The sequence below is a fragment of the Mycetomoellerius zeteki genome, unplaced genomic scaffold (genome assembly GCF_001594055.1).
Source record: "Mycetomoellerius zeteki isolate Tzet28-1 unplaced genomic scaffold, Tzet1.0 scaffold128, whole genome shotgun sequence".
Taxonomy (NCBI): Eukaryota; Metazoa; Arthropoda; class Insecta; order Hymenoptera; family Formicidae; genus Mycetomoellerius; species Mycetomoellerius zeteki.
Genome location: NW_017256212.1, coordinates 143,559 through 200,674, shown reverse-complemented (window position 1 = coordinate 200,674; position 57,116 = coordinate 143,559). Strand labels below are relative to the sequence as shown.

At 35.0% G+C, this 57,116-nt stretch overlaps 4 protein-coding genes across 5 annotated transcripts in view; 3 read left to right on the top strand and 1 right to left on the bottom strand.

The window, feature by feature from the left end:
• The first annotated feature begins 34,410 nt into the window (after nucleotides 1-34,410).
• On the top strand, nucleotides 34,411-41,944 carry pug (pug C-1-tetrahydrofolate synthase, cytoplasmic). 2 transcript variants are annotated; one of them, XM_018461800.1, is made up of 13 exons: nucleotides 34,411-34,488; nucleotides 34,590-34,655; nucleotides 35,397-35,732; nucleotides 36,647-36,739; nucleotides 36,838-36,979; nucleotides 37,090-37,201; nucleotides 38,753-39,318; nucleotides 39,422-39,725; nucleotides 39,807-40,024; nucleotides 40,262-40,725; nucleotides 41,025-41,277; nucleotides 41,539-41,724; nucleotides 41,806-41,944. In XM_018461800.1, exons 2-13 carry the CDS (start codon nucleotides 34,606-34,608, stop codon nucleotides 41,893-41,895), a joined length of 2,814 nt encoding a protein of 937 aa, XP_018317302.1. In that variant the 5' UTR covers nucleotides 34,411-34,488; nucleotides 34,590-34,605; the 3' UTR covers nucleotides 41,896-41,944. The 2 variants fall into 2 exon arrangements, with proteins under 2 accessions (XP_018317302.1, XP_018317301.1); XM_018461799.1 differs by having other exon boundaries at nucleotides 34,413-34,655.
• Nucleotides 41,945-42,101: 157 nt separating this feature from the next.
• Nucleotides 42,102-43,957, bottom strand: LOC108731456 (probable methyltransferase-like protein 15 homolog). The gene is made up of 2 exons (XM_018461801.1): nucleotides 43,874-43,957; nucleotides 42,102-43,616 (listed from the first exon to the last, which is right to left on the bottom strand). Exon 2 carries the CDS (start codon nucleotides 43,330-43,332, stop codon nucleotides 42,187-42,189), a length of 1,146 nt encoding a protein of 381 aa, XP_018317303.1. The 5' UTR covers nucleotides 43,333-43,616; nucleotides 43,874-43,957; the 3' UTR covers nucleotides 42,102-42,186.
• A 6,257-nt stretch (nucleotides 43,958-50,214) lies between these two features.
• On the top strand, nucleotides 50,215-52,928 carry LOC108731430 (zinc finger protein 175). The gene is made up of 2 exons (XM_018461763.1): nucleotides 50,215-50,331; nucleotides 50,410-52,928. The coding sequence occupies exons 1-2, from the start codon at nucleotides 50,215-50,217 to the stop codon at nucleotides 52,912-52,914; spliced, it is 2,622 nt and encodes an 873-aa protein (XP_018317265.1). The 3' UTR covers nucleotides 52,915-52,928.
• Nucleotides 52,929-56,298: 3,370 nt separating this feature from the next.
• Enoph (Enolase-phosphatase) overlaps nucleotides 56,299-57,116 on the top strand; it is a 6,610-nt gene continuing 5,792 nt past the window's right edge. Inside the window, exon 1 of the mRNA XM_018461762.1 lies at nucleotides 56,299-56,400. Within this exon, the coding sequence (XP_018317264.1) occupies nucleotides 56,299-56,400 (102 nt within the window). The remainder of the gene's footprint in view (nucleotides 56,401-57,116) is intronic.

Genomic DNA, 57,116 nt, shown 5'->3' with positions numbered 1-57,116 from the left:
CCGCCCCATGCGCGACCCATACCCCATGCTCATTCACCATAGAACATAGACCGTGTTATATTATATACGCGTATCTATGGAACTACCATGGAACATCGTACGTAATCGTTGCGATCTTATAGCGATCTAGTCCGAAATGTCGACAGTCCGAAGAGAAAGAGCTCACCGAGGAGCTGTAGAAAATGATAAGGTTTTATGCAGAATACAATTCATCGGTTTTAGAATTACAATTACTCATCGTGAATAAATTCTTCACAAATTAGAATTCTAAATTTGTCTTTCGTTTAAAAATAGGATGTATAAATCCTGCTCTCTAAACGTCTTATTTTTGCAAGATTGAGAAAAAAAGAAAAGTCAATTTATTAAACACATTAAGAATGTACGAGTTGTGCCCGTTTCTATAAAAGATTTACTTTAATCTCGGTTCAACTTACTCTTCATCTTTCTCTAATTCTTAGAACTAAAAAAAGATGAAGAATTAATTAAACCAAGATTAAAATTAATCTGGATTGGTGGAAACGAGCATTAATCATGTAAGTACATGCGCATTTAATCGCAAAATGTTTTCACCAATGTTTTATCAAAAAGCTGGTTTCAAAACAGAGAGGTAGAAGCATTTGTTCCTTTATATATATAAAAGCCATCTATATACGCGTACTACATTACACGTGGAAAGCTCGAAAGCGCCCGACAAAAGGCGGGAGACGTGCAAAAAAGCGTTGGCGGAGAACATTCAAGGTTACGGAGTGCGAAGTAGAGAATGAAGAAAAAAGAAGATGTGACGAAGCTTTCGGGTGGCGCGGCGTTGCGAGATCCGTGTAGCGGTCTCTGGGGGCGCAAGAAACCGCCTTAGTGCCGGATCAATAGAAGAAGGGGGAGTCAGTATTCTCCTACCATGGAGGGAGCGGGCGGAGTGGTCGAGCTACAGAGAGAAAGAGAGGGAGAGGGGGAAGAAGCAAAGAGGGTAACAACGGCAAGGGTGGAAAAGCGGGACGAGGGGGGCAAAGTGGAAAAATCTTAGGTTCCCCGCACGAGGAGAGTCTGTGCGGGGAGCGAGAGAGTTCACGTCGGTGGGGGTAACCTTAGACAAGAGGCGTGGTCTGTACGTCGTTCTCACCCCACGGCTTTCCACCGAGAAGCAACCCTTATCGTCGACGTACTGGAAGCCACCATGGACGTCGGTCACGACGATTGTAGCGAAACGTAGGTGGCGGGTGGAAAGACGCCACTTGGAGCATCCGCCGGATTTTCATCTTCTTAACACTCTCTCTCACCATCCGACCCCCACCTCTTCATCCCATTATCATCCGTCCACTCCCGTATGGACGCACTTCTTTTTTCGCATCGCGACATCCTTGTCGGAACGAAGCCGCTGCACTCTTCTTCCTTCTCGACTATTATTCGTCTCGTTTCTTCTTTTTCAAACAACACGGGACGAAAATCGCACGACGATGACGAAGCCTTTGCGCAACGGAGATAACAACTCAACGATGACGATGGTAATGATGATGAAGACGCGAACCGCGGACGAATAGTATGTCCGCGACGAACGAGAGTCGCGCAAGCGGAGCTTTTTTATCGGGCAATGGGTAGACGAACCCCGAAGAGTGAAACGAAACTCGTAGCGGCCGTGCTTTTTTACAGCGCATGCGGCTGTTCCGCGGGAAAACCGGTGGTGGGGCGGAAAGAGAATCGAACTCACCATCCGGTTCACTCTTCTTCCCTCTCATTCCCGTACATTCGGAGTTTATTTTTCGGAGAAAGTGAGCGAAATACGATCGATCCTTCAGCTATATATATTAACTATACAACATCGAGAAATGAATTTAAACACAAAAAAGATGCAGAAGTGATATTTTCAACAAAAAATTTATCAATCCGCTTGGAAATAGCATATCGTGAATTATCAAAACATTAGTAAAAAATCCAATTACTTATCTAAATAGTATCAGTAATAGAATAACATTTTTATAATATCTCTCTATTTGATGTACTGTATTTTTTTTATGTTGTTTATAATGTCTCTCTATTCGATATACTGTATTTTTTCTGATGTTGTTTTAATAATATTTATAGATTCTTTACATCTATTACAGCTTAACGCATCTTTAACTTTCTCCATAAAATCATTTTTAAAAATATTTTAAAAATTATTTAGACTTGATTCTTATATTATTTTATACTTTACATTTTTTTTTGTACATTTTCATCAATATAGATTAACTTTAATCTCGGTTTAACTTACTCATCGTTTAACTTACTTTTTTCTGATTCTAAAGATTAGAAAAAGGTGAAGAGTAAATTGAACCAAAGATTAAAATTAATCTGCATCGGTGGAAGCGTTAATCAATATCAATCCTGATTATTACGTACTATCACAATTACTACTACTATAAAACGTAGCGTTCTTTCATTATCTTTACGACCGACAGTCAACTTTCACGTGGACCTTCCCGATCTCCTTGCGTGGCTTCACACAACACATACTCGCCAGCTGATCGTAACGGTAGAGGTTTACCGTGCAAATGTGGCAGCACGAAACGTTCATACATTTCGGTTACATTACCGTAGACATCATCGGATGTGTTGACGGGAAATACGAGCATAACTCAGCCGACGCTACCTGCCAGGATTTCGCGAAAATCCCCCTTCGCTCTCCTCTCTCTCTACATCTATAGCTTTCTCCCGTCTCGTACAGCTTCCACCATCGTCTCGTCCTCTTGCTACACACTTCTCTCTCCTCTCTCCTTTCTCTCTCTCTCTCTCTCTCTCTCTAACATTACACTGAGTGATGACGTCATTTCCTACCGAGTATTATACATCTCGCAGCGTATTTCCGGCGGCCGATTAAGATTCGCCTGACATTCGGCAGGAGAATGAGATTTTCCAAGGATTCGACGATCGCATTGAGAATAGATAGTTAAAACTATTAAATAAGGTTAATACAATGTGAGCAATGGCAAGTGAAATATTATCAATTTGAGGGATAAAAAGAAATCACAAAAAATATCATCCCTATTAGGTCATCTAACTCAGACAACACGCATGTCCAAAAATGAAATATAAGACATCTTAAAAGCCTTTTAACATCTTTAGGATATTTCATGTCTCGAGTTTGGACTTTCTGTTACCTGGGTAATTCTTATAGAAATATCACTTTTATTTTAACTAACATTGCGACTATAACACAATTTTTGGAAAAAATATACAAATTATGAAATACGTACAATACAATCCGAGCAAATTTTTCATGGAGATAGATATATACATATACATATATCTTCCCGTGACAATTCTTTCCAATGCATGTAGAGTGCATACAACTCACGAATATAAAGAATAATTTTCGTAAACTATTACAGAAATGCAGTACAGATAAATTTCGATAGTGGCAATAAAATAGTATATCCGAATGAAATAAACGAGCTTGTGTCTTAATTTATGCGATTAAACATTTTTCACATATTGGAAGCACAATGCAACAAAAAGTTCAGACTATAGGTCATTCAGCCTCATCATTGATTTCCCTCTATCTCTCCCTCTCACTCTTTGCCTCTCTCTTTCGCCATAGGTCAGGAACTTATCAGCGTGTAATTAACGACGAAGCAAAGTCGTGTCGTTGCCGGGCAAAAAGATACTCGCGCGGATACAATCCCGTAAATTTCCGGGCTGGCACGGCCCTGCCCCCTGTCCAATGGCAAGCAAGAAAACCCGTTGTTCGGTGTTTTGCACACAGTGTGCGACGCGACGTGTTCCCCGGAATCAATTGTTGTTTCGGGGTTTGTTTGCGGCCGAACTACGCCGCGGCCACGCAATGAGACAAGCCGGAAATATTACCGTTGCACCGCGAGAAATTATGCGATCAACGTGGCTGTAACGCAGGGTCGAGCACAGTCCAGTCCGGATGGCATGGCAGTCAGTTTTACTGGATAACCTCTCCTCCCCCTCCCTCTCTCTGTCGATTGATATCGATCACTCCCGATGTAGCGGCCGCAATCATTACGCGCGATTACTAACTTAATTTGCGTTGTGAAAATGTTGAAAGTCCGTTTGCAGGATTTCACGACCACAGTTTAACGAAATTAACGATGTGCAACTCATGTTATACTATACGAAGAATGCATTATATGCCATCTGTACAAGAAATCAAATTCATTAATCTCTCCGACATCGTTTCATGAAAATTATTATGTTCAAATATGCATCAATAAAAAGCTATTTTGCTATTAATTTTTTTTATATATCCTTATTTTTTAATAATTTATCCATTCTCGTGCTTAATATGTATATTAAGGTAAATAGATAATATAATTTTACATTCGTCTATATGATATTCAAAGTACATTGATCTAATAAAAGTGACAACTATTGCTCTCTTATTCAGTCAGAATTGAAATCCCACGGGGTATCTTCTGAACAGCAAAGCCTCTGGACCGCAAGATCCGGATTTCAAAGCAGGATAACTTCTCCCGTTAGAAGGGAAATATTTTAGAGAAGTCAAAGGTCGTGGGACAGATTCTTCTTCAGAAACCGGTTCAAGACGGATTTTTTAAAAATGTCATTTTATACAACCACTTGCCTAAATTATTGTTATTTATCAATTTTAATATAAAGTTATTAAAAATCTCGTATGTATTATATTAATAATTTTTAAATCTTATTTCATCAATCTTAAAAATACAGAATTATTTTTTTATATACTATTGGGTCAATTCTAAGCAGAATTGTAAGACTCGTAACGTGTTCTCATAAAACTTGTATATAAGAACTTATGACTAGTATTCTAATTTTATACAGTTATTCGTAAATATCTACGATTTCTTATAAATTTTATGGCTAGTAAAAAACTGTCTGTAAAAATATTGTATAAAGGTATAAGCACTTAAAAATTCTCACAAGTCTTACAGGAATATGTTATGAGCCTTACGATTCCATTTAGAATTTAGGCATATATATTACCTATACATTTTTATATATATTTACACAAGCATTATTTATTTCATATATATTTGAATAAATAATTTTTATAAATTAATAGTATTTTATAATAAAATCTGCATCAAAACTATTGGAAAAAAAAGTTTAAATATAGTTATATTAAAAATAAAATTTATTTGGAAAATAATGAATCGTAACATCATCGTAAGAAAATATCATTAAAAAACAATTAATTGTCACAAATATTAAAAATTTTTGCGCGAAATGGTATCAAATTAGAACACAACGGCCGGTACTCCTTAATCGTGTTTTCACCCCTTCACATCATCCTTCCTATCCAGTCAGCGCGACGTAACGCACGAGTCTCGGTAGAATCCAATTAATGTCGACATCTCTCCGCGTGTCTTTCACCATTTTGAATTTTAAGCGACATAATATGTCGACTGACATGGCTTGTCAGCCTCTCAAACTACCTATCATGCCTTTCTTCGAGTGAAATCGGATATCAAAACGCGAAACGAGTATAAAAAGGAGCAAAAAATTTTTGTTAAAGAGAGCAGGGAAAAGATATCGAATAGGAAAGCGAGTTATTTCACATAAGGATGATAATAAGGAATTTTTATAACATTTGCGATATATTAAATGCATCACGTCCGATAAATGCTCGGGACGATGCGGCTATGAATTTTCATGTCAGCATTACACATATTATTCACGGTACACAAGACTTAATGCGATATTACGCATTTTGTGTAGTTAAAAAAACTATTAATGAAAATTTTCTCTGAACACGAAACTTCTAACGTTAATGGCTGCTCAATGTCGGATTTTGATAATATTTACAAAGTATATATCTTCGATGTAAAAGATGTGAAGGATTAGAGATAAAAGGATTGGAATTAAATAGTCATGTTTACGTTGTTAAACGTGCGGTGAGAACGCAGGACGAGGAGTATATTGTACGAAAAGTGTTCGGTCAGGAATTCAGAAGATAAACTGGAATTTCTGGCTTGCAGATGTAAGCTCGTATTTAGCACTCCTCCGAGGAACAACGTGCGATAGTTTAATTCGAACTTCGTACGAGACCCTCGTATATGTCACAGCAATAACGCGGAAAACAACGGACCAATCTAAAACGATTGTCTAAAAGTTCAGTTAAATTCCCTATTAAACTTGCCTAGGAACTGTTAATTAATTCGAGATTGCCGTCGTTGGAGCTGCAATCGTTTCAAGGCCATGTCTATCGTTAGACGCGCTTATAAAAGGAAGCGTAGGACGCGTTAAAAAAAAAACTGTCTGTGGCCGAGGGTGAGACTGGAGACTGACGTTGAAAAAAAACCGTATAAAAAATTATATAAAAAGCAGTTGCCATTATAGAACGCGGGATAATAATAAAGCAACTAATATTAACTTATATATCACATAAAAATACGGCAGACGTGCTGCGAATAAAATGTTAGGGTCGAAAATAGAAATATTCCGTTTCATTTTTCACCATTAAAACATAAACTTTTCTAGTCAGACAAGATAGTGAGATTTATATAAATAAATATAACAGCATTTCTTCTTAAACTTACTTACGGCTATTTCAACTTTAATAATAGAGCGCGGTAAAATCGACTAGTTCATAAAATTAAAAGGATTTAGACGTTATTCCTTATGAATCATATAAATCTATCCCTATTTACGAGCAATTTAAGATGCGATTCGTCGTTCCGCGTAATAACTCTATACGACAGAACGACGAACAATACCGCGATTCCTTACCTAATCCTAAAACAATCCCTCGGCCGAATGGCGTCGGCGATTCCGTAAGGGAGCGAGGGGATGCACGATTCTCGAGGGCGAGAAGAGAAGCCCCTTTAGCCGGTCGGATGTGGCGACGGCCGAATGGAGGGAGGAGGTGAAAGCGGGTGGAAGGTGGAGAAACAGGAAGAGGCGAAGGTGGCGGAGATGGAGGAGAAGAGGAGAAGAGGGAGAGAGAGAGAGAGAGAGAGAGAGAGAGAGAGAGAGAGAGGGCGGTCACTTGGCGATTAAGAACACGTACTAACCCTGCCTGGTTTTCCACCCCTGCAGCCTAGGATCAATACAACTTAGTTTCCCGTCTCAACCCTCGCCACCCCCTCCCTCTCTTTTCACCCCCCTGGCTACCCCTTTACGCCACTACCACCGCCGCCGCCACCGTCACCGCCGCCACCACCACCGGTGATGTTCTTATGTCGCGAACCAGCACGGCGAAGCTGCGCTTCTTACGAAGCCGCGGTTCTGCAAAACCGACCTTTGAATCTGGCGGATGCAACGGGTGGTCCAAGATAAAGGGATTTAAATGTGGCGGAGAACACCAACCAGCGCACCGGGAGTACGAGTCGCCGCGACACGACGTGCTCGCACAAAGTGATTTAAGAACGTTTCAACCTCGGTTTTTATGTACCTACGTGCAACGCGTCGCAGACGTGCAGCGTCGTAATTAATAGCCGACCACTTTACAGAAACGGAACACGTTACACTTATAAAAGAATAATCGACCACTTGTTATCGCAATAAACTACTTAAATAATTATAAAACGCTAAATGCTTTATTTTATAAAATTAATTAGCAATGTTTTAAATAAGTATATGATAGTTAGTTCTGATTTGACACTTTCTTTTATCATTTTTATGTTTAAATATTGTTTTAAAGAAGAGAATGATATAAAAATAAGATATAGAAAATATAAATTAAAAAATAAAATATAATTAAAAGATAAGATCTACACAATTTGGCAAGTAAAAATAAATCATATAGCGAATAAACATAAGTATTCTATACTATTTTTTAAATTTCCAAAGCTGCATATAATAGTTATTTTAATAAGTTCGTGCATCTTTTACTTACAGCTCATTAGCTTTCTACTATATTTTAATATAATTTAACAGTATTAATATTGATCTAAATATACGTTGAATTTCCATTATAAGCGTGCAAGTTGAGTAACCTATCAGACGCGAGAAGAACTTGCGAGGTGCGAAATCAACCGGGAAGCTATGAAGTAGCATGAGTAATGGAACGCTGCGTGCAATCACGCGGATGGGCAGCCGCTCAGGTGCCTCGGCCGGTTTATTTATTTATACGCGATCCACCCAGTATAGGACGCAGCGCGAGGAAGTGTGAGGTTCGTAGGTGTGGAAGTCTTCTTACGATCGATAGAGGTTAGTCGCGCCCAGTTCCGCGGATGAAAGCACCCACCCCCTTTTCTAGGCGCTGTGCTAGATGGTGGTAGACAACTCCGAGGCGGAAAGTCGCACGTCCGATTCTCATCGCCGCTTTCTTCATCTTCTTATTCTCGCGGCTCTCCAAGCTTGGCTGAAAACTCAACACGTTCTCTTACTTCTTTGCTTTCTAACACAACATAGAGATATATCCATGTGATCCTTCCATTTCTGCACATTTCTCGTACTTGTTTTCCGTCTTATCATCTTGTCATTTGTCTATCTTTTAATTCATTTATCTATTTTTTTTACACATCTTTGTTATCATAAAGCCAACTCTTGATTTTTTTGTACTATTTAAGCTCTTTTTATCTTCAAGTTTTTCATTAACGTACCACCTTCCGTATCTCTCATCTACATTCTCTCTATTCCGTTAATTTCATTATTTACTTCCTTCTTCCTGTTTTTGCTGTCTCAAAGGATTTTACGTTTGTATCATGTAAGATATTCATTCCCTACCCGATTACGTCCCTCGTTGCTTCGTTTACTTTGGGTTCTCATTACGCTGAGTCTTCGTCTTCGTCCTTCGTTTGCGTCTCCCTTCCCCCCTCCTCTTAACCGATTGTCCTCGCCACGTTCTCGCTCGTTCCGCCGCATCTATTTCGCGCCGTTGTTGAGACCAGGCTCTTCGTTCTCCACTCGCGCTCTCCTCACAGTCTGTCTTAGTCACCCCCGCTCTCCCGTCCTTCGCTCTTTCGTGCCTTTCGTCCAGCCACCCCCCGTGACCGGGGGAAGCCGCGATCAACGCGCATGCGTCCATCCTGATGCAGTTTCCGCGAAACCACCACGATGTACAACGCGATGCCTGCGGTAGGATCTCACGAGACGCGACGTCTCCAGGCGAAGATGCGCCTCGACCTAACATCACCAGGGACGAGAGCTAATTTTCCAAATTGCTCCGTTTTCATCCTCTGCAAAATTCAAACCTCACGCTCGAATGAGGTTTCACCTACTTTCAAGATTTTACACTTGTCTGTTTTTAACAGAATAATAGTTGGTCAATTTATTCTAATTATCTCTGTTTGTAATAAATGATGAAATTTATGCTCATTTTTGTATACATATATATCGCTCTAATGATTTTACTTAACGTGATTGAAAATATGTGAAATTAAAAATATGTGAGATTAAAGCGAGCAATACAAAGCTCTTTCAATACATTGTAACATTAATATTACAACATATCACTTAAGCTGGTATTCATAATCCGTTCTTATTCTAAAATCGTCTTGAATAATGTCTCAAGCTGCTAATACCACTCTGTGATTGACTTATGATATCTTAAGACAGTTTTAAATATAAGAACTGATTATATTATAAATATCGGCCTAATATAATTACAATAATAGGAATGATCAAACTAAGCAAGTAATTAATTCTTTATATTTTTATCTTTCCACATTTTACTCACTGCACGAGATGAATCGTGCATCTCATTATTACGCAGTTCTCATTCTACAAACATGCAGGAAGAACAAGATATTTGGCGAACAGTAAATTAGCTATTGTGCTTAGAAATCGTTAATTCCGCCTACATGAATACGTTAGAAATTATACAGAAATAATGTTTAGAATATATGTGTACATACAAATATAGCAAAATTTATTGTTATAAATAAACATATATATTGTAAATTAACACAAGCTCGTAAGTCAATTGTACATTCATAGGAAGTAATTTTTGTGAAATAATTTATAAATTACATTTTTCACTTTTACATGGTATTATGTAAATTATTATAATTTATCATCGTATTTTACTAGCGATAAACACGTATTTATGCTTTAAAGATACGTAAGAGTACTACTCCAACGTAGTAAAGTTATCCGGAATGAGTTTGTACTACACGAATGGAATAAAACGATATGTAGATTCAAACCCACCAACGATGTTTCGAAAAGTTGCATAGCGAACGTACGAAAGAGGATAACGAGTACTTCAAACTTTACATGTCCGATCCTAAAACCGATGTACCAAATTTCTAACACACTCATTCGCAATATTATTATGTTTTACCACGCATGTATAATGCTCTCTAGCATCAAAACAGCCAACTGACATTATAAATGTGTGAATAAATTAGATCACAATGTTATAAAAATAATATCATAAATAGATTTAGCTTTAAATAAATTCCTTTTTCTCTTCTGATCGTATTATTAAAGAAGAATAGTAAAGCGATTGTTCTTATCATGAAATAAACTTAAATAAATAAAAATAGATTTATGAATAAACAATCGAGAATGTATCGTGCCCTTGGTTGATTACAGATACATGTAAGAACTTTACTAGTTTCAAAAATAAAGTTGCCAAGACGACTTCCTTAGAAGCTGATTCTGGTGTGCACACAAAGTTTGCTATTGTCACCCGGGCATTTCGCCAAAGCTAGACGCTAAGTCGGCCATTTTAAGCGAGTCCCTCGATAGCTTTTCCTGGGGTACCTGGTGCCACCCCTCGGATGAGCTTCAGCCGGCAGCGTGGCAAGCCAACCCGGCAAAAGCGATTAATTACTTTGAGCAATTTGCTCACCAACTCCACTCAGCTCGTAGACCGACACTATTCTCATTTCTCTGTCCGGGCAGCTACCACCACCCTCCGTGTCCCGTCTGCCCCGCGCCAATACGTATGTGGTCCATGCACCAACACACGCGTGTGAGCGCGTGCACGCATGCACACAAAAACGCACGCTTTGGCTGTGTTGGTGCGCGGAACGATGCAGGCACACACATCGGACACAAGGAGAAAATACACGCGCGAGCATACACAGACAGGCCACAGCGACCATGTGTGTTACTGGTCATTCAACGAAGGTACAGAGTGACTTCCTGTAAAGCTATGTACATCCAACCGGGCATTCTCGTTCGAGTTGTCGAAGGGTAGAGCCGCCGTAGTCAACATCCACCGAACGCTATTTTCCGCCCGAGTACCGGCTGACGCGTTACCGTCGGATCGATCATACCGCTCGCTCCCGTATCTCCTCGCGATCGCAGACCGGCAAGAAAAAGAAGGTCGCGTGCTTTCTCACCGCAGCGTCACGCTGTTTATCCGAGCACGTAGGCAGATACATTCGCGTGTAAAAGTAGGGGATCTGCTCCTTTCCGCAAGTCGTGAGAGCGTTGAGAAACGTTAAAGATGACAAATCGGAAGTAATAGAAAATCGTGCGTAATAATCGCTAAGACTTAATTCTACAATGGGAAAAGAAGCAATGATATCAGATAAGATTTATCAAATATTCTATTCTTTTCTTCATATATCAAACTCATTTTAAATAATCCATAAAATCGTAATTCATAAAATCTGTTTTTATAATTTTTACATGTCTCTTGTACGGAAAACATTTGAAAACTCAGAACACTTATGTCATATACGTATCAAATACATTTCAGATGTATACATATAAAATTCGACATTGAAATCTGACGCGAATTATAAACTGCCCAAAGTGAAATTAATGCGATAAAATCTATCATTTAAAAAAAATTAAAATATTCACGTATTGTGTGGAATGTCTATACACACTCACACAAGATCCAAATACAGAGTATGGGATGTAGGTCCCATGGGTTGGTGGCAACTTGTGCACGCGCGACTGAGACGAAATTATCGAGAGGCGTTCGGCTATGCCGCCGTATTACGGAATATTACGAATAGCGCGCTCTGACGCGCCGGTATAATTACGTTTTTATGCTAATGCGATTCTGCCGCTCCATAATAAAGGATTACCGTGCCGGTAGTTATTAACCAAAATTTGGTATAAGCTGACGTAGATAATGTGTTAGCAATAATCGGCGTAACAAGCACGCATCAGTTCCTCGAGAATCACATTTTGCAATCAATGACCGATCTACTTCCTTATACTTATGTTTCTACTATGCTTATAATACATATATTAAAAATAATTGTTAAAAAATACGTGAAGAACGTTGCACAATTTTTTTAGAAAATATAGACGAGTTAGTTATTTCAAAAATTTATTTTATTTTATTTGTAGATTCTTCTCCGTTAAAAAAAAACCACGCGTTGATGGAATCATTCAATAAAGAAACAATTTCTGAATAAAGCTAATGACTTTCTAAACACACCTGTAATATCCGTGATACGGAAACATCGCGCGTTGACAAATGCACGATACAAAAGATCCGAGTTTCGGATTCGCGGAGATATTAACGTAATGAGATTAATTAATAGAACAGAGTAGGGAGTTAATTTGGATGCGTGCGTGTGAGTGCTACCACGGGGTTACTCACATCTAGGGTGCGCTGTCCGTGACTCTTATAGGACGCTTCAAAATGAGCTTACAAACAACTATTGTAATACCATGATTTCCTATGTATTAGGTAGGATCAGTAATACCCAACTAATTATCCGAAAACAGACATCATACATGTATTCGTGAATGAAAATCGTATTACAAAGTTGTTTGAAACTGCCACGTTTGAAACATCGCCGCGTAATCATAGAAGCGCGAAGAATGCTAATCTAAACGAAGAATCTCATGGATGTTACCTTTTCGGTACGGTAGACATACCACATAAGAGAGCAACCTCTTGTTTACGGATAAATGTCTTACTTCCCCTACTTCACCGGTGGCCGCGGCCATCTTGTTACCCCGCCTTTCCTTTCGAATCCCCCCTGTATTCCCCCTGCGAACGTTAGACTGCCACCACCACCATCACTACCACCACGTAACCCTTGCAGTCCCTCGTCTTACCCTCTCTGGAAAATGTGGCTCCCCATACCATTCGCCCCACCCCCTTTATGCACTATTCTGACTTACCCCTTCCAGCAGAAGAGAGAGGAAACATGAAAAGACGCCAAAGTAGCTTGGAAAATTTCTCATCGCTGGAACTTTAAAGAAATATCTTAATTAGACTATCTCTGTGTGCGTATTCATTAGATTATACGTTTCTTACATTATGCAAATTATTTAAAGTTGCAGCACAAGCAAAAAATGCAAAGTGCGATCGAGCTACTAGCTGCTTGTTTCATAAATGTTATAACTGTGCAACCTGTTAAATATTAATCACGTATTATAAAATGGAATTCAAATCATAAGTCTATTGCAAAAGAATTATCGTAAATCGATAGAAACAATAAAGTTTAGAAAGAATCATTTAACCTCCTCGTAACTGATTGCGACACGCGCGGCGCTTCAGCAGTGAAAGGGATTACGCTTATTCCACCGGTTATATCTCATAGCACAATTGTGTTTATACTGTTTATCTATTGTTTCTTTACGAAACAATGTGGAAAAGATATATTACATATCTCAATATATATCAAGTAAAAAATAGTCTAACCTGTTTTTTCAAAATATAATATTATAATTATTACATTTTGCATATCTTGTTTTTTATTTTAAAAAATTCTAAACGATACATTTTTTTCGATTATATTAATTTTTAAATTAAATTATTTTAATAAAAATATGCCTAGTCTTATTATCGTGCATTCCTTGTAACAGTTACTTTTGTCTTAATTGTATTTTACTCGAAAGTTTTTAAGTTCATTTGCATATTACAATTACGATTTAAGTGTCTGATTTAATTATAAGGGCTTTGGTAACGCTTGGTTTTACATGAAGAAGCGTTGCAAATAGTTTCTCAGCTAACCCACATCAAGCACATATTTGCATTTATTTGCGAGTGTAAGCATCTCGTTTAAGTATGTGAAGGAAGAGTGATAGAAAGACAGAGAATAAGAGAAATGGTAGTGGTTGCAGGACACGTAGTCAGATTGGAAGTATTAGAGGGATCCTTAATCGGAGAAACCCAATCCTGTCAGAGAATGGAATGTCCTCATTCCCGACCCTTTCACTCCTAAAGATACGTGGTATTCGCCAATAAAGATAAGAATCTTCGATTACGGCAGATTGTCGCGCTCTTTTTTATCGTACTCTTTCTTTTCCTCTTTTTTTCTTCTTTCTTTCACTTTTCTTTTCCGTTTGGTTTCACAAACATTTTCCGCAAGAAGCTGTGAAATTCCAAAAAATCACTGCTGCGTATCTATATTACAATCATTTTTTTCCTAATTAAACACGCTAATTTCATAATTAATATGTCTCTGATTGTCTCATACGAAATTTTTTTAGCATAACATATTTCGTGTAATCTATTTCAACATCCGAGTGCTTTTTATATTAATTTAATTTGGAACTTGATTATCGAAAATATACCGTTAGTTTGAGTATTAAAACGTTAATTGAATAGATATTAAAATATATAAAAATTGTTGTTAGTCAAATATTTGTTAGAGAAACATTAAATTTGTAAATAAAATCTATGGATATAATCATGTGTGACATCTCTTAAAAATAAAAAATAAATTTAAGAGATTTATTATTTCGATTGACGGTATTTAAAAGCTGCAGAAGTTCGAAGCAAGTTCCTCGTCGAATTGACGCATTTAATCGATATCGAGCATATCCGACCTCGCTCCGGGCAACTGGCACCGGTACGGAAAATCGAACCGTGGGATGGGACGATACGGGATGCGACTCAGGCCGCGGAAAGACGAGCAAGGATGTGTAAGGACGCGTTACTGCAGGTGAAGGAGAAGTAGGTAGAACGTGGTATTCTGGAGCCAACGACGATCAATACCCAACAGCCCGGCACGTACGAGTCTGTATAACTATACCAGTGTATTCGGTGTACACCGTAAGGGGGTAGTTGGTAGAAATAGGGGTGGAAACATCCCCAAGGAGCCGATAGTAGCCCATAGCGCTGCCAACCCACCCCATAGTTCTGGCCAATGGATGCCCACTGCGATCTCTAGGTCTGTGCTACGAATGAGGAGCTTTCTCACTCTGCTCCTTCTACGTCTTCTCTCTCTTCTCGCTATAGGTATATAAGTATATACATAGATATATATATACATATATATGTATATATATGTACATATCTATCTATATTACAACTCCCGGGGTTTCTCGCCACTTCTGTCTTCCTTCCTCATTCTCTCTCTCTCTCTCTCTCTCTCTCTCTCTCTCTCTCTCTCTCTCTCTCTCTCTCTCTCTCTCGAGTGTCTCTTAACATTTAAATGCACCTATTCGTTTCCTCGATGGGAGGCAAAGGAGCTCTTTTATAATGTACGAAGATACACTCTGTCTCGCTTTCGACTGCATACAGCTCGTGCTTCTTGCTAGCAAATCGCGCAACCATTATGCCTTTGATGCATACGTTTTGAATCTTATGAACACCATTAAGGCAGCATAAACAATTGCCATTATCGTACTTCAAAGATTAAATATCTCTTCAAAGATTTATTCCACCATGTTAACTTTCTAAGTCAATCCAATGTAATGGTCCTATTATATCAAAATATATCATATTTCTCCTCTTACAAATGTAATATAGTAATGGTAAAATGGAGTGGAAATGAAACTATAGAGCAAAAATTATTATAGAAAGTAACGAAGAGGGTAGAGTTCTGTCACTTGAAAAGTTCAAGTCTTTTTTTCTAAATATAACCATCGGAGCTCGCCCCCTTATGAATAAAAGGTACTGCACGACTTTTCTCCACATTGCGTACGTGCGTGCATACGGGCGTGCGTACACGCGTATGTGAAGTCACGTAAGAAGATCTTGCGACCCCGACCTCCGACTTCCATCACCCACGTCCTACCTTTGACTTTATTACCAAAGGCCGCGAATGAATGGAAGGAATATGATAAAGCGCGTTAAAAGAGGGTGGTGGGCCATTCCTGAGGGCGCGAAAGGGTGCGAGGTTGTCTAGCGACAGAACGCACTGCACGGGACGAGAGAAGGGTGCGGTGATGGCCAGAGAAGGGTTTCATTCATGAATGTGTTTTATTGTTTCAGGCACAACGCGACTGGAGAACAGAAGAGGCCGGATAATAACGACGGGAGGAACCGGAAAGCATAAACCCACGCAAAAGTAGAGGCCACTTCAAGCGTTTTCTACGGCGGTCGAGACCCTCCGAAAATTATCCAGAACGACCTCGTAGCCGCCACGACCTTACCACCGAAGAAATAACCCGGCTTGAGTGAGGAAAAAATGTTTTCGCAACAATGAGATGTGGGCCGCAAAAGTATACTTTCGCTGATAAACCGTGAAAATGGACTCGCAAGATTAAATTGTCTGCCTCTTTGCAGAAGAAAATAAACATGCTACTTTCGGTAATATTTATCAGTAAAATAAGATAGCAATGTATCATGATAAACAAAATATAACTCAAGAAGGATAATTCAGAAAGAAAGAAATAAAAAAATAGAATTTATATCAAGAATATAAATTGATTTACTTCACTTTTGAAAGAAGAATATCTAATAGCAAAAAAATCTAAGATAAAAATTAAAGACATTTAGAACATATATATAAAAATTAATTGTCTTTGAAAATACACATGAAAATATTGATATATTAAAAGGAATGAAACATACACGTTTTTATAAATATTTTATCGTATTTTTGAGAATTATTAAATTTTATGAAATCTTAACTAATCACGATATGATTTAAAATATACGTACTGCTACCTGATAAACAATATTCTTTTCGTAAGATATATTTATCAAAAGAAACTTTAAAAGTTTTTCAATAAAAAAGATTTTAATCTCCATGTTTTTCAACGTAATAACTGTAGTAGCGCGACAAAAATACTTTTAGTTTAGTACGTTAATTATATTATTCGAACATGTTCAGCAAGGGGAAAAATTTTTGCTGGTGGAGAAACTTTTAACTTAATTTCCTTACCAGCTTTTATCTCTCTTGCAGTGGAAAACTTTAATGAGCGCAACGAGAATATGCACTAAAAGAAACTTTCATTATCTTAAAATAATCGCGTATGCATACCATATAAAAAGAAGGTATCACATTACAGTGCTCTCACTTATTTTGAAATTTTCAATTTTTATTCTTATTGACCATTTGATATTGTCATTAATTTATTTAAAAACATTGTTTCTTAGATAAACTCTCCAAAAGCTACAAAACTTTTCCCCATGTTTTTTTAAATTAAATTTTACTGTTTGCATTCAGCGCAAGTATTTTGCAATTATAATTGCGCGATTTTATCTGATAAAATTGACTAAAATTTATGAAAAAATTAATGATGAACAAAAACAGATATTGAAAACTAATTCTCTATCAATGCAACGATAATAGCCTACGATTACGGTGTAAAACGATAAAAACAAATTAGAACTGCTCCATTTTCCGAGTGTGCAGCACGCCATTAAACAAGTTATGGTCCTACATCTAAAGCACTGCCACGCCCCTATGCAACAACCTTAACTTCCGGCACTACCTACATGAATTCTTTAAATCCCTTGTTGCCTTCGCCTTTTCCCAACCCTCCGCGTCCAGAGTTGACCAAAGTTCAAACCTGTTCAATGGACAGAACTTTTTCTGTTTCGAAGCCTCGACCACGTACAGTCAATGAAGAAACACATATAAAATCTGTTTATAAAGTTTAGTTTCCCTATTAAAACGTTTGATTATTGCACGCAGATTTTTGGAAATACGCAAATTGAAAATTAGCTTTTACATAATTTCATTAAGTTGTCAGAACGTACGAACAAAATTTAACATACAAGAGGTATATAATAAACCTCTACGTAATCCCCGAATTAAAATACACATATCACAAATTATAGTATTATCGCTTACATAGCAACTCAAATTATTCACGTAAAATGATTGAAATCTCCCATGCAATGCAATTTAATTGTCTATGTATACACGATCGCTTGTTTTAATTCTAGTTAATTTAAGAAATGTTTTGAAATCCACAAATAAAGCTGTCAAAAAACGAAATACGTCAAGAATCAAAAGACATAAATTCTCAAATATTGAAAATCTCCGCAACTTATTTTCTTAAAAATCGTAATTAAATAGCTATCAAAATTTAATTATCTTATTGTTAATGCTATAAAACTCGTATTTTAATAAAATCTATAAGACACACAAATTTTGAGACTCGAGCTAAAAAATATAGCTAAAATGACCTCGTTTGCCCATATTCCGAAAACAAGCAGATGAAAAATAACCTGGGAAGCACGAGCGACGCGTTAAAATATAAGCCAGACTCTTGTGTTAATCGCGTATCTCAAAATTCTCTCCGAATCAACATGCATATATTCAAATTAACGCGAGCCGCGTAAGTGAGCGCGCGAAGGACTCGGAGCCTTAATCTGTTTTAGCGAGGGCGTCAGTAAAAAACCGGCAGACGGCAGAGGGCAGAGGGGCGCACGTTTTTTTCAAGACGAGAGGAAGAAACGGCCTCGGGTTCCCAATTAGCGTTCTTACCCCGTCTCGACGGCCGCGGGGCAAATGCCGGGCTTCAGGACGGCGACGGGATGCAAGAGAGCGAGATAAACCGCGCGATAAAACGGTACACGCTCGCATCACACCCACCCTCGCGCCCGGCTGCCGTCCTTCTTTTTTTTTCCTTTTTACTCATTCTAGCTTCACGCGCGCGCACCGGAAGGGCGGTAAAGTAGAAACGGCGGAGAGACACGGCCAAGAAGAGTTCATATTCCGCGTCGCATCCCGCTGACTTAGGTGACTCTCAGAGATTTAACATGTAAATAATACGGTAGACGGGAGTTCAAATATTTTACAAGCTTGCACGTCGTGATATTCCGGTAGCGAAATAGCGAAAACATCTGGTTCGTGAAAAAAACTTGATTAAAATCATAACTTAAATCGTAACTTATACTTCTTAACTGCTTTTTTCCTACAAATTATAATACTTTTTCTAAGTATTAAATATCTTAGAGATTCGTCGCAGATCTTTTTCATTATCAAGTTTTTAAGTTATTTGAAGTTGATTTTCTTAAAAATGTTAAAATATCAATATTTTAACTATAAAGATTTAAAGAATCGAAGAGAGAGACATCAAGGATTTTATACACAAAAGCTAAAATCGTAAAGACATTCAGACTTATATATTATTTTTCAAATAAATATTAATTTTAAAAAATTCCAACAAAGAGAAAATTTCAAAAGCTATATTAAAATAGGAAACAATTTTATAACAGTCGAAAAAAACAGTTGAAATCTAAAATCAAAATTTGATATTAAATTGTATCATAAAAATACGTACATTCATTAATATTCATGTATAATATTGCAAGTTCTGCTATTTAGTCAAAATCTTCAAACAAAAAGATTACAATAAAAGAAAAGAAAACAAATAAGAGAACAAAATGCAAACATTCTGTCCAAATCTACCTATCTAATGAATCTAAAACCTATTCAGATGTTCAAAATAGAACCACGACATTAAATTTAATAAAAATTCAAAGTTGTTATTTACATCGAATCCATAAAGCAACTATTTTACCACCAAATGTCGCATTTAACTCACTAATAAAAAATTCCGCCACTACTATGCAAAGGTATAATTTGCATTTCTGCGGTAGGGTGAAAATTCGCGAAGACGAAGGGTTGAGAGTCACCGGACACGGGTAGCTCGCTATTTTCAGGCCTTTACGAGAAATTCACGCCGCTGAGGTAACGTGAAGGAATTGTCCTCAGTCTCGGTGTAATGCGCGAACGTAATACGGTCAAACACTTTCCACCTAGTTCTACCGGAGGCATCATCTTTTTTCTCATCTTTTCTTTCACGCTGGCCATTAAACACGCGCGACTGAGAAACGCACGACAGTCGGCAGCGCGGCGCTAATTATTTAATTATTTATTTACCGGCTTCATTTCGCGGGATTATATCTGCGACCGAGCAAGTTTCATTCTTCATCGCAGCCTATTAGCACGTACTACCACCTATGCTCCACCTTCGCGGCTCCTGCAGACGACTAATTGTTTATAAAGTGACTCTCCACTGCTCGATGTTTACGTAATAATCAGCCCTTGCACATTTTAAACGAGTTTAATTTCGTTCCTTTGGGGACTACGTTATTTATATTATGCGATGAAATTATTGCGTTTGAGAATTTTTGATCATTGCTATCTGCCTTTGTTAATTGCGGATATTATAAATTTTAAACAGTGTTAGCGGCTATGTACGAATGATATATTTGATACGTAGTATTGCGGAAAATAATCACATCGAGAAATTATAGATTGCAGTGAATATCCTGACAAATACATACCAAAAAACATAAAATTATGATAAAAATTATACACAGAAGATAATAAAATTTTCATCCATATAAAGAAAAAAATCCAAACTTTTTCTTTGATCTAATTTTACTAAGATACAGTTTTATCAAATTAAAAAAATGATTAAAAATCGATATTTCAATACTAATTCACTATTTCAATACTAATTCAATACTAATAATTCACATAAAAACCAATGTTTTAATACTAAATTCAATTTAGAATATAGAAATATATACACGGTGTTCGAATTTTATTTCAGCGCGCATGAACAAATGAGAGAGTTGCTCATAAGCTTCATAAATAACTGCATATGCATGTATATTATTTTGAGTGTTGTAAGTCAGGTTTTTTAATGAAATACAAATTCATATTTTATGTGTGGTCTATCGACTTTACTTTATAACAAGATTGTTGTCTCATATTTTCAATTAGCTAAATGAGTGACACACACACGCACGCGTACATACAACTTGTCAAATCAAATATTCTGTGTAAAAAATAAACTTATAGAACATAGCATGAGTATTCAACAAATTAATATTGCGTTATTCAACAAATTAAAATAACTACTAGCAAACAATTATCATTTGTATGAGCTGATGTTTAGTTTGACATGCGATATTTTCGATATTCTCTAATAATACGGCACCTCTAATAACGTAAATTACTTCATGCTTGACTAATGTAACAAACATTATTTATTTATGAATCATAAATCTATATAGATACTATTCGTGTGCATATATTTATCAAATTTGTATTTATCGAAATAGGCATCAATAGCATGCATCGTCAAAACATGTATTAATTGTCAATTAAATTATTATTCTTTTAATTTAATGTATACACCTCAAAGCCAAATTATCATAAATATGTAAAAAATCAATTTTGAATTTTAATCAATTTTGGATTCTTATTATTAAATGTGAAATGCATCTTTAATTTTACACATTCATGTATTATCTCTAAAAAAACATACAAAAAAATTAAAGAATAATTTTTATATTCCATAATAAGTATTCTAGAAATATTTTTAATAAGAAAATTTTTCTAATTATAAGATATGTATAAAAACTGTATTTTTTACATAAATTTTTATATTAATATAATGCATTTTTTGTTATATAATATTAAAAGAAAAACAAATATATGATAGCATGGCTTTGAGATGCATAATTTACTTTGTACACGCGCAAATTTGTCACATATTGCACGAAGAAATGCATCGGTGTATTCTTGGATGAACAAATAAACAAATTTCTATATGGTCCAGGAAGAGTGACAATAAAATTTACCCTACAAAACAAAATCCGCATCCCATTCTTCTCCTCTCTTTCGTTTCGTTTATGTTTAATAATCGCTACTAGACCAGCAGCTGAAGTAACATCTGCTGGACCGGTCGGTCATCTCAATGTCCGGTCTCAAATTGAATCCCCGATATTCTTTTCTCGCGTAATGCAAACCGGTCACCGCTCTGGTCCATCTCGATGCTGCATACACCTCGAATCGCGGACCAGTTTGTCCGTTACGGAAGCAAACGCGTTTGACTAGCTCTTGATTCCAGTAATGGACAAGGACTGGTTTCGGAAAATCGCATCTTCGCGAGGGATTCATCTCTCATCGGTCTTTGCAGCAAATCCCAGTTAGATCAGTAAGCGTCGCGACGGGAGTAAGACAAGATTCGATTCACACAGTGGCGAGTGAGAATTTTAACAATATAAAATTTGAGGCATTGCGCCGGATGTATATAAAGTGCTACAGAAAAAGCAAATAATATTTTAAAAACGAATTCTTTACCGAGTTTAAATTCGAATTTTTCTCAATTATCTAATTCGTTTTGAAGCGTTTTATAACAAATAAGTGTGTAAAGTTATCGTGTATTTTTGCTGAAAAGAGAAAATATTTTGAAAAATGCTTGTCTATGAATAATCAAAAAGGAATAAAATTCTGTAAATTATATTTTAATTACATTTTAATTAAAACGCTATATGTAAGTTACCGACCAATTCTTCGATCAGTTTGGAGAACAGAAACCAGAAACTTACTCCCAAATTACGTAGATGGCTGTAGCAAAGCGCCACAGCATCTACGATCAATAATTAACCCTCCCTCTGCGTGCCGAAGTAATTTCGCAAAATGGCTCCATACGCCATCTCTGAGAAAATTGTTGGACAAGTTACATGATTTGTTTTGTTTAATCAACAAATGCGTTTTCTTCCAATAATGTCTTCCAATAATATCAAATTAGATTTTTATTTTCCGCCATAACAGTATCGAAGGAGTTATCTTAACGTTGTCTTGAATAAAAAACCCTTCAAAAATATCATCAAAGACTGAAACATCAAGTGTCAAAAATATGTATAATTATTAATAAAGTAATTTTACACAATAAAATCAATTTCAATCAGAACAAGCTCTTATTAGTTTTATCAGTCCTGCGTCAAGTTTGCAAGTTTTATTAGGGATGCAACGTGAGGAGCATGTTTTCTTGGCGGTCGTAATTTACTGAAAACGTGGCACGGACATCGAGATTAATTCAGTTGAAGTCGGTCAATCTTAAGGCGACAGCTGCCGCTGAAGGAAACCATTAGTAGGCTTACGTCTTTCCCGGGGGGTGACCAGCATCCACCTCCGACGAGGGGGAAGCATAACTCTGCTTTTGTTCGAGATAATAAGCCGCCATTGTTGAGATACGCAGATCCATCCAACAGCCTTATTGTCCATCGACCCGCTTCGTCGAGAATACCCGTGATAAGAGTGAAATTCTCGAGATTCATAGACCGGTCGTAACAAGCACGGGTCACTATTTTCTGTTAAGAACGCTGCAATCGATTGTCTTTATAAATTCAAACTCTAAACTCACTCTCTCTCTCTCTCTCTCTCTCTCTCTCGTTATTTAAAAAATTATTTTATAAATTATTATATTTGTCTTGTAATCAAATTTCTGAATAAATTTTATATTAAAATAAAGATTACTCAGTTTTGAATTTTCTCGTTAAGCTTAATTCTCTGTATTCTTATTATCCAATTAAAATCCTGAACATTTTCTTCTACAATGTGAAAAATTGTTTATAACAAATTTTTTTCACAACCTTAATAATTTTAAGTTTCATAATAATTTCATATTCATAATTATTTCTCAGATTTTGAAAAATAATTCAAAATAAAAGAAAATCATTCAATTACGTTAAAAATACATTAATTTAAAGTACATTAGATTCGTGAATATAAGTTAAGAAAATTTTGCACTAAACGATTAGAGTTAAAAAATATATGTTGTTATTAATTAAATATTAACTATTCATTTAGGAAATTTTATAGTTTATAATTATAATACAGTAAGTCTATAAATATGATCATTATAATATTGCTGCAATGTTACTGAAATGTTCCAAAATGTTTCTTGCTTACTAGAGAGATTGTCTAGATGTGTTTAAAATTCGAAGATAAAAATAAATAAAATAGGAAGTAGAAGATAAAACATAGATTTACAGATATGATGGTCCAATATCAGGATATAAAATTTTGTTTAAAAAAATTATATCTACCTTTGTTAATTATTACTCTTAATGTGGAATAGATAAATAGAATATTTTGATATCAAATTAAAAAAAAATTTACAACAAATTACTATATGAGGCTATTAATAGACAAAAATCTATATAATTTAATGTAGGATTTCTAATATTCAATGCTGTAATTATTTATAAAATAATAGAATGGATATATTTAGATATTTTTCATTTTAATAGTTTCTAATTTATTTTGGCATAATACTAATCTCTAAAAGCAATTTAATACCAAATGCTTTCGAAATAATACTCTCATATAATAAGAAATTAAAGTGTAATACGATGTTCTATATTAAAATTACATTGATCGAAAAACTTATAACGGTGAAAGAAAGAAAGAGAGAAAATTGATTTATATTCTTTTGCAAAAATAAAATGTCATGTAATTAAAATATTTTTCAAGTGAAATGCCTTGTTCAGGACATAGAATACGCATAGCAATGATAATGTGAGTCGTGCAAGGCAATGGAAATCCACGGCAAGCCATGGCTATGGAGTCGCCTTGGCTCGTGAAGCGGTACTGCACCCCCAGGAACAAAGTTATATCGGCTCCTGGTGCCGGGATCGGAGTCGTGGGGTGAGGCCCCGCTGCCCATTCCCGAGGGAGCAGCGAAGTTCGGTGATTACCTAGGACTCTCCTAGGAGCCGGGAGTTTCGTACTTCAGCAGCGCGCTGGCTTCGGGTACCTAACAGTCGAGCAAAGTAACTAAGGTTATTCGGGGGTGCGTGAACGACGGGTGGCAAGGGGGCGAGGGTGGCAAGAAGCTCGCGGAATATCGGAGCCAGGAGAGAGGAAGAGGCCGGAGGGATGCATCGCGCGATACATCTGCATCGATGTACCTCTAGCCAAGTAATCGCACCTTTGGGAATACCGGAAGATCGTGATTGAACGGAATCTCCCATGCGACGCGCGTCTCGAGTCAGTAAGTTCTTACTTAAGTAAGCACGCGTTGACTGAGTACCCAAGATGATGAGTGATGTCAGGCATGAATTATTTCAATCTCGTGGGTATTTGCGTTTAGATCAAATAAAGCCCTGTAGCTTTGAGAGAGATTAAAACTTCGATGTAAAACAAACTGGGTTTGACGTTAAAAGAGATTCAATATAATATAAGAAGCTTATCAATTTCAGTTATAACTCCAATTTATACTCCTTTTCCTTATCGTTAAAATAAAATTAAATTAAACCATCAATATTTCTAGTCGTATTCAATATCTCTGATTCAATTGTCTTTTCTTCTTTTATTCGATATGGATACACAAAGAAGAGATGATACCTTTGTAAAGTTATAATCTGTCAAACATATGAAAGTCTAAGAACATGCAAATTCTCTTCATCAAACGGTTCCCTCGACCGCAAGCAAAAAAGCGATTGGGCTTGCCGGAATTGAAACTCCCGTGACTTCAAAGAGTATGAAGTATCGTAAGGACGGGTCCTCGTAATAACCATAATTCAATATGGCTGGTATTAAGATGGTAGACACCCCGAGACGATCTGAGCGTGGACTTTCATAGAGGTCAGAAATGGGTTGTAGTTACCCTTCCTGCATTGACCACCCCTGGACGATGTAGATGCTATCTAAGAAGGGAATCCGGCGTCTACTATTGTTCTATTAAGAGAGATCTCGATGCTTCGGCACGACTGCACCTCGATATTCCTTAAAGTTTGAACGAAACTTTATCTTTGACATGAACTTCTCACAATCGGTACAAATACGGAATGGCTTCGAATCGATATGCGTTAGAATTCGATACACTTCCATTGGATTAATTGGATATTATTAGATAAAATCGTTTCAATAATATTTAAATATAAACCTTTTTTCAAGATAAAAATTTCTTTTATGTGAATTTATTGTAATCAGATATTACTATAACACAAGTATGTTCAACGAAAATGATTATCGTATGTATTTGTATATGTTATGTTTAGTTTTATGTGTTATAAGACACTTTTTGTAGAACAAAAATTTTATAAACACTTTATAACTTTTGTGTGTACACTGTTAATATATTTAATAAATTCATTTTATCTATATCATTTACTGTAACTCTTATCATAAATCATTTTTTAAGTATATCTATCATTATAATTTTATTTTGTCACGTTCATATTTTTTTATATATTTATCACAAAATATTATACATGGCTTTCATAAAATTCTCTATAATTCTTCACTTACATAATCAGAACTAATGAAGCAATCAAGTCGCAATTCAGAAGGATCGCAGGATAATTTTATAGATAACTATCTCTCGTTCGATTTCCAATTTACATCAAAAGCTATTTCTCTTAAACAACATGTTTTTCAATTCTTCTGAATCTGTGTTATTCATCGTTGTTCTCATCAGATGAAAATCAATCTCGTTTCTTAACGATAACTACCCTTTTTTTGCTTCCTTAGTCTCTTAATTCAAATAACGACTACAATTCGGTTTAATTCTGATCCTACAATTTTTGTTCATTACGCATCCTGTTCAAGAAGATTATTGGAATCATTATCAATAACGGCTTTTTTGTGTCGTGTAATTTAATGAAAATTGAATCATATAATAAAATTGTATGAAAAAGCCATTAAACATAATTATTTATCTTTTCTATACATAAAATATAAATTTTGTATTCTTCTGTTTTCTTTTACGCTTGAAATATTGATATTACAATATTATTATTGTAACAATCATATAATTCTCAATATTAATAGTAATAATATTAAGAATCTTTTATTCAATATTACAAAATTATTAATACATAAAAATGTATTAATACACAAAGATAAATTATTAATACATAAAGATGTCATATCTCTCTCTTTCATTTTGCAAATATTATTCTCCAAGAAGCATTGAAAATTTTCTGTAATACTTGTCTAAAACGGTTTATATTTGCCTTGTTCAACGTTCGACCGTTAGATCGAACTGTTCGGACCCCTTCAAATTGTATTTAGTCGGCCATTTTTCTAGAAAGTATAGGAGGGATGAAATCGCTTTCATCATAGAGAAGAGAAAACAGGATGCTGGATGAAGGGTGACGTTGCCGGGCCAGCAAGAGTGGTAAGGGGTCGCCCAATCAACCCCCAGCAAGCCACGTCTTACCCTCTCTACAAAGTTATCTTTCTTGCCCCTGCTCTGAACACAGTTAGGGTACCCTCGAAATTCTCAACTATTGACCGAACCACTCTCGACCATCGTAACGATCAATCGGTGCTCATGTTACTAAGGAAGATACAAGTTTCTTTAATATTTCCTATGTGTACGTCATAGCAATAATTTTATCTGAATAAATATTTCGTAAAAATGAAATATTCAAAGTTCATAAAAAAAAATGGAATATTCAGAGTTTATAAAAAAATCGAGTAAGTAATTCTTCAACAATAACAATAATTATAAAATTTTTGTAATATAATATGAGATATTTGTTTTATTCTGTTATAAGAATGTTACATAATATGACTGTATTCTTTTCAATGTAACGTAATCGCGTTGCTACTCAATTGTATATCGTCGAATGCGAGATTAACGTTCTTTTTCTCTAAATTGTCTTTTTCTCTAAATTTCGATCTGAACAAAAATATTGGGCGATATTTGAAAACAATGTATCTGTATCCTACAATGCTCATTCTAATGTAGCATAATACTTGCGAATAGTAAATAGAACCGATTTTTTGCATAAAAAATATAATATATATGTATAAAAACTCTGTAATATATATGAAAACACACTTTCAATTTCGGAGCAAACCTATTACGCAGCTATCGATTTTCCGCATCCAATCAGCATGAGTAGCCAAACTCAGAGCGATAATGTCAATCCTATTTCGTGAGTCTGCTACAAAGTTATCCCATATAAACTTCCGTTAGTTTAAGCTACGCATACCCGACGCATTTTCAATCTCGTAGAACCTTCAAACTTTTGCCATAGATTTTATCACGCCGGGAAAAATAAGAACGGTCGTAGAATTACGAGAGCGCAATATTTCGCGGCGCTTCGGTTAATTCGCTTTAGTGCAATTTTCGCGAGTGATAATTCATCGTTACCGCGACAATTTTATGGAGATCATCGTGATCCAATTTTTCCGCGACTGTCTTTGTCCGACAAGTAATCTCATGGGGCGTAAAAACCACGTTTATCACGCAACGTATGCAAATCTTCATATCCTATAAAATCGCACTGAAGCCGCAGATAGATATAATGGTCACCAGGATGAATCACGAAATACTTAGTGACGATGCCGTATGACTGTTCGACGAAGCGTCAATAATTCAGGCTTGCCTAACGTCTCTAATTTCCTTGATATTCGCATCGAAGGGTCCTTCCGCTCGAGGAGCTTAAGGATGCCAGAAATACCTTCGCGAGAAGGTATAAACGCCTTGCAAGGGTAGGCCTGCAGGACTTGTATTAATTTCATATCCCTTCCGTCGTCTGACGCCGGGACCTGCGTTCAATCATCTATTTATTGCCAGTCGCATCCAATCCGGTAATATTCTGTCTCTATCTCTCTCTCTTTCTCTTTTCGAGATATCGTCTAGATGCGAGGGAGTGGCAACTGGTCAGTAATTTCCAGTAGCACCCTACTGAGAATCGCTAATGAAAACACATCACGAGTCTCACCTGTACAGTGACCAAATTACGAAGAGATCGTAATAAAATTTGATAAGCGTGTCGAATAAGAGTCGAGATATTATCATCCTTTCAATATAGATTTATCTAACAATAATCGTGCATAATAAACATTAACTTCTTAAATAAAAATCATTATATTATTAAATTAAATTAAACAATAAGTATTCTGTAAACAAGCTGACGTTATTTATTGTTATTTTGATGTCAAATTAATATCAGCTTGTTTGCTGGGTATGCTATTAATAAATTAAAGCTATTATCATTATTAATATCATTAGCAATATCCTAAATTTATGTTTTGTAATCGACTAACTAATAATAAAATACGTTCATTTTATGATTTTCAATAAAGCTAAATTTAATAAACCGAAATTAACAAGAATCTATATAAAAATGAGACCATTTGTTAAATAATTCTAAAAATTAAATAATCCTCCATTAACATTACAAAATAAGACACATTTCATTGCAATAGGCTTAACGCCCAAAGTAAAAGAATAATATCTGCATAATCGATAGTATAAACGCATGACTAAACAAAACTTGCGATCAAAATGAACCACCACCATGTAAGCGTTCGCAAGCGGTCTCTACGGAGCTTTGTGTGTCCGGCGGCGCGGTAAACATAGAAATCCTGAAATCGAAATCTCGGAAACGTAGCGGAGAATTGGGACAACGCGCCCTTCGAAGTATCACCGAAGCTCATCGGCGCGAGTTGCTCACCGAGTTGCTCGACGCGAAGTTGGACGCGCCCTATTAGCGAAAACGAGCCGATTCCTTGCTTCTAACTGCGAATGCGCCGCACGCTGAACACCGTAAAGGAATTTGCGGTTCGAGTTGCTACGCTCTCCGAGATCTGCAGCGACCTTTCACCCTACACCTTGGGCCCCCTTGCCCATCCTCCTTACCCTAGCACCACCCATCCCGACAGTTTGCTTCAGCCCCGATCATCCGTAGCCTCCAGTCACCCCAAGGCTAGTTTCTCCCTGAAACCCTTAAGCCCAACTATCCGCAGAAGTTGGAATCTGTAGGTACCTACGCCGCGACGAAGCTACAAACTCACCCCTTTTCGTAGCAAGCTGCGTCGCTCGATATAGCCACGGCCGAAGATTTCGCGATGTGTAAGTGTATTAATTCTGCTGACCTCGATGATCAAGAAGCTCCAATTACCATGATAAAAGCAATGAAGAGAAAATAGATTATTTAACAATAAATTTTGCGATATAATATTAGCGTTGCATATATGATATAACGTATACTTAAGACATTTTGAAAACCTTTATATATTAAAATAATATATTTTATATATTAAAATAGAATAAAACAATAGCTCATTTCTTTTATATGTCACATTACACAGCAGTAAATTTTTAATTCTTAAATTTTAGAATTTATCTTAGCATTTATATATATATATATTTATATATATAATTTAATCTATTATACTGATATACAGTTTCAATATAATAAAATAATAGCTATTCTGGAATTTCTTCTAAAATATTTTTCAAATAAGAAACTATTTCTTTATATATTCTAACTCATATAGTAGTTATTAATAAGCAATTCCAAGTAAGTCGTTCAAAAATATTCAGATTTTATAACGATCAAAGAAGTTGGAAACACAGCAAAAAAAACTTGTTTTATTATATTATATCTTCTATATACAAAGATATAATATAATAAAAGATTTTTATTGAGATTCCGGTCTTCATTCTAGTTCTCTTTTCAAACCGGTTAGCCTACCAGCAGATGGACCATCTAATCTGTATGAGCAACTACTTTCAGATTCGCCCGGAAATATAACGAAAATGACATTAAGTCGACGAAGTAGTTTCAAAGGTAGTTAAGAAGAATAGCTAAATTCGCATGACATGTTTCGTGGCATGATATTTATTCTGTGTGACATTACCGTTAGCAAGATTCGTAGATCGAGATTGAATTGTTGAGAAGGACGAGGAAGAATAAGGATACAATGAAGTGAAAGAACGATGTAATGATGAATAAGTGAGTGAGAGAGAGAAAGAGGGGAGAGGAGGACTTTCATCCAACCAGCAAAGACGATAAGCACCCTCGGGATTTCCTCGAAGGCGGGACGACTAGATTATGGAATCCTACGCAGAACTAGCGTCGAGCAATTATGGATGTCGATTGCCGGCATCGATCTGACAATTTCGCGTAGACCGCCAATTTCCATGTGATCTAGCATCGCTGTGACTTGGAATTAATTAAGCTTCAGTTATGAACAGGAGGCCCGCAAGGTACGAAGATGCCGAAAGTCATCCAGGAGATGTTAGAATTTAAAACAATTCGGACGCGTCTCGGAGATACCTATATGAGATCGATGCGCTATGAGGAACGAACATTTAGATAAGCTGGATACCTTAAGTTAGGGGCCTATTCGGTAATTCTTAACGACTGCAATATCGTTACATTGTCAGTGCGCAGATTTTGTATACAGTAAAAAAGCTGCGCAACGACAATTTAACGATATCGTTAGAGTTACAGAATAGGTCTTAAATTCATCATAGCGATACACTGACTAAGTATCTTATTAAGCATTATCAATAATCGACAAACCGGAAAGATTCTTTTACTTTGATTAATTTTACACATGCACTTTAAAAAACTGAAAAAGATTGTAAAAAGGTAATCTTTATTTAAATTTAATAAATACAGCTACATTTAGCATTAAATATGCTAAAACAATTCTAGTTTAGTTAAATGTAAGTATATATCATACCTATATTAGATAACATATATATGATACCTATTAACATATAAATAAATTAAAAATAATTAAATATTATATATAGAGCACACATGTAAATTTGTTTTGTATCTCCCATATATATGAGAGAGAGAGAGAGAGAGAGAGATTATGTATGTACATACAATAGTTACAACAGCGAGAGTTATAGAGAAAAGTAGAATGTAAGATTTAAGCCGTCGAGTGGCTTGCCATTCCATGCGATTGACTCACGATCCTTAGTATATGTACAATAGTCACCAGCATTATAACCATTGTAAATAAAAATGTAAAATATGCAACATGTTACTTTGAAAGTTACATTTAATAATTTAAATAATCTAATCATTTGATTACAATTTAAATGTAATATATCAAGTACGCAATTTAAGATAAATTCTCGAATTTCTATGCAGAAAATATGTAACATTCAAAAGAATAAAGATCAATTATATTAAATATTCAGGATAATAGATTAGTATTTCTACATAAATAATTGTATTTATTACCTAATAAATTTCAGAAGATATTCAGAAGATATACATATAACAAATTTTATCATTTCGAATGCATAATACAAAATTATACAGAGACATGTTGCATATTATACATCATTAAGACATTCATATTTTTCAGAAATATAACCCTTTCACCACGAATCCACTATCTCGTCTCTAGGGATGAGTGTGTGGGAGGGGGCTATCTTCCAATAACAATAGCCCGCGCAACTTTCATTGTATATAGAGGTAGATCTTGCCTTGGGATGTTGCGCGTAGAAGAAGAAGAATATAAGTTAGAATTCAGAACTTGTGAAATAAATAATCTTGTTTTATATATTGTATATATATGTGATTCAAAAAAACATGAATTTACTATAATATTAACATTATTGATATATAAATTTTTATCAACTTCCCAAATATAATAAAATTTCAACTTTTACGTAGAAACTCACAATTAAAACTAACAAATATCATCGTAAAGAGGGGCGAGAGAGAGAGAGAGAGAGAGAGAGAGAGAGAAAGAGAAAAATGTTGCGATTAACAGTATACATAAATATAAGAAGGAAAAAGAGAGAAAGAATTAGCATTAAAAATGTCTCGCAAATCCTGAATGTAAATTTATATATATAAGAATATAAATTTATATAAATAAGAAATATAAAAATTTACGTCAAAACATGTGATCTTAAATAAAATCATGATGTTTTCTCGGACAGACTCACGATCTTTTAGTGAATAAGCAATCCAAACGGAAAGAGGATCTTGGTTAATCTTACTAATCTTCAATGATTGTTCTGTTTTCCAGCGACGAGACTGCACAGTGACTGATCAAAACCGCGGCCTAACGATATTACAGATCCGCCAATCACCGACACGAAAGGATGAAGACGATAATGCCCGAGGTGGACTAACCGTTGGTAAACCGGCTAAATTCTAAGTAAACTCTTTGTATTATATCGCTAAACCGAACCGGAATTCATTTGATTATAGATATAAACTTTAGCTGCATCAAAATTATTTTTTGTGCAAAATGACTGCGGTCTTAATAACGTTTTTAAATCCAGGAAAATAATTAATTATGATCGATACTTACTATTTTTTTAACATTTTAAATTTGTTACAAATAATTTTATATATTTACCTATTTCTATTTGTGCAATATGGATATATTGCAAAAAATTTATTTATTTTTATTATTCTTGTTTCGATTTACTGATAAACATTTTTTCGTGATACCGAGATAGTTTAAATAACATATTGATAATAATACAGTTTCCTGAGATAGTTTAGAAAATATCACTGATAATAATAGAAATGTTGTTTGTAACAAATGGATTTTGATTACGATGAAATATCGTCCGTAGCGTAACGAGTGATGCATTTAAATATGCATCTCACATACTGTGCGTGATTGATCAAACGGTGATAGCATAATTGTACAAATTTGCGTGTAATAATAAATGATTCATTTTATCTATATAAATATTTAAATACTTAAATAAAAAGTATCGCAGATTTACGTATAAAGATTAAATAAAATTTATGAAAATAGCATAATTATGTTAGCTCTGTTAAATATAAGGTTGCTGATTGTCAGCAACGAGTCAGAGTTTATCGTGTTGAATATCGTAATACGCGTAACACACTTAATATTTCCTAATATTACCCTTTGCACTTCACCAAAGTTGCATCTATCGACAAAAATTAAGTAAAACTAAATAGTTGTTTTCGAGTCGTTATATTAAATCATGATACGGATATTGGGAACTCTTAAGTAAGGCTAATACTCTCATTTAATCGATATTACTAATATATCTCATCATTCTAATTCATAATAACTTTTTTAGAGAGATTTACTTCTAACTATAATTTATATATATATACTATATATATAACATTCTATTAAAATATTTTATAAAATGAAAAAACTGTAATAATAAAAAACAATAAAATCATTGGTTTTTAAATTTACGAACATCTTATAATTAAATATTAAAGAAGATATTTTATAAAACACTTTCAACATATAAAATAAATAAAAGGTAAAGGATATGAGAACCACTGAACTGAGATTGACACTATAAAGTGTCAAATATCGCTAAGGACTTGAATTCCAATCTCTCACAAAGGACAATAATTCTACTCGTTCTGTATCTCGTACGTTCTGCGCATATAAGAATTACAGTACGAATGACGTAACATATTATCTGATAATTGCATATAAGGTGTTTCAGAAAAAAGTGTATAGATAAATCCACTCCAAACAATTTGCATTTCTCTTTCATAACAAAAAATTATTTAAAAATATATTTAAATTTTAATTTGGTAAATATATAATTAATAACTAATATAATTCACAATTAATTTATATAATAATTTCTCCAAAAACAGTTTAATTTAACATTTTAACAACTTAATTAAATATTTTGAATAAATATAATTAACAATATTTATTATAATTAATAATAATTTGAACAGTATAATTAAATATTTTAAATAAAATTTTTTTATATTTTTTAATTAAATATTTTATTGTGCCACAATGAAATTGCAGTTAAATCGAATTTTAAACGGAAATTATCTTTTTGACAAAAAATTTAATAATTCATTCAAATAAACGAATTTTGTGTACTTTTAAGACACCTTGTATAAGTCCACGACTACTTGTGAACCGGTCGGGCCTGATGAAATCCATTTGATCTGCACCAGTCAGTCAATAAACAGAAGTTTATATCAGTAGACAAACTCACCGATTTGTATCTGTAAAGAATTAGTGCTAACTGATTTAATTGAATTTCTACGTCTAATAAATCTATTTCCAATTAAATTGGCTATGAAACTATAAATTTAAAAAATTTTTCAGATTTCTGAATAGAACCATGTCCACCGACGTGCGAGGCATTATATTATCTGGAGTTGAATTGGCCAAGTAAGTGACGTTAATTTATTTCGTGCAAGTATAATCATATTGCAAAAGAAAGAGATTATTCATTTGTTTAGATTTATCATTCATTGTCAGTGTTTGAAACAATGATATAGCAATTTAACGAGATATGTCATGAGCAAAACTAACATTGATAACAATAAAATATTAAATATTTACAAAGTTTACTAATCAAAATAAAAAACATAAAAATAATGTATTGAATAATATGTATAGAATGTTTTAAAACGAATAGCAATGTGTATGTATACAATATCATGTGTCTTTATGAGGTTATGGCATTTTAAATATGCGAACACATATTTCTACATAATAAAATATAAAAACAAAATTAATAGAGCAATAAACTCAATATAAATATTAAAATTTTACACAATTCTTTGTTATCTCTCTACTTAAAATATACATATTTAAAATATATACAAGTATATAAAAATTGCCCGCGAAATTCAAATGTCTTTAAAGTAAGATTTTAATTATATGCAATTATATTTCTTCCTTGTAATAAATAATTACAGACAATTCAATCATAAGATAGAGTTAATTCTCCCCACAAGATAAATAATATAAAAATTCATAAAAACCTTTGTATTATTAAGCTTTATGAAAATATGTAATCTAAATTTTTTTAAAAGAGAATATCTTTCTAATATTTTATAAAAATAGGCAATTTACTTGGAATTTATTTTGGTGTATCTAACAAACACACGTAATGAAACTTTATAGAGAAATCCGAGAAGGCCTAATCAAAGATGTGAACGTCTTAAAAGAACAATTACCTGATTTTACACCGGGCCTGGCTATCGTCCAGGTAGGCGCGAGAGAAGATTCGAACGTCTACATAAAAATGAAAATGAATGCAGCCCGCGAAATAGGTATCAATGTTCGTCGTTATCAGCTTCCTAACACCACAACGGAAATAGAGCTCATCAATAAAATTACCAAACTGAATAATGATCCAAATATTCATGGAATTATTGTGCAAATGCCGCTTGACAGCGTCAATAAAATCAATTCTCATCTAATCACCGATTTAGTATCACCAAATAAAGATGTTGATGGGTAAGTATATAACTATTATTTAAAATAGTATTTATCTTTTTATCTTTAGAATGTCTCTGAAATATATGTTCTTTCCCATTTGATAAAGTACATCTTATTTTGAAAATGAAAAAAGATTACACTCAAAAATTCGCATACAAATGTATGATTATTTGAGAGACACCTTGCAGTTTATAAAAGTGTGATATTAAAAATTTATAATTATTATAATATGAAAGTTAATATTTTATCTCTCAATATCTGATTTAATTACTAATCTGAATTTCATCAACTTACGATTTTAAAAAAAATTAATCTCGTATTTTGCAAAAATAATTAATTTTAATTAATACTGAAAAAATAGTATTGAAAAAAATCTCAATTTTAATATAACATGACTTTTTTTTAATTATAGATAATTATTAATTTATCATCATTGACAATATCTTGTTCATATATATGTTCGTTATTACGAAAGCGCGATATCGAAGAAGTTTTGTAATACATTTGGTGATAAACAAGAAAGAAAACAGAAATATATGCCCTTTGACATACCACTTTGATAGTAATGCATAGGAGCTAATTTGAACAAATATGTTCTGTTTTAGAGATTTATATATATAATTAGAGTGAGAAACAATATTATATATACTGTAATAATAATTTTCACAAAAATCTTTTTCCTATCATTGGCTGCGTTCAGCAGAGAAAACTAATCAGTTAGCGCTTAGTGATTCTTTAATATGATTGAGTCTTGCATTTAGTTCTTCACTGGATCTAAGAGTAGGAACCAATTATATTGAAGAATTACTAAGCGCTAACTGATTAGTTTTCTCTGCAGAACGCAACCAATGATATTCTCTTTACAAACCGTAGTATATATATATATATATAAAATTTTATTCATCCACCCATATAATTGTTTAATATTGCAGATTAAATACTATTAATGAAGGCCGAGTTGCGATCGGTGACATGTCTGGATTTTTGCCATGCACTCCAAACGGCTGTATCGAGTTAATCAAAAGGTTTGCTATCTATTTCAGCAAATTAATTTAATATTATGTAATGTAAGAAGTTTCTTTCATTATACAACTACGCGTTAAACTGAGAAAACAACTTTTAGGAGCGACGTGCCTATTGCCGGTGCTAAAGCCGTTGTTTTAGGAAGGAGCAAGATTGTTGGTACCCCTGTTGCTGAACTATTAAAATGGCATAATGCTACTGTAACAGTCTGCCATTCGAAAACAAAGAATCTCTCTGATGTCGTAAGAAATCATTTACGTTTATCATTTTTTTCTTAGTACTTGTAAAACAAAATAAAATATATAGCTGTATTACTATAAAGGCTTGTATTATTTTTTTAAATTTGTTTTAGGTGCGTGAAGCTGATATTTTGGTAGTAGGTATAGGACAACCTGAATTAGTTAAGGATGATTGGATTAAGCCGGGTGCCGTTGTCATCGATTGTGGCATCAATCTCATTCCAGGTACGAAACTTTGTTATTTATGCGATATATTTGAAAGATAAATTAATTGAATTCAAATTCATCAATGAATCTATGACTAAAATTTATCTTTGAAAATTCTGTGTGAAATGTCTTAAATAATTTTTCAGAACACCGATGTATCGTTTTTCATTAAAAAAAAAAGATCGTAACATTTGCAGTTTACTATTTTCAAACTAAAAAACATAAACATATCGCGATAACGGTACAGCAAGGCAAAATATTTATTATAGTTTTTTTTATAAATTCTTTATAATTAATATTATTACATACATATATAATTTATTATGTAAAAAAAAAAAAAAATTAAAATATTATAAGTCAGTAAATATTTTCAACTTTTTAAAGGGTAAGACTTACAAATACGAACTGTAAACATGTTTATGTTTGTATTACACATTGACGTTATCACCCTTTTTCTATTTCTCTTCTTCCGTCTTCTCCCTCATTACGATAGAAGACATTACCATATCCATGTATCTCTGATCATGAAAAAAAAAATATAGAAACAGTCGATTATTTAGTTTAAGTTCAGTCACATCCGAGTACGTGCGTCATGCACAACGCGTTAATTCCTGGGTGCGTTCCGTTTCTTGCATGATGCGCATAGAAGCATAGAAGTTCCGTTTCTTTTCATGCACACTCGCTGCATGCATGATTCAATCTACCGCCAATTGCATAACCCCGCCTTTTCCAGTGCATGAGATTGCATGAAATGCATGAAGCTCGAGCTAAGGCAGTTCATGCAGTTTATTCAACTAAAATATGTTGAATGCATATATATGCATTCAACATATTTTAGTGCGAAACTGAAATCATAGTGGTTCGGCTGGGGCGAATATTCTAAAAATCACGTAAGGGTTAAAGATAAGTAAGTAAAGTGCTCAGAATACCCAAAGTTTTTTTTTTAACATTTCATATATACATATATTATATAATATATATATATGTATATATACGGAATAATACTGGTTTTACCGAAACATTACGCGTATATAAAGTTGAAATATCAGTTTCTTCGGTTTCTTCATCGTAAGTGAACTTTCAAGTGAATCACAACTGCTTGAAGAATATAAATCTTCTTCTTTTGTCAAAAAAAAGATGTAACAGTAATTATTGAATGCATTTGTAATTCAATCAATTTTAAATTGTCGTCCATGTTCATCAATGCATGAATTCACTACGAATCCGTTCCGTTACTAAAATCGCATGGAGTGTATTAGAGAAACGGAACGTACACTCCATGCCATGCACTAAATACTCATGCGCTTCATGAAAGAAACGGAACGCACCCCCTGATAACAAACGCGTAAAGCATTTATCTCCTAAAATGAGACAATACACATGAATTAACTTATTAATTCAAATAGGTATATTATATTACAGCTAATTATAATTTTATTTTAAAATAAACTCTCTTTCTCTTTTTTTATATTTGAAATAATTTAACAAAAAACTTTGAGACATAACAAACATAATCGAACAATTTGCATAAGTCCAATAAATATCACTAAATCGTTAAGGGCGTTTCAGATCCTACAAAGAAAAGCGGACAACGTTTGGTAGGCGACGTAGCATATCAGGAAGCTGCCAAAGTAGCTTCGTATATTACACCAGTACCAGGCGGTGTTGGACCGATGACAGTCGCTATGTTAATGAAAAATACCGTGATATCCGCTCAAAGGTCGGCGGAAAAGCTCCTTAACAATCAATGGAAATTGCGAACTCTTAAACTGAATCCTGTGAAACCCGTACCGAGCGACATTGATATCTCCAGGAGTCAAGAGCCAAAATCGATCGTTGCACTAGCTGAAGAAATTGGACTACTATCGAACGAGTTTAGCCCTTACGGCAGCAAGAAAGCTAAGATCGGTCTCAGTGTGTTGCAACGACTAAAGAATAAAAAAAATGGAAAATATGTCGTGGTAGTGGGCATCACGCCAACGCCATTTGGTGAAGGAAAAAGCACAACTTCTATCGGATTGGTACAAGCACTAACAGCGCACAGAGGCAAAAATTCTGTCGTTACTCTTAGACAACCTAGCCAAGGACCTACATTCGGCGTTAAAGGAGGAGCTGCTGGAGGAGGATATTCACAGGTATGTGATAGAGAAATTTCTTCAGATAACGACAATTATCAATATTTATGAAGACATAATCATACTGTTTATTGATTCAACTGACATCGACCTTGTTGTGTAGGTAATTCCTATGGAGGAATTCAATCTTCATCTAACCGGGGATATTCATGCTGTTTCTGCCGCAAATAATCTTATGGCGGCGCAAATTGATGCACGATACTTCCACGAGTCCACTCAAAGTGATAAAGTCCTATATGATCGGCTGGTACCAACTATTAAGGGTGTCAGGAAGTTCTCAAAAATCCAGCTGAGACGATTGGAAAAGCTTGGCATCACAAAAACTGATCCAAATTCGTTAACGGAAGAAGAACAACGTCGATTTGCAAGACTTGACATCGATCAAAATAATATCACATGGACGAGAGGTGCACGATCTAAGAACTTAGGAATAATATATTCCGTGAAAAAGATATTGTATTTGCAATAACATCTTTTCTGTTATGCAGTGGTGGATATTAACGATCGATTTTTGCGGAAGATCACTATTGGTCAGAGCCCAACCGAGAAAGGCAAGATAAGAGAAACCTCATTTTGTATTTCTGTTGGATCTGAAATAATGGCAATCCTTGCATTATCAACCAGTGCCGAAGATATGAAGGAGCGGCTTGGTAATATCGTTATCGGATTTAGCAAAAGCGGCGAGCCTTTAACTGCTGAAGATCTTGTTAGTATAATTATTTAAAATTATATATGAAAAATTATCTTAATTATTCATTCGATATTATTATTTATATGAAATAGCGATTATTTTTGTTATCTATCTCGTTAAATTATATGTATTTTAATAATTTAAATTTAACCATTAAATATAAATAAAGCGTTCACAATAATCTTTACATCTTCATAATTTTGTATAACGAAAACAATTTGCAGCTTGTTTAAATATCTACTTAATCCTCAGGGTATGACAGGAGCAATGGCGATTCTGCTAAAAGATGCTATAGAACCGACACTTATGCAATCATTGGAAGGTACACCGGTAATAGTACACACTGGACCATTCGCCAATATAGCCCACGGTTGTTCATCCATTATCGGTGACGCTATTGCTCTAAAATTAGTCGGATCGAAAGGCATTGTAGTAACAGAAGCCGGATTTGGATCGGATATTGGCATGGAAAAGTTCTTTGACATCAAATGTCGTACTTCCGGATACGTACCGAATGCTGTCGTACTCGTGGCGACTATCCGAGCATTAAAAATGCACGGTGGTGGGCCGCCGGTAACGACCGGGGCACCGTTAAAAAAAGAGTATGTCGAAGAAAATGTTGAACTTGTTAGAAAAGGCTTACCAAATCTGCAAAAACACATCAGCAATGGTTTGAAATATGGCGTGCCCGTAGTTGTTGCCATCAACTCTCACAGGTGATTTTTTTTTACAATAAATAAGTAGCAAAACCTGAATAATCCGCAGTCGTAAGAATGCTAATCTGAATGTATATTACTTGTTTCGTTGAAGTTTTTGTTGTAATCCTTATTTTACTAACAGTTATTACGCGAACTAAAAGCCTTAAAGAGAGAATGTTTTACAATAGTTTTAAGAATTTTATTTCATGATGATATGACATCATCATCCTTATGTAAATTTTGTAAGCTAATATGAATTATAACATTTGAATTAATACAATCGGTCACAGATGGGTGTATTTATATTAATCTTTCAGTACCGATACTCAAGCGGAGCTAGAGCTCGTTAAGCAAGCAGCCTTGGAAAATGGTGCAACTGATGCAGTAATATGCACTCATTGGGCCGAAGGTGGGGCTGGTGCTACAGCTCTTGCGGATGCAGTAATAGCCGCTACCGAAAAAAATAGTAATTTCAAATTATTATACGATCTTGACGATAGCATCGAGGAAAAAATTAATAAGATCGCCAAAGAGATTTATGGTGCTGGTCAAGTCGTTCTCGCGGAAAAGGTGAATATTTTTATCCCATATGTATAAATTATTGCTACAAAACATTGCTAATACTATTAAAAATAATTGAAATTATGTTCTAATATAAAGTAATTTCATTAATATCATTTTTGTGTGTTTGTATCGATAATCGCACGATTTTCCTTTGATAAAATATATCTGTTATAAGAACTCTAATATGTTATGTTAAATAAAATTGACATTTTATATACTGTTATAATATAATTATTACAATATATAAAGTTTTACCACTCGTTATAGGTACAAAAAAAGATCGAACAGTATAACAATTTAGGATATAATAAATTCCCGATATGTATGGCAAAGACATCGAATTCATTAACTGGAGATCCAGCCATTAAAGGTGCGCCAACCGGTTTCACCCTCAATATTACAGATATATTCGTTTCAAACGGCGCCGAATTTATTGTTCCTATGGTGGGAGAGGTGAATGATATTTTCAATTATGCAATTAATAACAGAAATATCTACTAGGTAATTTTCATATTATTTCATTATATATTTCAGATTTTGATGATGCCAGGACTTTCGACTAGACCAAGTATTTACGATATGGATTGGAATATCGAAACAGATGAAATAGAAGGCCTATTTTAAATATAATTTTATAACTATTTTATAACTAAATTAAATGTTTATTTTTCAACGGACATTTTCGTAATATGTGATGTTAATAATTCCTCAGAAAGAAATTTTTTATATATCAATATATAATCACTAATAAATTTTTTTGTATAAGAAGCTTACATTCTTTATTATTTATGTACAGTATGGTAATACATTCTGTTAAAATATACTGTATACACATTACAAGTATACGATTTCAACAAATTTGTAACATTAATAAAAAAGTGCGAATTATTACAAGTTTTAATACAATGTACATATTTATTTCACTTTTATAATAGCACGCAATTTCGCGGATCGCGATCTCGGATTTGTTTCAATTTCTTCAGCAGTAGGTGTCAAAACATGCTTATGCATCATTTTCCATGGTATTTTTGTCAATCTTTCAAATTCGTCCTTATCAAATGTTTTACCATAATGCGCATATTTTAACGCTACGGCATTAGCTACATTATCTGTTATATTTCCAGAAATATGTCTTTTAATTATAGTATCTTCAAGCGAATGAAACGAGATCGTTATTAAACGACCAGATAGTTTCAAGTATACTTGTGCAAGAAGTATACCATAATTGATTTCATTTAATTCGTTATTGACAAAAATCCTAAGTGCTTGAAACGTTTTCGTGGCACTGTGTGAAAATCTGCCAAGACTATCTTTTCTAATTTCACCATCTAAAGTGGATTCAATTAGTTGAGCCAATTCTTTTGTCGTTTCTAATTTTCTAAACATGTATCTAGCGTCAATAATAGCACGTGCAATTTTCTTAGCATGTTTATCTTGTCCATAAACTTTTATGATACAAGCCAAATCCTCCTCTGTCGCTCTTTCCAACACATCCGCGGCAGTAAGTTGTTTCGGACAACGAAGCCCGTCCATTCTCATATCTAATGGTCCATCTTTTGATAAAGAGAAACCTCTACTTGCTGTATCAAATTGCATTGATGAGCAACCAAAATCGAACAAAATACCATCTATACTATTTTCTTTAATGTTGTATGGTTGAAGTAGCTGCGGTAACTCGGAAAATTTACCTAACAAAGGAATTACTTGTCCTGGATATCTCTGTGATAATTGCTTTGCACATTCGTATCCTAAAGGATCTCTATCTAATGCAAATATTTTTATATCTGGTAAATGTTCTAATAATTTGGTAGCATGTCCACCAGCACCAAATGTCATATCTATATACATTTTGCCTGGCGATGGAGCCATATATGTCAATACTTCTTGTGCCATAACAGGTACATGAAGATCTTGGTTAGAGCAGACATTGTATTTAAGACTACATTGCCTCACATTAATTAAACATAGTAAATTATTTTTTACTAATGTGTTTGTTCTATCAATAAAATGTTTATTCTTACCAAATTTATTTGCAAAGTATGCAAACTTAAGCCTTATCATTTCCTGTAATACTTTTTAGTGTCCAACGAAGCCTGTTAAATATTCCGTTTTCCTCTTCCAAATACTTTCGTACTTCTGGAGTCAATGCCAAATTACACTGCTCCCTGCTCAATCCACTTGCAGTGTTTAACAAAGAGCGTTTATAAAGTTGTCCATAATAATTCGATGATATCCTTTTTAAGCTTGTATAATATCGATTACACTGTTCAGGATTCGGTTGGTTAGCAGCTTCACCCTTTGAAAACGCAATTCTCAATTGGTCACGAATGTGCTGTCCCAAGTCGCTAAAAATCATCGAATCAAATAGACAGAAAACAGAGAAAAATATTAACATGTCGCGAAAGTTAATAGTGTAGTAAATTAAACGTTTTCTTTATAAATAATCATTAAAAGCTACACGTAATAAGTTACTCTAACCTAACTAATGATACATTTATCAGAAGCAAATATTGATTGACATTGTCAGTAACTAGTGATAATGACCATTACATTCAAAATAATTACATGTACGATATTTTGCTTGGCGTTATATTGTAATTACCTGCCAGCTTTGCTTTTATCCAACGGCCACGATTCCAAAAGTTTCATAAAATTTTTATAACTTCCGGCCATGATGAGAGACAGCGTACATACATGGCTGAGCTAAAGGCCATCACACATACAAAAATTTTAGTCGTAATCGCAAGGCCGTAAGCAAATCGGCCAATCATAGTCGAGCATTTTGAAACGTGAGATCGTAATTTTGATTGTGATTGGTTGATTTGCTTGCGACCTTAAGCGGGGAGCACAGACTCTTGCATAACGCATAACATGTAATGCATAAGAAAATGAACTAATCAAAGTTCTTCGTTTCCTTCCTTTCCATGAAATAAAGAACTTTGATTGGATGAATTTCTTATGCCTTATGTGTTATGCGTTATGCAAGAGTCTGTACTCCCCGCTTTATGATTACGACTAAAATTTTAGTCGTAATCGTAAGGCTGTAAGCAAATCGGCCAATCACAATCGAGCGTTTAAAAACGCGAGATCTTAATTTTGATTGTGATTGGTCGATTTGCTTGCGACCTTACGATTCCGACTAAAATTTTTGTACGTGTGATAGCCTTAAGGAGCTGCGCAGAATAAAAAAAAACAGAGAACAGAGAATAAGGTACAATTTCACGAGCTGCTCAAACCGGCCAAATATCATTCGTCAATTTTGACCACGTGATCCTTTTTGTCGCTGAAACAGCCGGTTTGAGCAGCTCGTGAAAATTTATCTTAAGGATGCAAACCCATGCAGCGGAATAGCGTAACGCGGAGCGAGAACAGAACCAATGACAAGCGTTTCACACCATCTGCAATTAATGCGGAATGCTTGCGATTAGTTCCGTTCTTGTTCCGCGTTACGCTATTCCACTGCATGGATTTGCACCCTAAAGGTACCTTTTCATGCTGACGCTCATTTTCAGCGTCAAAATAGGTCACGATCAAAATTAATGCATGATATTCGTCAATTTCTATCACGTGATTTATATTGACGTCGAAAATGAGCGTCAAGCGTCAACAAGAAAAGGCAACTTAAGGTTGCACTCAGATGGAGCGGATCTGCGGAAATGCGAAATTGGCAGAATTGACGTGATTGGTCATGAAAATGACTGATGAAGCAACGACCAATTACGTCAATTCCGCCAATTCCGAAGATCCGCTCCATTTGAGTGCGCCCTAAGAATTTCAACCTATCAGAAATCATGTATTGTGGAATACACAGTTTCTGATAGGTTGAAATTCTTATTTGCTGTTCTCTGTTCTCTGTTCCTTTTATTCTGCGCAGCCCCTAAGGCCAGAATCAGATTACGCATTGAAGATTGAGATTGAAGGTTAAAGATTGAAATTTGATCAAAATGAGGACAAAGGATTTTTATCTCCTATTGCTTTGATTGGTCAAACTTCAATCTTTCAATCTTCAATCTTAATTTTCAATGCATAGTCTGATTCTGGCTTAAGAGCTGTAGGTTCCATAACTAATTCTGAGGTCGGTATTCATAGACCGTTCTTATTTCAAGGTCATCTTAAGTAATGTTTTAAGATGCTAATATAGGCCGGTATTCATAATCGGTTCTTATTTCAAGACCGTCTTAAGTAATGTCTTATGCGGGGTCTACAATAGAAATCGTAGCGGTCGTAGAGTCTTAAGTCGTAGAAAATTAACCAATCACAATCGAATATGAAAAGAATAATCGACTATGGCCGGTATTCATAGTCGGTTCTTATTTCAAGACCGTCTTAAGTAATGTCTTAATACGCTAATGCAGCTCTCTTATTGGTTCATAACACCTCAAGGCTGAACTTGAGACGATCTTGAATATAAGAACTGACTATGAATACCGGCCTATGATTGGTCAATTTTCTATGACTTAAGACTCTACGACCGCTACGACTTCTATTGTAGACCCCGCATTAAGACGCTAATGCGACCCTCTGATTAGTTTATGACATCTTAAGACTGTACTTAAGACGGTCTTGAATATAAGATCTGACTATGAATACCGCCCATAGTCCTCTGATTGGTTCGTGACATCTTAAGACTAGAGTCCTAAGGTTTGTTCGCGTCGCAAGCTTTAACATGCTCCAACATGCTCCTACTATAGCTCTTACTCACTCCAACACGTTTAATAGAATGAGTAAGAGTTATGGTAGGAGCATATTGGAACATGTTGGAGCATGCGACACAAAGAAACCTCTATATATAAAAAGAAGCGACATCGAACCTCCACCAGATCGGTTACCTAAATACCTACCATTACTCCCTACGCCGTCATGTTTCGACCGCTCCAGTGTCGTAAACATAAACATACTCCAACCACTAACATTGTATTCCATTGATTCCGTTAACGGAGTAAGCTCTGTATTTCATTACTTTAGATCTACAATAGATATTTTAAACCTTAAGCAGTAAAAAATTGACCAATTACTTAAGGCTTATATAACGGATTAAATAATGCAAATAACTCGACGTCCACGTGTGTCTGCTGTGTAAACAGCTGCGGTCACAATATGGCTGCTTCACTTAGGAGGGGATACCCAATCAGAATGTATATCAGACTGCCAATCAGAAACTCGGACATCAATATCGCTTCTCTTTATATATAGGACTGTACTTAAGACGGTCTTAAGTATTAAGCCTTAGTCCGGATCTACAATAGGCGTTTTAACCCTTAAGCCGTAAGAAATTTACCAATTACAGTCGAATCCGAGGGGAATAATCGACTGTGATTCGTCCATTTCTTATGGCTTAAGACTTAAAACCTTATTGTAGATCCGGGGTAAAACACAATGGCTGCGTTCAGCAGAGAAAGCAACTTTGCAACTGTTGTAAAATTCTTTAATACGACTGGTTCTTGCTTTTGGTTCCTTACAGATTTAAACGTATAAACCAATCATATTGAAGAATTTTACACAGTTGCAAAGCTGCTTTCTCTGCTGAACGCAGCCATTGAAAAGCACAGGCAATAGGAACAGGGCAATAGGAATAAGAGATTTCAACTTATCAGAAAGCATCCATTTTAGTATACATGGTTTCTGATAGATTGAAATTTGTTATTTCCTGTTCCTATTGCCTATGTTTTTCATTGTGCTTTTCACTGAACGCTCAGTGAGCGATTGTAGTACTGAATGCACCCAATGTACCCATTGTGTTTCCAGCTTTAGAATCGATTATGAATACCGCTCTGAGGGCCACTGTCACCAATTGACCAATCGCATTTGTTATTTTACGATTGATACGACTAATACGCTGCGATGCGACTAATGTAGAACCAGCTTAAGACGACGGTACTGCATGGTGCTGCGCATGCGCATTGCGAATTAGGACCTCTCTACCTTTCTCTCTCGCACAGATGTTGGCTTCACGTTCAGCGCTCTATTCCTCTTCCAGTAGTATATGTTCTAAGCATGGCCTTTAGAGAATCCCGCAACAGAGGATAAAGATGTTTTTTCATGCAAAAGCTCATTTTTAGCGTCAAAGTAGGTACATGATCGAAATCGACACTTGATATTCATCAATTTTTAGGTGCGGTCGAGTTGCCATTACGAATGCTTCGAAGCATTTTTTCATTGATCAATGAGTGATATTCTTTCTTCTGATTGGTTAATCAAATGCTTCAAAACATTCGTAGCGGCAACTCGACCGCACCCTTTACCCCGAATCTGCAATAGGGTCTTAAGCCATAAGAAATGAGCGAATCACAGTCGATTATTCCCTTCGAATTCGATTATAATTGGTCAATTTCTTACGGTTTATGGCTTAAAACACCTATTGTAGATCCGGACTTATCACGTAATCTGTTTTGACGCTAAAAATGCGTCGAGCGTCTTGTCAGCATGAAAAGACATCTTAATACGAATACAAATACGAAAACCTGAGAGCGGCCGTCCTGACCTTTTTCGCGTGATGCTTGGAAAGCTCTCGTACGCTAGCGACACCAATATCTATTTAATGCGGGGTCTACAATAAAAGTCGTAACGGTCGTAGAGTCTTAAGATGTAGAAGATTGACCAATCACAGTTGATTATTCTTTTCATATTCGACTGTGATTGGTCAATTTTCTACAACTGAAGACCCTACGACCGTTACAACTTCTATTGTAGACCTCGCATTATAGAACGCGAACTACGTATCATATAATGCATCGTCTACAATATGCGAAGTAAGCTTGATTTAAGAAGTAGGAGTAAGAAATTAACCAATCACAGTCGATTGTGAAAAGAATAATTGACTGTGATTGATCAATTTCTTAGGCCCAGTTCCACAACTCACGGTTAACTTTTAACCGAGGTTCAACTTGTTTCTCATCTCTTTCCAATTCTAAAATTGGAAAGGGACAATGAATAAGTTCAACCTCGGTTAACCGTGAGTTGTGGAACTGGGCCTTACTCTTACTTCTTAAGTCCGGATCTACAATAGGTGTTTTAAGACTTAAGCCGTAAGAAACTGACCAATTATAGTTGAATCCGAGGGGAATAATCGACTGTGAGTCGCCCATTTCTTATGGCTTAAGGCTTAAAACTCTATTGTAAATTCGGGATAACAAGCTTATTTCACATATTGTAGACAACGCATTAGTTACACTGGTGATAAAGTCGAAAAATTGATGTGGTGCAAGTCTCATCATCTAAATCGAAAATTGATATTGAGCTTGAATCCGGCTATATCCACAAATTATAGATATAAAAACTATAAAATTGCAACACTTTTTTTAATGAGTTTCGGAATACAATTTACTCACTGAGCGGTTCGACCATTGTCCGCTTCAACAGACTCAACTGTTGCGGAGCGGATCCGTGATCGCTCGCTGCTATTGATGTATTCTTTTAAATCATCCAATAGCAGCGAGCGCTCGCGAATCCGCTCCTCAGGCTGCGTTCGGAAATATCACCCGAGTACCTCCGTGTATCATTTTATCCTTGTTGTTCACCCAATGTTAAATAAGGATAAGATGATCACGAAGCACCCGGGTGATATTTCCGAACGCAGCCCAACAATTGAATCTGCTGAACGCGACCATTGTCGATTAATTTAAGTAGTTGGTGAAAGAGGTTCTTAACCTATATGATCATTGAACATTTCAGCATTTTAAAGAAAAGAATAGTGCATTTGAGAAAATAGTAATTCAAAATACAATTTTATTTGTAAGAATATTTTATGTGGAATCTGTAATATTCTTAAAACGGTATACTTTAAAACGGTATGCTTTAAAACTAATGAGTTATAATATAGGTATGATATATTTGGTTCAATTTGATATTATGTCCGTTTCTACCAATATATGTTAATTTCAATCTCGGTTCAAATAATTCTTTATTTTTTTCTAGTTTTTAGAATTAGAAAAAGATGAAGTATTAGTTGAACCATGATTGAAGTTAAAGGTTTGTTTGCGTCGCAAGCTCCAACGTATTCCAACATGCTCCTACCATAGCTCCTACTCACTCTATTAAGCGCGTTGGAGTAAGAGCTATGGTAGGAGCATATTGGAACATGTTAGAGCATGCGACACGAACAAACCTTAATATACATTGGTAATAAATCGTTTTATCAAAAATTATGTTTCTTCGCGTTGCTTGCACTTTTTGCACTCGGCGTCTTTGCTTTCTCTTTAATGTCCAAATATATTCCTTTTTGTGTAGTTATAATTATCAAGATTTACAAAATTAATAAATTTAAAAGAAAGGGGTGTGAGCCAAGCTGGGTGTTTTTTTGCTTTAATTAAGAAATATATAAACTATACATGCAATAACAAACGTCTCGACTTCTATCTGTTATTTTCAATGTTTAAATTTACAGTTAAATTAATAAATGCTGTACATATTGTTAAAAATGGAAATAACAGTACTGTTATTTCCATTTTTATCAAAATGTACCATATTAATTTAACTGTAAATTTAAACATTGAGAATACAAAATAGAGGTTAAAACGTTTGTTATTGTATAGTATCTATACTGTATCTTTACTGAAGATGGCCTAATCGAAACGTCTATACATATGTATATTAAATTATAAAATTATTTGTCACTGAAATTGTGCGACTGTGTTCAATGCCCTTTATTATTATTGTTTTTGATATTATAGCCACTAAAACTATTTATATTTACTTGTACAGTTTGTATGTTTATTAATATAGAGCAAAAACATCCAACTTGGCTTGTACTCCTTTCTTTCATATTTATTAATTTTTAAAATTTTTGTGCCTTAGTATCTATATATAATTTTTCTCTTTTTTACTAGGTCACGTTCTCGAAAAAAGTTTATTGATATCAATATGAGAATGTTGTATCTTTCAAAAATATAAAATTATTTTTGAAAACATTAAGAAATCTTCATATAATTTATAGAAATATCTAAAATGGAATGTGATACATGCCGTCTATGTGGTATTAAATTTGAGTTTGAACATTTGAAACATATCTTTGATGAAGTAACTAATTTGGCACAAATAATAAATGAGACTTTACCAATTAAGGTATGCTAATTAATTAACTATTAAATAAGTTTTAAGTAATTTACCATAAAATATTACTGTATGTTCAATTTTTTACAGGTTTCACAAGATGATCATTTCAAATATATATGTTTAGACTGTTATGATAAAGTTATCAATCATTATGATTTTATTCAAAATATATTAGCACACTCGAAGGAAAGTGAGACAAGAACTGTCCCTTTCTTTGAAGCCAATAAAAATGAGAAATTGGAAGATGTACTGATTTCTAAGTTACACAGTGATGTGATATATCCCTGTCCGAATTGTAATAAAGATTTAATAATCTTAATAAACAATCCTTCAGATAGTAGTCATACATTTCAAGTTACATTGGCTCTTGTGAATCAAATAGAACAATCCCAAGAAAATAGTCAAATATCTGATGATACAGAAGAGTTTAATGTCTGTACACGGAAATCGAGGGCACAAGATAAATTATATGAATTATCATTGAACTGTGATATTATCAATGAGAATACAACAAATGATAATAAATGTGATATCAAGAGGAAACATGATAGCTCACAAAAAATTGATGTATCATATGAACTGAAAACAGGTATAAAGAGGAAGATTCAACAAAGTACTTCTACAAAAACATTTAATCCTACTAAGATGCAAAAATTAGAAGCAAAATTAGATACAATGGAACAAAATTCTAATGAATTAGACAGTGATTACAGTAAATTAAATGTAACTGACTTAATAACATTTCAACCGGACAATGATGTGGAATGTTTTAATGAAGAAATGAAAAATGAAGAGGAATCTAGTACAGGAGACGTGATGGAAAAGAAATATCTTGACAATAATCTTGGTAAATCAGAAATAATTCAAATAAAATTAAATGTAAAAGAACAAAATGACTCAAATAGTAATTATGATAGGTCAAATATAACTGGCTTGATGACATTCCAGCCAGAAAATGATAACGTGGAATACATCACTGATGATAAAGAAATTGACAACATAACGGTCATAACGAAAATGGAAGAAGACTGTGTCAACGAAAATGATACAAATGACATCAACATTTCAAAAAATAATGTAAAACAAGAATGCAATTTGTGTGGAGCTCGTTATATTTTACAAGAAAAATATGAGTTTCACATGGAGAGACACAAATTAAACAAAATAGATAAATACGTTTGTACAAAATGCGATAAAGAAACTAAAAATGAAAACTTGTTGTGGGATCACTACCTTCACATGCACAAAACCGCAATACGGTACCTTTGCTTGAAATGTAAAAAAGTATTCATGAAAAAACCATATTTAATTGCGCATCAGAAAACGTGCAAACTCTCTGGTAACGAAACAGTGCTAAATATTAAAACAGATGTGGATAACAAACTGAAGATTATTAAAAAACTGAAACAAAAATGCAAAGTCTGCAGAAAATTGATAAAAGGTGTAGATCCTAACGCTATTAACGATGAAGTAATGTGCGCTTCCTGTAAAATAAAAGGAATTTCGCAGCGACAATATTACTGTGCAAAGTGCAATAAACACTTTATGCGTCAGGAAAGACTCGAGTTCCACAAGATGCGACATAATGAGAATATGGACGAGTTTATCTGCAGCACGTGCGGTAAGGATTTCAGTGGGGAAAATTCTTTGTACGAACATTATCTCTTTGTGCATAAGGGATTTAGACCACATATTTGCGAAATATGCGGTAAGTCATTTCAGCTGAAGGTGCGATTGAAGGAACATCATCGAAAACATACTGGTGAGATGCCTTATCAATGTGAAGTATGCGGCCTGCGATGTAGGACTATACATGCATTAAAATTCCACAAGAAGTCTCATTTCTCCAATCGCCACATTTGCGATATATGTGGCAAATCGTTCCTTAAGAAGCAGAATTGGAATGAACATCTAGAGAAACACTGGAAGAAAGACAAGAACATATCACTTCCGCGAATATTTACGTGTCCTGTGTGCAACGATGATTTGCCGACCTTCCGTATGTTAAAGAATCACATGATTGGAATTCATAAGCTTGACCGTCAAGATCCCCTAATAATTAATCAAAAACCATTGTACGAATGTAACGAGTGTCAAGAAAAATTCAAACATCAAATGTCGCTCAAGTCGCACAAGGAAAAAGTGCACGAAGGCAAAATTATACCTCTTATATTTCAGTGTGATATATGCAAAATTGTATGCAAAGCCAAACGATTGCTAATAAAGCATATTCAGAAAGAGCACAACGACAATAAATGTCAGCAGTGTGGTAAAAAATTCACAGATAAAAAAGATCTTGATCATCACGTTTCATTACACAATAGTAAGAAGCTGTTGGCATGCAAGTACTCTGACAAACAAAGGGATGCTAGGAACTTACATCACCATAAATACATGAACGTTTACCAGTGCAGAGATTGCAACGAATCATTCGCTAATTATGCTAGCCACTTAATTCATCGCAAAAAGATGCACAAACCCGAGAACGCAATCCATCCAGAACGCAAAATTAAATGCAACAATACGCAACAAATTAGAATTCATCTGGACAAACATTTCAGCGAAAAATTGAGTAAATTAGATTCCAAGTAATATTATAGATTATATAAAATAATGTATCGATGTTATTGATATATTGATACCGATTTTTAATCTATATGCATAATTTACATAATTCTTAATCGCATGCAGCTGCACCAAACAAATAGCTCTTATTCTATAACTCTTAATGATAATATCAGTGTTGTTACATTGCTGCACATATAACACAATACAACACAGGTTCCTTCCCACGAAAAATTCAAAAAGGTTCTGAAAATAGGTGTAAAAAAATATACCCGTGTTTCGGCGTTTTATCAGATCAAGTGGTTAACGTTTTTTATACAGCCATTTATCGTATTTGTTTCATAATGGCCTTTTACAATTATTCTAAATCATATAATTTTTTTTTAATAAATTGACGTTTTTTCATGTGAAATTATGCGATGAGTCCGAATAAAAAAAAATGATTTAATTTTATGAGATTTATTTTGCCATTTCAGCAAATGATAACAATAAGCGCACACAACTTTTGGCACGTATCACAAATTCGGTATATACGTCACAAGAAAATAGACTTCAAATCCCACCGCAATATTTTTTGTAATATTTCACATATTGCTTGCAAGTGCAAATAAACCACATACATAAAAATTATTTCGATTGAGACACAGCATTTTTGTTTATTTTAATATTTTCTTCATTTTTTCAATTTTGTTTTAAGTATACAGTTTAGAATTTCATCTACTAAATCCGCGGTCGCGACTGTTCGAACTGAGCAAGATCGAGAAATGAGCTGAATTCTTATTGCTGCTTGTTCAAGTCGCTTTGTTTAATATACTTTGTTTAGGTTGTAACAGTGTTGCAGTAAGTCAATGTCGAGACACGGGTATATTTTTTTTACATCTATTTTCAGAATCTCTGAATTTTTCATGGAAGGAAAAAAAATCGATTTTTGTCGAACTGTGCAACGATAAAGTAAAATAACGTAAAATGTAATGATATCGACTGTTAAGAGTTAAAGAAAAAGGACCTAAATTATGTTAATAATTCTGTTTATATGTATATTTACATGTAATATACGATTTATCGTAGTGTGATGATTAGTAATATTTTTATATGTTCAATATTATCTTTACGTTTATTTTTAATTTGTATTTAGATTACGTTTTCATTATAATGCTTATTATTGTACTTACAAATAAATAGATTTTATTAATTATACTCTTAAGGTGGATATAATATAGGATCGATTGTGTCATTTATGCATAATGTTATCGATAACATTAATGTTAAACTTCATATACGTAAAATAATCACTATTGTAAATCATTATTTAATAAACATTAAAAAAACAATACAATCTTTAATTGAAGAGATAAAAAGCGATAGTGGTGTAAGTCACTTTTTTAAACTCATCAACTTGAGGTCATTGGTGTAGTCTACTGAAGTAAATATGTTGGAAAAAGCCTTTCGTTTCTCGAAATCATAATTAAGTGACTTACACTACTGTGGCTTTAAAGTTCACAATTATTATCTAACTTATATTATATATAATTATGTGTATTTGAAATATACCAATATTAACAGCATAATCTCCCGAAAAATAAAAAAGTACATAATAGTAGGCTGGACATGTATTTGAAATACTTTTATTCGAAAAATAGTATGTGTAAGACAATTGTATTTTGTATCTCAGCGGAGCACATGAAAATATTTTGTATTTCATGAAAGTATATAAAGGTATTTTGTACTTTGTAATTAAAATATTAAGACTGATAATTAATTTTATTATTTGAATTATAAAAAAAAAACAAAACTTTAATCTTTCGATTTTAAATACGCAATATTTTCACGTGCTCCGCTGAAATATAAAATACAAAGTACTTGTATTGCAAAAACTGTATTTTAAATAAAAATATTAAAATACACATGCTCAGCTTTGGATATATCGTGCAAACATTCGTACGTTTGCATCACGCAACGTCGTCGAAATGAGAAAGCAACACGATCATCTTCATTCAAATTTAAATGGCTACCCGTGCGCGCGTCACGCAGAAATTTAAATGGACGCATCAATGTAAAAATCAGGTGGTTGCCCGTGCAGGTCCATGGACGACCGTACAATCAAGACAGATTTTCAATCGCAACGATGAAATACCCATCTCAGAATCGCGAAATAATTGATATTGCAGCACGATGCGCGTGAATTTCGAAAGAAATACTCAAGGTTCGTGTCGAGTCACGTGTCGTTTGTCGAAAGTCAACGTGAAAAAAAAAACACGCGACGGGACTACTTTCTCGCGGAGGGATATCGGCGAGTGGTTCGTCAACGAGTCAATATTCGAACGATTCACCAAATCAAACCGATCGTTCCTCTGTCGCGAACGGGGACAAGCACGACGTGACTTTTCATGCCGATCCATCGAGGAAGCTCGCCAAGGTGGACGATTTTCCACTAGGTCCACCGTCGCGAAATTTTCGCGTAGGCAAGAGGGTTGCATGTAGGGCGCAACACAAGCGCACATCTCGATTCGCGACGACCGAGGCAGTTCATTGGACGAAAACTCAAGGTGGAACGAGCGATTCGCGGGCGCGCACTCATACTGACATGCGATCGCAAGTATCTACACGCTGATACGAGCCGCGGTTTGTATTCGATGCAGAGTCGTCGCGACTCGTCGCGAAACCCGGTGCTTCTTCCTCGAAAATTCTATTCTTTACCTTTTGCTCCTATCAACTGCAATCGCACTGATATAATTTTTGTTAAAAATAAAAACAATTAATTGCTGCGATGTAGAAATTAATAAGGAAATGTTAATCGACGTTTAGTTAATTAGGAGCATCGAAATGTAATGACGCACTCGTCCGTTTTATTAAAATTCATAAATCAAGTGAAAAATATCTGTCTAAAAAATTGTCTAATAAAAGTTTCAAGAGAGATGTATTCTTCATAGACGACTCTTAAGGTCTGTTTTCTGTAACTGAACTAGTGTACACTTTTAGAACTTAAAGTGAGGTAGGAATGTAAGTCTGATATTTATCGAGAGCAAGAAAGTGAATTCTAGTGCAGTCTAATGCAGAAACGGAAAACGGACCATTAAATGGTTTAGGCTTTCTATTTCACGAGACGTTAAATCGGCGGGTCGAGTGAAAGTTGGGGCACCCGAGATGTCTTGATACGGACATGGTTACCGGGTACAGACTACAGCAGGCAGCAGGGCGCGGGCCACGAGCAGAGGGGGACTCGCGAGTTCGCACGCATATACCGGCAGCGTAGATTGGCGCACGGCCAACAGCGAATTCGTTCGCCGGCTCCCAACAAGAACGCGTCGTCGCCGACATATACAGCGTGAGCGCCAACCTAACCGAGGGGGAGCATACATATAGATATAACCGCTATTAATCCTACGGTCGTGGGCGAGTCGGTTCGTGAAAATGGCCGGGGAAAAGCGCAGTCAGGATCAGGACGAGATCTCACTCGCGAAGACGGTACTCGTCGACATCGAAGGCACCACCACGAGCATCAGCTTCGTGAAGGTAAAGAGCCACAAAGGCGAAGGAAACGGAGCGCGACAATGCGAGTGTGTCTTCGCGAAATCGGACCGTGCCGGAGTCATCTTGTATCGCTCCATTCCGGGGAGCGGCCTCGTCACGTATTTTCCCCGAGAGATTTATTCCGTGAGCAGTGCCGGCGTTTCCCCATAACGTGCTTGCGGTTCCTTTCTTCCCCTTTCCCATCCCTGGAAAGTCGTCCAAGTCTCGGCGAAGAGCTTGCCGCTTCGCTCTCGTCGCGCGTATATACGCGATCGAATTCCACGGCGGGTTATTGTCCTCGCGTCGGGGGTCGGGGCGGTGTGCCGGCTCGAATCGCGATGCCCCCCCCCGCCCCCCCCCCCCCCCCCCAGCCGCTGCCACCACCGTGTTTTGTGAGACGGAAAAGAGAAGGCATTTTGAGCTAAGGGTCGATTCGAGTTTTCAGCCAAAAGAATTTACAGCTAATGACATACGGCCGAAGCGTAGTAAGAATACAGTTTAAAAACAAATGCTATGGTCTTTTTATAGACATCAGTCGCGCTTATATGTGTATATATAGTATATATACATATATGTACATATGTATATATATATATATATGTATATATACTATATATGTATATTGACGCGACGCGCCGAGACGCCGCGGAACGCCGTCGAGAAACAACGGGACACGCGCATGATTTTTCCCGGTGAACGTTTTGCGCCGACGACGGCGC

Coding starts and splice junctions, on each gene's coding strand:
- pug (XM_018461800.1), top strand. CDS start 34,606: ATGTCCACCGACGTGCGAGGCATTATATTATCTGGAGTTGAATTGGCC. Junction 37,202..38,752: donor TGGCATCAATCTCATTCCAG/GTACGAAACTTT, acceptor AGGGCGTTTCAG/ATCCTACAAAGAAAAGCGGA. Junction 39,319..39,421: donor CTGGAGGAGGATATTCACAG/GTATGTGATAGA, acceptor CTTGTTGTGTAG/GTAATTCCTATGGAGGAATT.
- LOC108731456 (XM_018461801.1), bottom strand. CDS start 43,332: ATGATAAGGCTTAAGTTTGCATACTTTGCAAATAAATTTGGTAAGAAT.
- LOC108731430 (XM_018461763.1), top strand. CDS start 50,215: ATGGAATGTGATACATGCCGTCTATGTGGTATTAAATTTGAGTTTGAA. Junction 50,332..50,409: donor ATGAGACTTTACCAATTAAG/GTATGCTAATTA, acceptor AATTTTTTACAG/GTTTCACAAGATGATCATTT.